The 72,089-nt window shown below is 40.2% G+C and overlaps 1 long non-coding RNA gene across 2 annotated transcripts; it reads left to right on the forward strand.

Annotated features, from left to right (window-relative positions):
• Nucleotides 1-442: 442 nt before the first annotated feature.
• Nucleotides 443-27,098, forward strand: LOC123938011. 2 transcript variants are annotated; one of them, XR_006817652.1, is made up of 5 exons: nucleotides 443-529; nucleotides 6,624-6,750; nucleotides 18,461-18,589; nucleotides 20,456-20,505; nucleotides 23,933-27,098. It is a non-coding gene; the product is annotated as an uncharacterized LOC123938011 (long non-coding RNA). The 2 variants fall into 2 exon arrangements; XR_006817651.1 differs by lacking the exon at nucleotides 443-529 and having other exon boundaries at nucleotides 6,535-6,750.
• Nucleotides 27,099-72,089: the final 44,991 nt, after the last annotated feature.

A 72,089-nucleotide genomic window follows, 5' to 3' on the forward strand; every position in this document is an offset into this window, starting at 1 on the left:
CTCCCACCCTGTCCGAAAAGACCTGTAAATAACGACTTGTGTTTGAAAAACAAAACAAAACAAAAAACCCAAAACCGAAAAACCGGGTCGGTGTTAGATTTCAGATACATGGGAAGAGGTAAAACCCTTGATCAACACCACTATCTGAAGGTCTTTTCCCCCTTAAACCGGGGACTCGTATACCTCCTTGTCGCTGAGCTCAGAGGAGATGCCAGGCATCCGCGCACGCTTAAGTTTTCTCCGCTGCCGAGCCCCGCGTGCAGACCCGCTCGAGCTGCATATCCCCTGGTGTCCACTAGAGGTCACTGGCCCCTCGCAGCTCGCGGCGCGGCCGGCCGCCCCCGGCTCCTTAAGCTCAAATTAGCCGCGCGTTAATTAACACCCGAGTCCATCAAGGCGCGTTCTTCGGTACAGTACTCCGGCAGGGCTTATATAGGCAACCCAAACCCAGCCAAAGCAAACCTCCCCAAACCCAACACTTCCAGCATGTCCAAAATGGGAGACAGGCGCCTGAGTAACCCGGGGCAAGGTATAGTGCCATCACGCTTTAACTTTTGTTCTGTGGGGCTTGCTAAATTGCTGTGAAGATACGTTCTCTGCTAGCGCAAGTTCGGCGGGGCCCGGCTCTGCGCTCCAGCTTTCGGAGGCTGGGCAGCGCGCGTTCTGGCCCCTTTAGCACACTGGTCCCCCGGGCGGATTTTTCCAACTCGGTAGCCACGGGGGAGAGGGGCCCAGGTCCACACCGTCCTAGGCGCACACATATATAAAAGAATATTTATTTGGAGTGCGGAGTACATAAAAATGCCCAGATGGCTTTGAAATGGTTAGAGCAAAGGAATAGGAACGACGCCGTTTCTCATGCCTATGGATGTGATCTGGGGGAAGGGGTGGGGTGGGTGGTTGAGAAGGACACTAGGAAATCAAATCGACCCTGGTGATTTTAACCCGCGAGGAAGGCGGTGCCTGCCAATGGCCAGGGAAGGTCCTTACCTCTTGCTAAGGGTGCGTGGGTTTTTTTGTTGGTGGTGGTTTGTTTTGTTTTGCTTTAAAGATACACACAGAGCTTGACGTCTAGCTTTTTTTTTTTTTTTTTTCCTTTCCCAATTAAAGCCCTCAAAATATTTTCCTCTAGGGACTGAGGAGATTGAGTCATGTCTTCAGGGCCTCAACTAAATCCCAGAGAATTGCATGCAACCGAGCCCAGGTTTATTCCAATAGCGCTGTCCAAAGTGTATGATATTTGTAAACCTCCACGACAAGTTCCTTTGATACGGTGTTCTGGTGGGTGTGGAAGGGTCACCTGAGGAGCTCATAATTCTTTTGGAGGAAAATCTTGGGAATATAAATATGGATTTTGATAGAGCAGTTCACGCGGTCGGAGGTCTTTTGCCTTAACGCGGGAGTAGAAGGTTTGGGGAGGACTGTGGGTATCCTAGCAGTTTGGGGGACGGACCTTTTTTCACAGTCATTGGTGCAGACCCCAAAGATCTGGACAGTCAGGTCTTTGGGAGAGCGAAATTCAGTGCGTTAGCCACGGTTTATCCAAACTGCCTAGCTACAGGCAAAAAATACCTGACGTGCCCTCATTGTGCATCGGGCTTCTTTTGGGTTGCTGTAATAATGGCCGATTAATAAAGCCACTGCTACGCCCTCAGTGGGAAGGGGTATACCGTCACGCCACGCTGTAGGTACCTCCAAGGTCAGCATCAATAGCATCCAGGAGGTGGGTGCAGGCCCGTTAGTGAGGGCTCCTGGAGGGCCCGCAGCAGGTGAGTAGCCCGCCCTTAATACGGTTAGAGGGGGCGCCCTAAGAAGCCCACTCTAGCCTGGAGCTGCGAGGGACATCCGATGTCCCTTGAGAGGACTCTGGAACCGAGAAACCGCGGCTTTGATTTTTATGTACGCGAGGTGATGGGGAGTCACCCTTGAAGTCTTCCCTCCGGGACACAGTGCCCACTCTCCCCCCTCCCCCCCGCACACCGAGGCGCCGCCCTCCAGCCCCAAATTCGTTCCTCTTCCCCTTGGCCTTTGGCCCGGCGCTGCCAAGCCAACGTTTCAGGCCTGATCCTCCGCCAGAACCCGATCCAGCTCAGCACCCACACAGGTGTCAGCTTGAGCTGACATTATGTAATGGATTTGGCAGCCGGGGCTCTTACCAAACGGAATTAAGGAGGGTGGGGTTTTCTCTTTTCTTTTCCTTTTTCTTTTGACTACATCTGGTGTCAGGTGGACTTGATCCGTGGCAGCAGGTGTTTTTTGCAGGAAAAGACCAAGCGCAATGGCGGCCCTGGTCAAAGCACTCCCAGAGAAGGGCCAGAGGCAGGCCTGGGGGCCCTGTGCCCAGCCTCCAGCCCCCCTTCCAGAGCCGCTCACCTGAGGTGGTCCTCCGCAGCCTCCGCGGGGGCTGGCTGAAGTCCCCGCGCGAGGGGCGTGCGGGAGCTTGCCTCTGCTCTCTCTGTTTTCTGGTCAAGCCCCTCTGGTAAAAACTGTGGGCTTCCAACCTATGACTCTTTGCCTTTTATTAGCTTACAGATCCCCCTGCGAAAGTGGCTGAGTGTAAGGACGGAATATCAGGGGATTCTAAGTAAAATACCCTCGCAGGTGACAGGGAGCCCCGCCTTCATGTCGGTAGTTTCACCTGAAAGCCAATTCGGCGGGAGCAGGTCTCTAAAAACCAAAGCCAGCCAGTTCGGGATTCTTGATAAGGACTCCTGCTCAATAGAATTTTGAAAACATTTTACCAGTTTTGGTACGCTGTAGAAAGGGATTGCATACAATGAATGACAGACTCCATTTTGCTAGACAGAAACGAAAGAAAATTTAGGAAAGGTGGCATCTCCCTCTCCAAACCTTCAGTTTACTTGTGGACCTCAAATAGTTGTCTTCAATTAATTTAACGCCAAGGACTGGTTTGAACTATAAAAAAGCCTTCAGAAGGGTTTGCCCCTTAAAGAGCCAAATGCTAGATTTGGGGTATTGGGCTTCACCAGGAATAATAAAATAGCAAATATTGTTTAAGTGACCAGCTCCAAGGTTAAATCTGAATCTCCGTGTTCAGTACCAAAAGGACTAATTCATATCATTAAAGATGATGTGAAGGTTAAAAGCAAAGGCTGGGAGAGTTATGACAGTAACTGTGAAGACAGTGGCCAGGGGCTGGGTGTCCAAATGGTTATTTACAGGAGTTTTGGGCAAATATCCCAACTCCTTAACTTGGACTCATGAATTCAACTGAACACTCACAAAGACTTGCATTCCAAGCACACAAATAAAAATCTTTCTCTCTCCCTAGTGTAGCTCTCATATACAGAGGTCAAGCTGCCAGGTAAAGCTGGCCAACCCTTTACAGTGATATTTACCAGACCCCGGAGGTCCCATGGCCTCTGTGTTAATTGTAGCATAACCTCAGCAATGACTACCTATAAATGAGATTTTTAGAAAATCTTGTGAAAATAAGCAGGGAGAAGAGTAATATCTGTAGGGAAATTTTTAGAACAAAGTTTAACCTGGCTCCATTAAACATGCCATGGTCAAAAATATTTAGTAGAGAATTCTTGCTTTCCTTGGTGCTGCAGAAGCCACTGATTGTTACCACAAAAGCTGTTAGCAAAAAGAATCAGGAAACAGCACCCCCACCCCCACTCTTTTTTTGAAACGCACAGGAGTTTCTTCACGAGTTCTCCTTGCTGGATCTCATCTGCAAGCTGAAGATCCTGTAGTGATCTGGGAAGGGACCAGCCCTGACACGCAGCCGTCTGTTCCTGGGAGGAACTTGGAGATACAACTATGATCTCATACCAAAAGGACAAAATGATTTTGCCCAGAATCAGGCTGTGTTTTCAAGTTACCTTTCGGGTCTAATCACATGGTAGTTAGAAAACTGATAAACATACAGCCAACTCATCAGTGTGGTCACGAGTGAACCAGTTTCCATTTGGGGTTTTCCTTGAGTCCTCATAAAGGGTCCCAAACCTTTGAAAGGGGCAGGCCTTATATCGTTGGGCCATCGGTGGCTATTGGGTGTTAAATTCAGGCATTTGGGGGCATTTTGCTAGTAAGTAAGATGAAATCTTCAAGGTCGTCAGAAAAGATTTAGTAGGGAAAAAAGAAAAGTAATTTATAAAGTCAACTGTTTAAAATATAAAGAAGAAAACTTTTACACAAGGTTAAGCCTTATTTAAGCATAACCAAAATTTCCTGTCATCTTCTACCTAACAGATAATCCATTACTTTCTTTTACATTAATTGTTCCGTATCTCAGAGCTGTACTTTGTCGAACCCGCTCCCCCCTCCTCCAGAGACCCTAATCCTGAGGCTTCAGGATTAGAAGCAAACAGTGGCTAATAATTTCAAAGAAAGAAGCAAATTCCCCAAAATTGTCTTCAACAAGCAGAGCACTTTAATTATTAAGCAATTGTTAAATAATGCAAAAATGAGTTCTTTCTCCATCATACCATTGTACTACAGCCTGAACATTGCCCTTATACAAATACCCACTTCTAAATGCACGGCTGATCCACGGAGAGTGTACTCTCATCCTCAGAAACCAAGCTCCAAACCGCGTCGGTGCGCGACAGCTGGGGTGCTGATGTATGCGGTGTTCGCTGGCAGCATAGCGACCCACTTGTGCAGGCTGGGCTGGGGTCTGAGTACTTCCTACTTCCTCTCCTATCACCGCTCTGCAAAAGAATTTTAAAAACTCAGACTGCACACCGGCTCCTTTTGCTGAGGGGAAATATTTTCATTCGCTTACAAAGAACAGTTTTTCAAGAGCGACTTCGTTTGCTCTACTTTCTTTCAAAACTATGGTGGGAACAAACTAGCAACATTTTATCATCCTTATTCTGGAACAAGATTTGGCAGGTAAATGGGTTCTAAAACACGCCAAATGTCGAGCAGTTTAACATTCAGAGATTTTTGTATGCTGCAGATAGATCTATAGCAATAATAATCCCTTAACTAACTATACAAATGCATTGTTCACCCAACCATCCAGTGGTCTCACTGCAGTGGGAGAAGAAGGGTGGTTACCGTGACATCATTGCTATTATTTAAATTAAACTGCTATGGTAGAATATAATTGTTAATAAAAGCCTTCTTTTCCCCGCCCTTCAATGTTTCCCCTCCCCCTCTGGCATTTTATGACGTGCCATCCACGATAAATATAAGCAGAATTATGTCGATCCTGGTAGCCTGTTCTGTAACTGTAATGTCGCGTCTACAGGACTGCAAAGAAATGCGGCGGATAATTACGTTCTTTAAAGAATACTTTGAGAAAATACACTTTTATATTAGTTTAGGGTGCTGATGTTCAAACTTTTCTCTTTATAAATGTGTATGTGTATATACAGAGAATTCTATAAACGCTTGTGCACACCCTCTATAGTATTCCTGTGTTTGTACATTAAAGGCTGCCATGTAATCATTCCATTGGGCGGGCTTAATGCATTTAACAGAACTAATGGGTCGCCTGTGCCGAGAAGCATGCTCCTCTTTTTTAATCCCGTCACGTAATAAAACGGTTTTGTACCAGTCTGAGACTTCCACCTCTACCCATTATAGATGCTCTTGTCTCAGAAAACCCTTTCAACAACTTTTGGTTCCTGACTATTGCTAAAACGTCCCCCTTCTTTCTACGCAATTTTCCTTTATTTTTAAAGCCTATTTTCGTGTTTAATAATAATAACAGACAATCCTTGCTGTATGAGAAACTCGGTTGAAATGATCCTGTGAGCTCCAGCTTTGGTCCTTGCTGCTGAATCTCAAATACTGCATATGATCGGACTTGGTCGTGGGCTCCAAGCTGCAGGAGACCGAAGCTACTTTTTCGTGCCGGGATTTCACCTTCTTTCTAGCCTGGAGTGTGTGCGCGCGCTACACACTCACTCACTCACACACACACACACCCCTCTCCGTGTGGTGGAGAGGGTGCCCCAAATGTGAACAGAGACGCGGGACTGAGGCTGAGCCTGGGCGGTGGGGAAGCAGCCGGTGCGAGCGTCGCCCGCACCAGGGGCTATGGCTAAGGTGGGCGCCGGAGACTGGGTGAGGACGCGCGGGGACTGCGCGGGCTTCCAGCTCTTGTCTGAGACGCAGGCGAAGATGGCTAGGTGCCCGGCAATGCAATCAAAGTTCCGTGGAGCTTGGAATCCCTGGATAGCCACCCCTGTCCGGGCGGAGGAGAGCCCTCCACAGTCCGAGCTTAAGCGTGGAGCGGCCTCTGGCGCTCAGTCGGCTTGGGTAGAAGCCTGAGAAGGGGGTCCCGCGGCGCTTTTGTACTGCCCCGCCTTGGCCAGCCCGATCTGACGCACCGGCTCCCCCGGGACGCTGGGGGCGTCGCACTGCAGCTGGGTGGGGAGCAATTTATTCCTCGCCGTCCCATCCCAGCCCATCTTCGGTTACTCCACCCTACCCCTCCCATCCCTCCACCTCCTCCTCCTCTTCCTCCTCCTCCTCTACCTAAGCCTTCACTACCTCTGATTCTCCTCCTCCTCTTCGCCCTCCTTCCTATTTCTCTCTCCCCTCTCCTCCCTCCCGCCTCCCTTCCCTCTCCCCCTCCCTTTCTCTTCTGAATAAGCAAGCTTTTGCTTCTAAAAGTCACAAGTAATCCTCGTGTGTGACAGAGAGAGAGAGAGAGAGAGAGACACGAGCCTGCCGAGAGGAGCTGCAGGCAGGAGGGGAATCTGGCACAACGGCTGGGAGAGGAAACTTGACGCTTCTGGGCCACCATTTGCCAGGGCCTCGCTCGAGGTAAGTACTCTGGGGACAGCGGAGTTCAATTCGTGACAGGGTCCAGCAATCGCCCGTACCCCAGGCCCAAGAGACGGGTACCATTACCTGGGGCTACTCAAATAATGATGAAAATGGGGGTGGGGTGAGAGCGGGCGGGGGGTGGGGTGGGGGCGGCGGGCAGGGTTCCAGCCCGAGGGCGGGGGCCGAGAGGATTCTGTGCGCCTCGAGGCTGAACCCCGGGTTCTTGCCCTGGGGCACCCTGTGCGTCCAGGGTTCCAAGCGACGACGAGACGCTGCCAGCTATCCGATTTCCCTCTCTGTGCTGCGCGTTCCCACAGCTCCCCTCTTTTACACATTCGCGTGCAAATGAGATCCTGCTCTGTCATGAAGGGACAATCTGCGCCTCGTTCAAATCTCGGAAAAGGAAAGTTTGGCAAGGCGGGGGCTGCACAGCTCTGCGGTTCCCTGGAACCTAAATTGGGAATCAGAGATTTGCGCAAGAAATTGATAGTTTTCATTTTCTTTTCCTGTTTAAAAAAAAAAATTACCTTTAACGAAAAATTGTATGTATTCAAAAGATTATTGGATTACTATGTCTGATCAGGTGTTGATTACCTACCAATAAGCGTTTTAAACACACGCACATCCTCGCGCGCACACATACAGACACACCAGGGGCTATGTGGTCGGGAAGGCCATCATAAGTAACCAAGAATTCAGAGTCGCGAGGGCTGTTAAACGTGTAAAGATTGTGTACGTGTCCTCCATGTGTGCAGAGAGCAGAGGGAGGGGGCAGAGGGAGCACGCGTTGGCTCGGCGTTTTCTCTGTGCCTGTGTGTTTCGTGTGTTGTCAGCTGGCTTTGGTTTCTAAGCGCTGAACGCTGCCAGGGGCGGGGGCCGGCATCCACCATCCACCTCGGCACCCTAGTGGCGAAACAGGACTCATTTGTTTGGTGCAGAGCGGTGACGACCTAGAAGAGACTAAAGTGTGGTTAGGTCGGCCCCCTGCCATCCATTACACCTGCGGCAGATGGCTCAAGTGGTAGAATGGTTTTGTTTGCGGGGATGAAGGAGGGAGGAGGGGGAGGCTAGAGCCTCGCCCCACTCCAAGGAAGTACCATAAAGAACCAAAGACATGAAAGAAGCCATATTCGTACCATCAAAAGCAATAATGTTACCGCGGTCCATGCGTGAACCTGGGACATGTTACTGACCTTGGCGCCTGACCCCAATTGATGACATGGCAGAATTTTAGGACCAATATATTTTCAGATGAATTTTTGATGCAGCACCTACTTCTTCACACACACACACACACACACACACACACACACACACACACACCACCTGTCTCCCACTAGATGCACACAGGTGTCCTTGGAGCTCTACTCCCTGGAGCCAAACATCATTGAGCCCCTGCGGATTTCACCGTAGCTGAAAGGGAGGCCACTCCAGAGGCAGGGAGCCTCTCCTTTCTCCCCAAATGATTTTTGCAATCAGCCTGCCAGCTACAACACATAAGCGTCCCCTCCCCAGATAACCAACTAGCTGGGATTTAGCTTCTAGATTTCTAATGTATCCATCTCTTTTTCACATACAGTGATGTGCCTTTCTGAGCAATGTTCTCATCCTTGCATCCCTTTCTTCCTTCATGCTCCTCAACAAGCAGGAAAGGAAGTGCACACACACACACACACACACACACACACACACATCCTCCCTAGGCGAGCCCTGAGGAGGGCAGGTGTGACAAAGGAACATAGATACAGTCTAATGATAGCTTAGCCTGTCTTCATTCCTTAATTTTCTTGCTAAGAAAGAGGAGTTAAAAGAGAAATATAAGGAAGACCTGAATAGAATGAAAAGCCTCGTCTCCACCTTTAGTTCACACACAGATCACTGTAACAACCATGGAGATACATATCTCCATATATATAGAATATAAAATTTATACTTACATGTAATATATATTACATATAATATAATAGTATGTAGATATTCATGTTGTGGAATAAGAAACAATTTCACTGGCCTAATTTTCTGTTCTCGATATAATTAGGGTTTAATATGCTAATGCTTTGATTGTGATTAGGTATACAGAGAATTTCCACCATTTTGACACTTCAGTCCTATTTTTCTATTTTCCTTAATGATAAGTCAATGATTTTTAGATTCAATAAAACTGAAGTATATCAAGCAACAATGAGAACTCATTCTAGCTAAGATTTTCAAGTCAGAAATAAAGCTGCATTCTAGAAACCTAATTCTTCCCAAGAAAGGGAAAACATTTCAACCCCTACATTTTTCAAGATGCGTTCAATACCCAGAGCCACCTCTGAAGTGGATTTGGTTGATGGGTGCTTGTCGTGTGCCCAGTGTAATTTAATTTTTCTGTGATCATTTTCTTTTCCTATGAAGGTTTCCATTTTAGGAGAAGAAAGTTGACTTTGATATGTGCAGTGGGGTGCAGAATTCCTTGAGAGAAATGCCATTAGGATATAGTTCTATTTTATTCATTATTAGTAATATAGGTTTGTTCATACATTATACAAACTGCTAAGGGCCTGCTCTGGGATGTGAATTCATATGTTTTCAGAACACATTCAGATACATTTGCAGAATAAAAAATAATAAGAAGAAAATATTGCAAACAGTTGAGGAGTGGCCTTCTTGAGCATTTTAGAGAGTTTTTCAAATAAAAAAGAGGAAGAGACTGAATCTAAAACTCTTCACATTAGAGGCACTAAGACATTCCAATCTTATTTAAATAAATCAGAATTAGTAAAACTTGGCAATTGTAGAGAATGCAGACAAAAATCTAGCCCTAACAAGACTCCTTTCCCCCTTTTCTTCAAAACACTTTACTATTTTAAAATTTTTAACTTTATTCAACTTCATTTATTTATTTATTTTTAAAGTAGGCTCCACACCCAATATGGGTGTGAGATCCTGAACTTAGGATCCTGAGATCAAGAGTCACAGGCACTACAACTGAGCCAGTCAGGCACCCCTCAAAACACTTTAGACCCTAGTTTCAACGAGTATCTAAAGCTAAGTAAAATAATTTTCAGGATAAACTCAAACTTTCTATGGAAGTTTTTTTTAATTCTGCAATTTTAATGAGCGATATTTTAAATAGAAAATTTCTAGGATTCCTATTAGTTCAAATACCCCAGTCTCTCTAGGAAAAGAAATATATTTTTTAATACTTAGGTGAGTTAATACCGGAATCACACTAAATCATGTTTCTCAGGCCCAGGTGAGACTCAGAACCAAAGGCAGGAAACAGGAGGTATCTAAGAGAGAAGAGGCTAAGATCCCTTTTTCCTCCACCCTCTGCTGCGACTACCTCCTTTTCATATGAAAAGACCATTTGCCTGAACAGAAAACACTGATAAGAGAAAGTAAATCTGCAATACGTGAATTGGTTTCTTCCCATCCTCATACTTACTAGGTTTTCCTCAGTCCCCGCCATCGCTTGGCATCCTATCCCATCCTTCCCAATCAAAGCCAACAATCGAAGCATTTACATTTATTTATATGTAGCGAGATCTATATATACCCTTAGGTCTCGAAAATATCTCCACCACCCCAAATTTGCTTTTACTTCCGCCGTCATTAAGAAGATCGTAATTCTTAAAGAAAAACCACCCAATCTCCATCCCCGGGAGCGGTGAGGGTGCTCTCAAGGTGCGAGAGGCTGGCGAGGAGGAAGGCTCGGCGGGTCTGCGTGCCGGGAGCCAGCCACGGACTGCGAGTCTGTGTCCTTGACTCGCACATTTCCCCTCTTAAGGGAGGAAAATGAACTCTCTTAGGTTCCTAATTTGCAAAGATACCATCTTTAGTCAGCACTGAAATCGGGGTGGTGGAGAAGAGGCCTGGGTCATGAACCCGAAGAGGTCAGGGCTCCAACCTCTGCCCGTAGTCAACTGCACTGCGGGTCCCTTCGGTATCCAGAAGAAAGAACCTCAGCGGGGTGGAGCCTGTGTGCCCGCATGAGTGTTCAGTCCCATCCTACAATCCCCTTGAGTCTCTAGAAGCTCAGGCTTTGCCTTCCCGGAGGCAGGCGAGGCCTAGAGGGGCAGGCCGAGCCTTGGGTGCAGATTCTTAATGGCTTCCGAAATCCAACGCCGCCGGGCACCTCCAGCCCAGGGCCGCCCCGACGGCCCCGATGCCGTGCCCACGCGGCCAGTAGGTGTCGCTATTCCCCTGCTGGCCGGAGCCAGGAGCCCCGCGCTGGCCCCCCAGCGCCACTCAGCCTTCCGCGCCAGGCAGGTTCACAAACCCACCAGAGCTCCCGAGAGAGGGCCGCTACCCATCTGGGACTGTCCCCTCTCTCACCTGGCCACGATCGTAGCGACAATGGCCGGCCTAAGGGAGCCCCTTGGGGGAGAGAAGGAAGAGAGGGGTCTGTTGGGGCGAACGCGGGGCCCCGACGGAAGCGGCTCAAAGCCACAAACTCTCCCTCCTTTCTCTTCTCTTCACGTGCGGTGGGCAGCGACCGGGCACAGGGAGTATCCTGGTAAAATCCCGAACTGGGGGATTCAACCGGGGCTCCAACCCCGGCTCCACGGTGGCTTTAAAAATGAGGCTGAAATCCCAGCTTCGAGGGAGCTAGCCACACAAAGAGTGGATTGGTTTCAACTTCTTGCCTCCAAACAATTAGGGAAAGAAGGAAACCTGGGCCTGGCCACTTGCGTGAGCTACATACCATCTTGTGCACACGTCTGCACGCAGAAATGCCGGGTAATCGCGACCGCCCCTCTCCCCTGGCTCAGGAAGAAGTCAGTATTTGGATGTGGTTGGCTTCTCCCAAAGCATTGCTTGCCAAATATCATCCCCTTTCGGAAACCTAGCAGTTAGCACGTCTTTGGAATCTGTATTGAAATTCTAGGTATTGAGAATTCTGCGCCCTTCTCTGGAGTCCTGCGGCTCCCTGCCTTCGGCCTCGGTGTGCCGCGTAAGAGATTATTAATCAGAAGCGTTCTTTTTGTGTGTCTCAAAAGGAGGAGGTTTGGCTTATGAATACTGAGAGGGATATTTACAATGGGTGCATCCAGTAGGTAACTGGAGATTTTATTATGATTCTGATTGTTTTATACAGGGAAATCACTGTTCTGATTTGAAGATAGGGAGGGGGGACCGCACTGAAAACGCTAAATTCAGAACTTCGAGTTACTGAGTTAGGATGCAAAGTGGAACTGGCTTTGTATTTAAACTAACGTTTAAAAGCCAAAATCTTCATCTAAAACGTGGGGATATTCTGCAGTAAAAATTTTTTTAAACCCCACATTTGATCTATATTTTTGGTAAACATGATCAGTTGGTGAAGAAGAAAAATGTATCAATCAAATATCAAAGGGAATGAAAGAAAAATTCTTACTTAAAGTCCAAAATATTTCAAAACACGTCTTGTTCCTGACTCTGGGCCTTGGTCTCACTGTTTTGGGCAAATGCCTGAATATTTAAGGCAAGCCTTTATTTTTACCTTGAGATGGCCAACATCATCTTTAAATGTCATGCCTTTTGTTATGTTTCACAAAATTGGCGACTTTATGTTAAATCCTATATCCGTTATACAATTCTAAATAATTATTTCTGATTGAGACAGCAAATTAATCATTCATTGATGTGGGAGGGGGGAGAAACACGTGTCTAATTGGAGGTTGTGAAGTTCAGTGAGGTGATATTTTTAGCTTGGAAAGTCCAAAATCAGATATTTGGGTCTCTCTCTCCCCCTCCCGTCTTTTCCCCATTGCCTCCCTATTTTACCCTTTTCCACCCAAACCTTTGGGCTCCCCTCTCTGCTCTCTCCCCATTTCCTCAGTCTCTGTCTTCCTTTCCCTTGTGGCGCCACCCCCCCCCCCACACACACACCGCAGTGCCTTTCCTCTTTCCTTTCCCATCTCTTCTCCGCCCCCCCCATTCTGCTCCCCTTCCTCTGTGCATGTGTGTATCTCTCTCTCGTTCTCCACCTCTCCCCTCCATTTATTGTCTGATCCTATCAGTCAAGTTAATATAAAAGTAGCAAGTGGGAGGCCCAGAACCTCTCTCCCGCGCACCCAGGACACTTTGGGGAGGTGTCGGTAGCTGCCAGGTTACCGGCTGGAGTGGTGGCCCTTGATGCAGGGCACGCATCTTGTTGAGGAGTTGGGGTCTGCCCGGGGTTGCGGGGCTTATTCAAATGCCGCCCGCTGCTGCTGTGATTCGCAGGGACTCGGCCTCCATATGGTAATGCGGGGCGGAGTGGGGGGAGGCGCAGAGGGTAGAGGAGGGGAGGATGGGGGTGAGGGCGGGGTGGGAGGGGGCTCCGGCACCGCGCGCTCGGCTGCCGGGCTGGGACAGAGCACCCGGACCCGCCGCGGCGGCGGCAGCGGTGCTACCCACCCTCCGCCACAACACCCACTGAACCAGCGAGCCACCGAGCCACCGGCCCCCGGGGTAAGCCACAGCGCGCACACGGCAGTGACGGTGATGGTTGAGATGCTTCAGGTTACTACCATGAGCCAATAAGGGAGATTAGAAACAGAAAAGGAGATTACTGAGAGATCAGAGATAAGAGGTGTACCTCTCTGTGTCCCTTGTCACACAGCGCGCGCGCGCACGCACACACACGTCTGTACACACATGCATGCACAGACATCCGTACATGCACACATTCCTTGCTAGTACCATCTAAATGTACGCACCGCTACTCTACGCCCTGAATGGTGGCGGGTGTGTTTGTCCTGATCCCTGCATAAAGGCAGGCAGGTATGTTCGAGAGTCTAGGCAGGAACAAACCGCCACGCACGATTGAATTGCAGCCAAACTCGAAGAGACATTTAACCTGCCGAATTGTTTCGCTCAGCCAGGTGCCCCCCAGAAACCGGCAATTCTGCAGCCAGTTGTGAAATCCTGCAACTATTCATAAAATGTGCTGAAAATGTACTTTAGGAAAGGTAATCTTGCTATGTATGGCAAGGTAAGGGCAAACGTAAAGGATGAGTGTGTTTCCGTTTTTTAATGTTTTACGTGTAGCCATCTGACCACTTTTTATTGGGTGACATATCATATGAGCACTTTGGTGTAGGCTTGGGAAAACTACAGCCAGAGGTAGGGCTGGAAATGCCATAAGAATTAAGGGTGCTGAAAATGGATGCTGGATAGTCCAGCATGAAAGATGGCATACAGCTGTAGGTTTAAAATGGGAGAAAATACATGTGAATATTTATACATGAAAGGCATTGGGGAGGGGTGAATCTTGCCCTGAGTATCTGTGCAGGTAAGTCATTCATAAGAAAACTAATTACCTGTGCATGTACTTGGACTTGTTTAATTGAATAAGCTGCATGTGTGCATACTTGCTGTTCTTTGTGGCTATGCAATTATGGATTCAGTCTTTTAAAAATGATAGCTTTGGGGGAATTTTAAAACTGGACTTCATACATATATATTTTCCAAAAGCCATTGTGTTGAATAGATGTATTGCCAAAGGAAAATCTGACCCTATAAACAAGATTACCATAGCTTGATATCTAACTCAAGGCCTATACAGTTTAGAGTAAATCAACTGGCTTAATATAGTCAACTGTTTTATTTGTTTTCATTTCAAAGTCAGGAATTAAGGATGCTTTTCAATCGAGATAATGTGCCTGTTTCCAGTCACATAACGTAAAAATGAAACTCAGTAAATTTTGAGTGCAGCAGATAAGGTACAACATAGAACATGGTTGAAAATGTCTTCCTTGCAGAAGGCTGTCCGTTGCTGTGTCTACACATTTTAAAATAGATTTTTTGGGGGGGGGATAAGAAATGCTATAAGGCAATAGGAAGCGAATGCCGCAACCCTCAGTTAATCAGCACAAAAATTCTTTAGAAATCTTTGGAGTCACTTCCCTTTATACATACATTATCTCAAATGCGCTGGCCCGAACTGTGTTTTTGCTAATATGAAGTTAATTAGATAATCAAACTTTGAGCCTTGAGTGATGGACATTACAGCTAACCAAGGGGGTATGTCAGGGGGGAAAAAAGTGTCTTTTCTTTTATGATCAAACCAAGAGGTTATACAGCTGGCATTACATACATGACAGATGTGCATATTTGGAGCCTTAAATACACAGAAGCAGGGAAGCAACTGTGCATATTATCTAGCAAGAGACAGCAGCAGACACTTGCCAAAAAATACAGACAGAAAGGGACAAGAGAGACAGACATAACAAGATAGCAAAAAAAGGAAGGAGGAAAATCAATAAAACGATACAACCTGAACTTTTCGCGAATTAAAAAAATGCAAATATATCTTTACATATGCATCAGTATTAAAAATAATACACGCTGGAACCAACAGGAGCGGGAGCAGGAGGAGGAGGAGGAGGAGGAGGAGGAGGAGGAGGAGGAGGAGAGAGGTGGAGGAGGAGGAAAGGAGGAGGAGGAGGAGAAAAGAATGGAGGCGCCGCGGAGCCCTGATTATGCATGGGCTGGAGCTGCCTCCTCTAACCTGTTCTTCTCCCAGCCGGGCAGCCGGCGGTCCTCAGCCGCCCACAGAAGAGGAGCCGAAACAACCGTTCCCGAAGGCTACAGCGTTTATTTTTCTCTTTTGGGGGTTTTGGCGGTTGTTTCAGGGGCTCGCCAACTGGCCCCTTTAATTAAAAGCTTCAATAAAAGGCGATCGCGCCAGGAATGCACCGGCTCCTCTCCGCGCAGGATTTGCATATTTTTTTAATGCCCTAATTTCCTTGATGTATGTAAATGTAGCCGGACGTAGAGGGAGACAGGGAGCTGACGTCAATGGACGTGACCTCGCAGCTAAACCTTGAACGTGAAGCCGGGATGGGGGAAAACGCGGAGCGGCAGCCGGCGGAGCCCGCTAGCGCGGTCGGCGGCACCGGCAGCGGCCAAAACCAGGTGGAAGAGGCCAGGGGGCCCCGTACCGACCCCGGGGGAGGACAAACCGCCGTCTTCTTTCGCCACCGCCTGGCTTTCAGCCTCGCCAGCCTTCCGGCCGTACACACAACCTCTTGTCCTGCGCCTCCTGCGCCACCAAATACACGTTCTTTTGCTTCCCCCAGAAAAACAAAACACTCAAAAACAACAAACCAAAATCAACAGAGAGCAAACCAAATCAGATCCCCAAATGCTTTACACCAGGGCTCGGGTAGCTATCAAGAGAGACGACTCTGACAATGGAACATGATTTTTTGTTTGTTTGTTTGTTTGTTTGGCTTCTCTCTACAAGAAGAGGGGGAGACCGCAGACAACAGCAAATCATTCCTAAAACACGATAAGCTACACGTGTTTCCAGTAGGGAGAGGTAAATCGCCCAGCCGACTGGTGGGAGCTTCTCGTTTTGGTACCTGTTTACCTGTGCACTCATTAAGCCCGTCGGCTTCATTAACTGCCATGCTATTAACCTGTGTTATAACGTGACGAGGTGTCGTGTGTGTGTGTGTGTGTGTGTGTGTGTGTGTGTGTGTGTGATGGAGATGCTGCGAGCGAGATGAGAGCGAGATCGGTGTTTCTCCAAGGCCACCTCTGGGACTTATCTTCAGGGCCATCTAGGCCAGAGCTCCTGGGCTGGAGTTCGAGTTTCACCCATTTGGGAAGGCGGGGTATGTCTATCAGGGAAGGCTCTCTCTGAACAGCCAGGCCCTTCCTCTTACACTGTGTGGGAGGAGGTCTTTTGAGGTGTGAGCCATTCCTTGGTCGCAGCCCGGGGCGCTGCCTTGCGGATTCAGCCTGGTATGTTTTTATCTCGGAGCTCAGCAGCCTCAGCGAGGAGGTAGCGACTCTCGGCTACGCGGCAGGGAGGCCTTCAGACTATTCCCCACCCCCGCCCCCCACCCAGCCCCGCGCGCCGGCGTGTGCGTGCCTGCGCACCGGGCGGGAGCCGCTGGCACCTCCCAATGCACAGCCGCCCCCGCTTCTGCCCGCCACCCACTCCTAGGTAGCTAAGAAATGATCCTCGGCCTCTTCTGGGCCCGGGCCATGCGGAGACCCGGGCGGAGGGCCGAGCCGCGGGCTGCCAAGGAAGGGGCGCCGGAGGCCGCGGTGTTGGCTTCCCGGTCCTGCCCTTGGCCGCCAAGGCTGCGGTTTCTTCGTTCCACCTCGCAACCCTAGCTTTGTTTTCCTGACATGCTCGTGGCCACCGGGCCCCACGCTTGCGAGGGGAGTGTGTGCGTGTGCGCGGGGGACGGGCGCGCGCGCGGGCGGGGGCCCTCCCGCCAAGGACACGCATGGCTGTCTGTCCTCCCGCTGCACTTGGCGGGAAAGCTGGGGGCCGCCGGCGGGACTGAGCGCCCGCGGCTCTCATTACTACCTCCCCGCTCCCCCCGGGCCGCATTTACATATGGGCCCCTCGCCTGAATTTTTATAGCCCCCGTACCGCCCCCCGGTCGCACGCGCGCAGGCTCGGAACAAGCGCCCGCGCGCGCAGACACCCGCGCCCAGGTTGCGGCCGGCTTGGAGCGCGAGCAGGCCCAGGGGTGCAAGCCGCCCTCGGCGAGACGGATTCTTGCACCCTCCCTCTCGCGCCTACACCCCTGACAGCCTCCCGGCTCCTGTTCCAGGAAGCCCACTTTCCCTCCAGGCCCCCACCCTTCTCCCCCTGCACACTCCCACCCACACCCTCCCACATCTCTCTGCCTCTTTGCCTGGAAAACACACACACACACACACACACACACACACACACACGCACACTCACACGCTTTTCTTCCCTCCTCAAATAAAAAACCCTATAGGGCGTCCCTGGTACGTTTTGAATAGCTCTGGAGTTTAAAGTATAAAAATCCTTATAACGTATTGCTTGTCTTTAGCCAAACACATTTGACGACCACAACAAAAAGAGGAGGAGGAATAAGGAAGGGGACTTGAACCAAAAGACCTTTCTTTAAAAAAAAAAAAAAAAAAAAAAGTCTGCAAGTCAAAAGGTCATTCTCCAAGTTTGTAAATAAAATTGCAAAGGGAGTTCTTAAAGGAAAAGAGGAGAGGAGGAAGGTAGAAAAGATCCACAAGTTACATAAAATGGTGCACTGGAAAAACAAGACAGGCCTATTCTTTAAAAAAAAAAAAAAAAAGGAAAAGGAAGAACGAGAGAGAGAGAGTCTAAAGAAATCAAGAGAAAAAAAAAAACTGAAGGAAAAGAGAAAAAGAGGGAAGAGAAAATAGAAGGTAGAAAAGGCAAGAGAAGTTTCCAAAGAAATGTGTTCTTTACATCCTACAATAGGAAAATGTAGCCATTGCCTTCCTTCAGACGAGACATTTCTAATTTGTTCCGTCTGTCAGGAGGGGACTATGAGAGGTTTGGGTGCAAATTCATTATCTCTGGCAACGCAGAACGTAGTGTGGGGACTGAAAAAGACCGTGGCAATGGATGAACAATAGGGCTTCAGTTCATCAGTAACAAAAGCAGTGGGGAAATTGGTTGAGTTTCAGAGCACGTCCTCCTCGGCAGAGGGGGCTGGACTAGACCTTGGACAGCCCCCCCAAAAACTTGCCAAGCCTCGCACACACCACTTCACTCTCCACTCCGAGGCTCAGGGAGCAAGTGCCTGGCGTGGGGGGGAAAAGTTGGCTTTTTTCCTCTTTCGTCTTTTGCGCCCTTCTCTCTCTCTCCCCAGAAGGGAAGATCCGTTTAAACTATTTTAGACGCAATCAAGCAAGAATCACCGTGTGGAATTGAGCGGCAGTTTTAAATGTGCTGTGGAGAGGAATGATCTGAAAAAAAATTTTTTCTTTTTTTGAGACACTGAAAGGAGCCTGTTTGTGTACTACGGCCGCCCTGTGACTCTGGATCTTGTCTTCTGGCCGGCGCCTCGATTCCTGCCCAGCTGGATTTGGGGGGCAACACTGCCTAGCGCAGGGAGGAGAGCAAGTGAGTATCGTGGCGGCCCGCAGGCGGCAACCCGGTCGGCGGCACCCGGCCAGCAGTGATCGCTGCAAACCCCGCGCCCGCGCTCCTCACCTCGTCCCCGAGCCGGTGACCGCAGAGCCCCGCTGCGGGCCGCTCCGAGGGCCAGTCCGGGGCTTTGCTACAGCTAATTGATTGTGAGTCTCGGATGCTAAACCTGTTGATCTCTGGAGTCGTCTGAGCCAGAACTGTTAATTATCCAGCGGTTTGACCCCCAGTTGCAGAGAGATGCCAGGAAAATTTAGCATTGAAAAGGGGAATTTTGTATGTAGTTTTGTGTTGTTTAGCGGGACTTTTTTCTTATAAACGAAAGGCTAAATACAATTGTATTTTGCATTCCTGGATTCAAGATTTGCTTTTTGAATGATTCTTTTAACCACCTCAAAGTTGCAATCATCTGGCAATGAAGTGAGGATCTGACTGGGTTCTGGTGGAAACTTAACGTACACTAGCTAACTAGATGTGGTGGATTTCCACCTCCCTTTTCTCTAGCCTTTTGGATTCTAGGAGGCAAGAGGCCGCTTTACAGGGTTATCCCAAGTTCAGATTCATCAAGATACAGCCATCGTGGTTAGTTATTGGGACTTGGAACATTTCAGCTTCAGATGCTTCTGTATCTGAGGGGAACCCGGTCTCTGCAGTTTGCTTGGAGCCCAGACCCCGCTGAGGGAGGCAAGATCTTCCTTCCGTGGCCTGGAATTGTCTGAGGGAACACCGGGAGGTGGGAACCCAAGCACTGTATTTGCATTAGTGTCTGCCGCGTTTTCTCTTGCAAATGTACCGGCGCTGCTTGAATGGGGGACTGTCTTGAGGGGTCAGGGCAGCATTGGTATTCATCAGAAGTTAGACCCGAGGCCCTGTCAAGTCACGGCCATGGCCCGGGGCTTTTTTGGGGCTGTGGCTGCGTTGGGCCCAGAATGGCAGGGTCGGATCCAGTTTCCTCCCTCTCCTGGTGCCCAGCTCTTCCCAGCACCCTCCTTCTCCACCTTGCCACCAGTAATTAGGGCGCTGTCTCGGAAACGGAGCTCCCATAGTCAGCATAATTGAACCAGCACAGTACTTTCATTTTGCAAAACCAGTAGCCCCACCCCACTACTCCAAAATAACAATAATCATTTAAAAAAATCATAAAAGAAAAGCAACCTATTTTCGGGAGAGTAAGACTTCTTGAATATCGAGTCATGGAGGAATGGGGGAAGGGAATTTAAAAATCCACCACTTTACAGCAATCAGGTTTTACATTATTCATTGATTTACTGAAGGAAATAGCCAATCAGGAGCCATAGATATGAATGCACATCTCACCGTGCTGTGGCCTTACAGTAAACTATTTGCATCTTTCTAATGGATTAGATATTCATCTAGGGATTCCCATTGTTTGAAAGGCCTAGAAATCCAGTTCCTTAAACATTTAGAAAATACGACTTTGTTCCAGTCTTGAAATTCTTACATGGAAGAACTCTCCCTTGTCTTTTGTATGGCAGGTTACAGTGTTCAATTCCCTACTGTTTCTTAAGGGTCCCTCTTCATTCCAAGCTAAAAATAAAAGAAAAGAAAAAAGAAAAAATTAATTTCCCAAACCCCTCCAGATTCTGCATATTTTGCATTCCCATTATCATGCATGTCTCCATTTAAATGCAAATTAGCATATTTAACCCTGTGGGTGCTGAAGCCCAGCATACATTGTACTGGGGCTTTCTGTAATCTCTTGGCATTTTAAAGGATCATGGTAATTGCAATACTTTAAAATGAAGCCAAATCTAAACATGATTATATAGATATATGTATATATTAAAACTGTGATCATTTGTTTTCTTGACTATTTTTCAGATGAGACTACAAAGAAGCATAAAATGAATAGACAATACAACCAACCAAAGGTAATTTAAAATTTTATATTTGGTAAAATCAAAATGATATACAAAGCCAAAATAGACTATCATTTGCTGGGTGGTAGGCCTCCTGTGTATTGCATATGGCCCAGTTCATCCAACAGATAGAATTCCAGAAAAATTTAAGTTTCCATATGTGCAGTTTTTTTCCCTGTGTGTAGCCTTTGTATACTATATATCAAGAATAATGCAAACATTACCTGTAAATGCCTATAAAAATGAATTTCAGGATACAGAAGACATAACAGGACACTTTTATTAGAAAGTAAGCCAGTCAAGTACCTTGCCTGAACTATACAAACTGCTGTAAATTAAATGGCTTTATGTAGAAAATGGTAGTCTTGACTGTATTAGTGAACTGTGGTTTACTTACATAAGAATCTACAAACTCAGTATTAAAAAGGGGTTTAGTGACAGGCCAATTCTTTATACACTCTGCAGTAGTCTGAATAGGACTCAGAGAGGTGTTCTAAATATATATGAGTGGCAAACCTGATTATTTGCATTTATGGACTAGCATAATTCTGATCCAAATATGTGGAAAATCATAACTTTCCACTTCCAACTTAAGCAGAGATTGTTTATTCCCAAGAAAACCAGGATGTTTCAATTCATGTTTCAGCCATCTGGAGACCTATAAAAAGATTAGAAAACAAGCATGACAATCACGTCCTAATCTACGAGCCATTAATGGGAATTTATTAGAGAATGAGCAAGCAAGCCATTTGAATTCAATATATACTTCAATATGCAGATTTCAGAAAGGGTATTCTGTATCTCAGAGAAATGGCTTTCTGAAAAACAAAAATATCTGATATAAAAACATGGAGGTGTTAATAGTTGCTCATAACAATATATGGCAGGCATTGCTAGGAATCAGCCCAATTGTTTCAACTGGCTCACATCCTAAGTGATAATAAAGTCCTTGAAGTGTGTATGATAAACCATGCCATGGACCTTGGCAATATTCAAAATAATCAGGTGTTCAGTGTTAAGCCTTGCTGTGTATCTTTTATTTGTCCATACCTTGAAAGGGGATGGAGGGGTAAAGTGTTTAATTGGCTATATGGCTAGTGAACAGACTACCCATAATCTTTATGTTGGCTATTTTCACTTTTGGGGGCTCTCACAATGAATCTACGGTATATGTGACATGTATGAGGGCCAGTCCTGGAGTCAGGTGATATGACTATGTGGCATTGCTTTAGAAGATACTATTCTATGACAGTATTTTCTGTAGCTTCTAATTGTAGAAGCACTTCAAATGTTCAGTGTCTTGGCTTTCATGATAGTCACTTAGGTTCTAAAAATGCATTTCATTGTTAAATGTGGGAATAGAGCCACATTAATGTGCAAATTCACACAAATATGGGGTGACACGCATACACAGACATACATGTATCACATCTCTTCACTTTCACCAACCCCCACCCAGATGTACATAAAGCAAAAAAATATTCTAAAAATATCTGGCATTTCTTAGGGTTTTGACTTAAAGAATTGAATTCATCTGATCATATGCTTGCTTTATGTAGTACATGCCAAATCACTAATGATTCTGCTTCTAGGTCTTGGAAAGCAAGGCCAAAATACTCTCAATCTTCCAATGCAGCAAAGCTCATAACGGTTTTGCATAATGTCCAAGTGGCATGTGCCTCAGTCATATGTTCAGTTCTGCCCATTAGTTTATGTTGTGACCTCGTAGTTATATGTAACCCAGTGCAGCCATTTCTGATCATACTTCTTATACCAAGATTTGATAAGAAAAGTAGATGAGTCTTTCCTAAACAATCAGAACACAAATGCTCACCCAAAAAAGTGAATAAAAAAATCTAAGGGAAAGTTGGCATCTGTGTTTCTAAATTGTATCTTTAATTGGTGTGATATTATTGTATGAACTGTAGATTGGGGGCTTTTCTTAGCAATTTTGGTTCTCTTGTCAGTCTTTTTTATAAGATTTACATATATGTGTTCTGTATGTAACTTGTTAAGCGTATTCACACTCATGTCTTATAAGAATAAATTACTGAATTAATGAAAGAGTATATATTAATTCTGAAAGTGTTTTCGTCATTGGGCAAAATAGTCCACCTAAAGAAATGAGAGTATTGTGATAAACTAGTGATGTGTGAAATGAATATGAAGATTTATGCCATTCACGTGTAGCGTATATTTTAAAGAATAACAACACCACCAAACATGACTCCCAATTTTGGGAAACAGTCCGTAAAGTTCACCCATGGTGAATATGCATCTTACGTGGACTGCACCTTAGCTGTTCTGTGGAGGGGCAGCTGGGGATTAGAACTGTACGTATCATAGATGCATTAGACATAGATCACCCAGTAATGAAGGAGAAGAAGAAAAGAGCTCTTCAAAGTGACATATTTACACTTTGAAAAGTCCTAAGAAAAGGAACGAGGCGAATTAATAAAATAAAACCCCCCCTAGATAGAAGAAAGGTGGGGGTGGGGAAGGGAAAGAAGGGGTAGAGTTATGCTCTTAACACTCAGGGTTTTGGTCTTTTCATGAAGTAAGGATACTTTTTTCACAATTTCATAAGGAAGACTAGTACGTTTTGTCCTTCTTTATGAAAACTGATTTTTGACATGATAAACAAAGGCTCAGCATTTTTATTACAGCAGAGTTGCGTACAACACTAGAAACTAATGCTGCAGTGTTTACCTGTGCTACCTTCGAAAGCACACACCCCATGCAGAGTCATTTTTTAAAAAATCAGGATGAAGTCAGCCTGCTTAGAGCATTCCGTTTGAACTTACAGAGCAAACCAAATACGCTGCCCTATCGCTATGGCACATAGATACAAAACATGCCTGAGCCGTGAAGCCATTAAAAACACAACACCAGAGCAAATTGTCAATGTAATCACACATCGACTCACTGCGTAATACAGATCTGATTCCCAGCCCCAGAAAGCAAGGCCCTGCTTTAAGCAATAGCAAAGTGCCCTCCATCTGTCTGCCTATGCAATCTGCCAGAGGAGAAATGCAGGCAAAGACGTTCCCCAGATCTGAAATGCTTTTATCTGTCCTTAGAGAGAGATTTCTTCCAGTCTTTGGATATTAGAGCGATCTACACTAGCACCGAGGAGGTAAAAGGCCGCGGGTTGCTTTTCCTGGAGCGGTCGGTAGTGCTCGCGGAAGAGATGTTGATTGAGAAAATAGGGCTTGTTGCAAGGCTGCCGCCGCCTCTGCCGCCGCAGCCGCTGCTTGGGCTGGAGGCGTGGGGCAGTTGGCTGATCACTGATGCATATCAATAACCGTGTACTTGAGATTTCTCATGACATCATCATTACCTTGGTCTCCCGCGGTCTCGAACCTTTGACCTTGCCGGGCTGGTCCACATTTTGGCAGTGAAAGCCCCTCCAATGATGGCCCTTTTCTCCTTCTTTCAGACCGGGGGCAGCAGCACGCCAGCAAGACGGCATCTTCTCCTCCCCAGCTTAGAAGCCCTGTGAAATCGAGGATCTTCCCCCTAAAACACACACGCACGAGATATGTGCAATCAAGCTGCCACCGCTTGGTAAAAAGCTCACGGTGCCTAACCCAAAAGGATCAGGAGCAGATCCTTGAATCAGCTGTCACCTCTTCTATAGAATGGGATGTTTTTTTTTCCTTCCTCCTTAACCTGCGCTGGAAATTCCCGTTGGCTTTGTACATCTCTATAGAGGGAGGCTAAAGAGTCTTGCGTGAGAATGAAGCAATTTACAATGCAAATAGAGGCCTGTGGAGGGACGGATGCTGCTGCTCACTCGTAACCGCTTGCTGCACCTTAATAGCTGGTTTTATTTTCTGATATTAATAGATGAATTGTTGGCTAACGCTGCCGGAGATTACTTGCTGGAAGGAAAAAAAAAGTTCGGAATAAACTTTGAAAGCAACAGATCTCGTTTGGATGTTTTAGCCGCACACACAAACAAAAACCAGGTCATATTTACATGCAAGAAGGAATCTTATGCACGACAAGTGTCCTGGAGGACTACTCTTCGGTGCTGCCAGAGAGATCGGGATCTGGAGTCTGGCCAGAGGAAGACAGAGGCGTGTGAGGGAAGCGAGTTGTTATCTTTGGTTATCTAGCTGTATGAGTGTATTGGTCTTCATAAAGCTAGATAACCGAAAGTAAAAACTCCTTCAAGATCGCCGGGGAGCATGTGAGCATGAAAGACTACAGCCAAGAGACAGTAAAAACCAGAAAGGTCAGGAATACTTATTGAATCTAACTTTGTTTTTGTTTTTGCTTTTGTTCTTTTTCCTTATGACTAAAGGTGGGATTAGAGGAAATTAAGTGACACACAGATGCCACAATATGAGGTGCCAGATACTTTGAGAGGGGTTGTTACAGATGCGAAGGAGAATTGTATGGTGCTAATAAGTAAAGATGCATGTGTAGTTTGTCCTACTTTAAGACAAAAGTTTATATGAGGGTGGTTGTTTTATGTTTGTTTTTTTTTTTTTCCTTAGAAAGCTGTTGTAGAGATGTCTGGTATCTAGTTTAAAAATGATTTCCTAATACATAGACATAGGCTATTTCCTTCTGAGGTTCCCCTCCCCTGAAAAATTTGAAGATTATGCTTGAGGACTGTATGTATTGGGGTTGTATATCAAATTATATTAAATTAGACTTTCAGAAAAGTTTATAATGGAAGGTTAATAATTTGTATCTCTGAGGACATACAGCTAGCAGAGAAAATGCAAAAAAAAAAAAAAAAAAGCAAAGGCTGATTTTTATTCTTCTATTCAAAATACAAGGACAGATGCTTCTCTGTTCCAAGAGGGTTTCCTTGAGGAAGCTACTGAAGCAGAAAGACATGATGGAGACGAGATCGCCTCCCCTCTTGTCAAAGTGTTAAAAAAATGTTCTGTCTTACTCTGCACCTAGCATTGGAAATGAAAGTGACATTTACGCCACAACCCACGTGTGCGCCTCCTCTCTTTTTGTTTAAGGATGATCAGGTCTATCCAGGAAACAGCTCTGGCATCCCAAACTGAAATAATTAGGACGTATATAGACCTGACAAAAATGGAAAGGGGGTGGGGAATCTGAGGGTCTGTCTTGCCTAATTGATTCCGATAAACGGAATGCAGGAGATGTGAACGGCAGGACGCTTCGATTCCCACGCTCGGGGGCAAGTGGTAAAGCGGGCCGGCAGCCTATGACAGACAGCCCTGTTGGGGGGTGGGGGTATGAAAAAAACATCAAGTGCACACACCATACTCATCTCCATCGCCTAAGAAAGTAGAGGCATTTCCCACCCACAGCCATCTGCAGCCTCCCAAATGGTAGCACCAACTGGTCTGTAGCTGCTGCATACTGTCTGTTTCTGTTAATTTTATAACCGCTGGTTCATTTGGCCATACTTAAGTTCAGCTTTCTTCTTTAGTTAAGATTTTCAGTATTTAAGGAAAGCTAGTGGAAAGCAGCTCTCCAAAAGTCCCATTTCTGCCTGCTTTCCACGTCAGATTCTCAATCTGTACTTTTGGCCTTGTGACCACCTTTTGGCTTTTGTTTTGGGTGGATTATATCTAGACAACACATACTCTATAATGGACATTATCATCACTTCATCAGGCTGTTTACCCTGTAACATGATATATCTAGGAACGTGGCCCAATTATGCTAGTAGACACCCACTAGAAGTAAAACTATAAAATCATCAGCCTACAGAAAGATAATTACAGTAGTAATATGATAAAAGGTTGTTTGGGTATGGTCCCAGTGAGATGCATCCTATACAGTTATTTTTATTGAATCTAAAAATGACTATACTTAGCGTGAACTTTGGGGCTTTGGAGATCCCCACTGCAATCTTTTCATAAAAGTTCTTACATTTTGCCACATGTCAAAGCAAACATTTGTGTAGGCATTAAACGTAAATACAAACATCGCAGTAAGAAAATGCCTAAAATGGCCTGTTCTCTTCCATGTGGCCTGGATTACTGACAATCTCAAATCCCAAATACAGAATTTTTCTTCAAAAGCATTACATTTTCCTTTGTAGCTTCAGCACCTTATAAGATTCCAGACTGGAGAACCCTGTAAACCCACTGTTAGTTTCAGTTAGAAACTCTGAGAGACTTTATTAACGTAAATTCTCATTATGGCTGCTGAACACGTGCCAAAGTTTTACTACTGTAGTGACCGTTGAGAAGACCCTTGTTTATTTACATTTGAAGCACTGTTTGTGCAAACAAGCTTTCATTGTTAAGTGCCTGTATTCCTTTCATTTACTTCATGTCCAGGGGTGCTATTTACCTAGAACCATTGTCTACTACAATTAACATTTACATTACAAAGTGTGTGGTTTTCTTTCTCAAGGAGGTTCAATTAAGGCAATAAGATGTTTGCTAGGGAAACCTATTGTTTACTGAAAGCACTCAATGGAGTCAAATTACTGAAGCTTTTGCTTACATCTTGGTCTTTTATGTAAATGTGTTAAATATAGCATCTAAGGAAAATAAACAATATTATAATTATGTGTTTGCCATTGTCATATCAAACTTGCTTTGTACCATACTAATGTTACATGACTTATCGATCAATAAAAATACATTTCAATGTTATTATTTTCATTTTATTTTTTGCTGTTCCACTATTCCTGCTGCAACATGTCCCAATTTTTCTTTTTTCTATTGCACATCAAACTTCTGACATTTTGTTTTATTTGTGTGTGTTGAAGAGAGGTACTGTATCTGAGCATGGGTCTGAAGGATGTCCAAGGTAATCTCTACAATGACCCTATAATAAGGTGATATTTCTTTGAAATCTGAAATATTCCAAAGGCATGTACATATAAGTCAAAAGAAGTGTAAATATCAGTTAAGTAGTTCTTTGAAAGCTAGTTTTAACATTGGCAGAAACCGGATCAAGTTTATTTAGCATACCACTGCATTGTAAAACAGTTGGAGTGAAGTTGCAGGTTGCGTGAGTATGCATGTTAACTAGTGGGAACCAAGCGCAGTCTTTGTGAAAAGGGAGCAGCAGATTGCTGTGCAAGGCCAATGTTAAAAAGGCAGCTGAATTTAACACCATCTGGAAGAAAAGATCCCTTCACGACTTTCTCACACCGTCAGACAAAACTAGTGTCTCTTGTTCCGAGCCCTTGTCTATGCAACCATACAATACTGAGTCATTATACTTTTGCTGAGAGAAAATTTGAGAACACAATATGGGTAACCAGTGAATGACCAAGTTTCATTGTGCCCGCTTAAGTCGATTGAAATCTACGTCTAGAGCTATGAATGGTAGTATTGTTTTCCTCACCAGGGCTGTACTAAATGTCAGCACAGTGTAAAGAAAAACTTGAAGTCTGCAAATAACTTACCAGATCTCAATTATAATATTTTCCCACACTAGAACTAATATCATTGCGAGGGGCTACATTGCAGAAAATACAAAAAGAAACGAAGAAAAATAGAGAGTTCATTTAGAAGTTATTTTATCCAGACAAACATTTTAATTTTCTGATGGGAACTTCAGTTCAAGCTGCAGGCTGGGTTGAGAAGCAGAATTCATTACTGGGAAGTTCAAGTTTCAAAAATGCTTCTTGGGCAATTTAAAATAGAATAAAACAAACAACTACTCCCACCTGAAACCCTCCCTTCTTAGATATAAAGATCTTGACTCTACTTGGGTTTTATTGCTTTAGCTCTGCTTAGAATTATTAGTATGCATCCAACCTAAATTTTGCTTGAAATTTTGGCAGACACTGCTCTTTCAGAGTTTGCCACTATGATTGACAATTGCAAAAGAACATCATAGATGTACATTTCCAAAAATATGCAACATTCTGGCAACTCCCTAGGTGGATTCTGGTACTCTCAGGAATACATCGCCCTTTGTGTTACCCTTCCTCCCCATTTTCTAACTTTCCTTTTCTCATGATGTGTGTGAATCAGTTATTATATTTGGATTTAACATTCACATTATCGATTTAACTGTTAGTCAGAAAGAGAAAACAAAACAGTTCAAAAAGAGTAAAAGGAGTTGGTTGTATATGTTTTATTGGGATGTCTATTTTAAATATAATTGACTTTGCAATTTTGTTATTGTGTCACCAAGTGTCGCATAGTTCTTAACATGTAAGTGCAAAACAATGAGTAATTGCTGTTTTGCTGAATAATACATCTGAGTTGCCAACGTCAAAGGTATTATTTTGTGTATTTCTAAACAGGAACATTAACTGCAGGTTTTGACATCTAGAATCTTTTCATGAAATTCTTAAAAATTGGCCAATAAAATGACACCTGTGAAAGAAAATATAAAGATATAACCAACTACTTTTCCTTGTCCTACTTTCTACTAGAAAATTAACAATGAAAAGTCACTCAATAATAGAATTATGAAGGATATAACAAAAAAGCAAAGTCATACAGAAAAATCCAAAACAACAACAAAAGTGGAAACTGGGTAGAGGTAAAAAAGATACATAGGAAAACTCCTGCAATATCCTTGCAGAATGTGAGTGGACATATCCACCAGTATCAGCCCCCTGGTGAAGTTACCATTAAAGTGCATACTAATGAGATAAAAGCATTATTTACATTCAAAATGAATTATTTTCTCAAAGTGGCTTTTCTTTAAGTCTTCTTAAACAATACATTTCTACGAGTGATCTGTTTAGTTTTTAAATTAAAATGATTTTCTCATTTGGAAAAATATGAATTATAATTTGATTTTGTGTAGTCTTTGATGAAAATTAAGAAACCACTTGAATAAGAGATAAGGATAAATATATTTCACGTTCCTAAATGTCCTTCCTATTTGTAGACTACATTTAAATGGTACAAGAGAGTTTAGCATTTTGAGAATTTTGTATTTTTAGAAATGGAGAGATAAAGCCAAAAGTTTTATTTTCTAATGTAGCTAGAAAATGTATGAAAAAGTGTATAACTGTATATCTAGTTCCCCCCCCCTCCATGAGTTTGTCCCTCTGGAAATGCCCTTGTGGCTTAAGAATATTCATACCCCTTTCCCACTCTGTCTTGCTATTACTTAGCTTTTCCCTAATATGTTAGGGTAAGTAAAACACACCTTATATATGATGCTGCATTTGGATGGATGCTGGGGGTGGAGGAGGTGAGCAACAGAGACAAGATGTCCTTTAGAAGTTGATGAGGAAAAAGACATGTATAATACTGTCCCAATTGTTTTAACGTTAGTACTTGGAGACAGCTAAACAGGTCTTACAGTGATGGGGTATGTAAGGTAGTTCTTCAGTGTCTCCAGATTTTAATGGATGGCTTTGTTATCCTGTTTTTGTGTTCATCGGTTTCTTAGCACAAGTTAAACTAGCACAGAAATCAGCAGAAACCTTCATTCTCATCTGCTTAGAGAACCCATCTCACCCCTTTTGGGAATCGTTCGACTTTATAGTGGAATTAATTATAAAGATGGTGAATGGAAATGAAAAGTATACAGTTATGATTTCTCCTAAAGAATGTCTGCTTGCCCTCAACCAGGGCCGTGAGAGTTAGTGCACTTCCTTAGAAAGGTGATGACCATCTTTGAGGTGGGAACATGTGGTTTTCCGCTTTACAGCCAACTGCCAGACCACAGGGGGTAGGACTTTAAAAAGTGAAGATAATCGACTTTATTCAGGGAAATATGGAGTTCAGAGCCATATTTGTTCAAAGAGAAGCACATCACTGTGTTTGGTGGTTTGACTGAGGTTTAGCTGAGCTCCCGCACAACGCATTCTTGAGATCTAAAAATAGCCCGGCTTAGCAGTCGCATTGCAAGGTGCTTGGCGTGGGCGGTGCACAGAGGAGACAGGCGGCTCTGTGACTGGCTGCGGAACTGGCTGGGCTAGACAGTGGCAGCGGCAAAGGCTGCAGGCTTGCCGCCGGGCAGCACGACGCCTCCCGGTGACCGCCAACAGCCAGAGTCCTCCTGCAGCTTTGGCTGCTCGCAGCCCTTTCCTGAAGCGGGCATCTGATTGGTGTTTCCCGGGAGACGGGCTGCCAGAGGGGCCAGAGAGGCTGGAGCTGGTGCGCCGGCGCGCGCGCTCCCGTGGCTGGCGCGCGCTCCCGGCTGGCGCGCGGGGGAGCCGCGGGGGGCGCGCTGCGGCCCAGGTAGGCGGCTGGAAGGCCTCCTAAGTTCGCGCGAGCTCAAGTTCCCGCGCCCGCCCTCCAAGGTTTGAGAAGCGTAGAGGGGGGCGGGCAGCCTTCCTCTGCCTGGCATGCTGAGTTGTATCCGCTAGGGCTGCTCTGTTTTTTTTAATTTGCCCGCCCATCGGCCCCTCACCAGTGACCTCGGTCCTGCTTCTTCGCCAGCTCCGGATTGCGGTTGCTTAGGAATCTGAGTTGGGCTTGTGCATGGGGGTGGCGTCGGGGTTTAGTCACGCCAGGACGTCGGTTGGAGCGAGGGATCTCGCTGCGGCCACCTCCTTCGCAGGGCCCCTTCCTCAAGCTAGCAGGCAACTTGTGTTTAAGAGGCTTTCTTTTGCTGATACTGTTTCTCTAGTTCTGCCCAGGAATCTTCCGTGGATATGATCAATATCACGTGCTTCCCCCCCCCCCCATTTTCTAACCTAGTGGAAAGCTAACGGAAAGAGCACCTCCCCCCTCCCTTTCCTCACCCCCCCCCCCCCAACAGACTTCACCCCACACCCTGGGAAGCTCTTAGAGAAGAAAGTTTTCAGAATCATGAACCAGGGTTGGTGACCACACTACTCTGGGCCTTTCCCTGGATCAGCTTCTACTTCTGCCCCATTGCCCATTCGGGACTCAGCGCGCATCTTTCCCCTATCAGATTTGCAGGAAATATTAATCTCCCTGTTGGGTGGATACAGTAGAACTTGTTCAGAGATTACTTTAAAAAGAGATCTGGGTCTTAAGCACTTACTAAAGCCAGTTAATAACATCATGCATGGACATTTAAACTTGTTGTAAGTTGCAGAGAGGATTAGTGGGAAGTCACGCTGTGCGCAGCTAATGATACCATCTTAACTCTAACCGGGCTAAATCCACCTCGTCCGGCGCAGGTCCAGCTCTGCGGCCCTCGGGTGAGGTTGGGAAAAAGGAGGGTCTTGGAGCAGCGCGAGGAGGACGGAAACAGGAGGAGCCACTCTGGTCCTCGCTTCAGGTGATGGTCACTGGTCCTGGGAAGTTGCGGGCGATCTTGCTGCTGGGTGGGCACGAGCACCGGGATGAGGGCACAGGCTTCCTGGTGTACGTGTACGCGCCATAGCCCACAGGCTGTGCTTTGGGACACTAAAGGACACTTACCTACATGTAAAGCAGGTTTGATTTCATTCACTAAAGGGTGCACCAAGGTCTGTAGCAAGCTCAGGTGAGGTTGTGGGATTCCCACGGTGGTGGCTTTTTGCTACTGGTCGATTTGCATTACAAAGGCCGTTTACATTTAGTTCTCTTACAGAAGTAGTCAAGCTCAGTATTTCACAGGTAAATTTCGAAGCATATTATTAACAACTTCCTGTCATAGGCTTGCACAACTGGTTTCAAACTGATTACTGTTTTAAGGCAGTTTTCGACTACTTTATGACAAGGCCAATTAGAAATAATCTTGGGAAAATGCTTCGAAAGTGCTGCGTTATTAAAACACTCACCTAACAATATTCATTTGGTTCTGTCACTAAGTAGCTGTCTGACAGATATCTTGTGTTCTCAGAGTTTCTTTTAATGGTCACTGACCCTGGGAAAACAAGCTATCAGGAGAATTTTAACTACAACCTGGGTCTTGGAATGTTTTTATTTTATTTTACTTTATTTTTTTAGTTTTGGATTCAAACTTGACAAGGTTAAAATGTTTATATCTTATATAATTGCTAGTGGGAGACTGGAAATAACTATAGATGCTAATCACTATAATAATTGGTGAAAACTTGTAAATGAACCTCTTGGGGAAAGGAATGTGTGCAAATAATAATAATAATAATGGTAATAATAATAATAATAAACACTTTCTCTGAATCAGTCCACAAAAATGATTTACAGAATATTACCCAGAATAGCTCTCAAATCTTTGCTATATATAATCTGCATATATAATCATATGCACACATATAAATATGAGTGAAATGTACTGGATTTGAAGAATTTCAATAAGTATGATTAAGAAATATTTTCCCTGAATAAATATTTCAAATGTAATTAATTTATGCATTTATCGACCCTGAGCTAATGAAAAAAAAACTTACTATAATTTATTTGGAGGTAATACCTTCATGAGGACAATAATGATTTAATATTGAAATTCAGAATCTATGCACTTACTTCCTGTCAGGACTAGATTTCTTGTGTAGTAATAATAAAAGTGTACTTAGTCCTTATTTTTAATTCAGTGAGCATTATGAGGGTACCTGAAACTGTCACATGAATGTAACAGTCTTTGAGAGGAGCTCAAATAATGGATTTTAGGCCTTATTTTTAGAAAGCACATAGTTTGTATATAGAAGCTGCTCAATATGTATCATTTTAATGTATTGAATTATTCTTGAACTATATGATCTATGTACTAAGTTAAATTAGTAGTGACTGACAAGAATCTGAAGTTGGGGATGTTGAGCAGTCTGGAATAGTTTGAAAACTATTTAGGAGCTTTAAATATAAAGTTATCACCATGACAAATTCATGAAAAGTGGCTTTGAAAAGACTGGAAGAAAAATAATTTGATAGGTCTTCATCTTTGAGGTCTGTACTACATGCCTCTTGTGTGATTCTGGTAGTGAAAATATCTAGACAGCAAGGAAATAGGGATTAATCGATGAATTCATATTTGCATTGTTTTATAAAGTAACTCTTATGACAATTTGTAAGTACTTAGATTAATACAAAAAATAACAAGTTTAGCTGTCCCCAAATAAAGTTAGAAATTGCTGGGTAGCCTAGATTTTCACACTCAAATTTCATGCTCAATTATAGTCTAAAATCTGAGTTTGCAGATATGACATGGGACTCTAGTGATTCAAACATCATAGTACAAATACTGCATATATTTCTGCCAAATTTGTCTCAGATGGACTAGCTACTAAGGAAGAATCCATAGCATGACTGAGCTAACAGAAACTGTGTTACCTTTCCAATAGGTAATACCTCCATTTGCATGCGGTGTTCACTGATAAGAGAGAAGACTTGAATTTCTGTCATTTTTCTGGACTCCAGCCTTAAGGTCTATATTGTCAGTTCAAAATAGAATGAACAGTAATTTATGCTAGCCAATAATAATAACAATAATAATTATTATTATTTTTAAAGATTTTATTTATTTATTTGATAGAGAAGTCACAAGTAGGCAAAGAGGCAGACAGAATGGGAGGGGGAAGCAGGCTCCCTGCCAAGCAGAGAGCCCAATGTGGGGCTCCATTCCAGGACCCTGAGACCATGACCTGAGCTGAAGGCAGAGGCTTAACCCACTGAGCCACCCAGGCACCCCTAACCAATAATTATTATTAAGACAAAATTATTTTCTTGGCCAACAGAAATAGATATTTGGGGGGTGCCTAGGTGGCTCAGTGGGTTAAGCCTCTGCCTTCTGCTCAAGTCATGATCTCAGGGCCTTGGGATCGAGCCCCGCATCGGGCTCTCTGCTCAGCAGGGAGCCTGCTTCCCCGTCTCTCTCTGCCTGCTACTCTGCCTATTTGTGATCTCTCTCTCTCTCTGTCAAATAAATAAATAAATAAATAATCTTAAAAAGAAATTCGGCTTTATTTAAGTTCAACTTCACTAGATCCATTTTATTAGAGAGTGTCTAATTCAATTTTGATTTTTCAAATTGCTTTTTATACTACGAAGAACACTTCTATATAAAATGTAGTTTGAAAAGAAAATTTTTATGCTTTTATCATTTTTAGTGATCAAATACTGCAGTGCTAGATATTAGAATATCATGTGCATCAATACATTATTAACTTAATCTAATGCTCAGAGTCATTACCACATTCATGGGTGTCTTTCTGATATCTCTCCAGTCCACTGGATTTTGAAGTGTGATTATGTAAATTTTCTACTGATAAATAAATGACTATAATTGTACTTGAAATACCACTCAAATTCTTAAGACCATGGCATCTAAATAATATATTATGCATTCCTTAATTATTTATCAAGACTAATTCAAAATAACTGTAGGGTAAAGCATACATTTATTTTTAAATAGCCATCCCCTTCCCCAATTTTTTTCTGCACCAGGTTAAAAAATATTCCAGATGGTGAAAATATGGAGAGACGAGAAAAAGGTTGATAAGTAGAGTAAACAACAAGTCTATTCCTCAAGGAAACATCTCTGCTCTGGCCAATAATACTTTCACCATGATGCAAGTTTTATGGCATGTGATTTTAATACCAGTTCAATAAGGGTATTTTGATGACAGAGGAAATTATGTTTAAGTGTTAAACATTAGTGTAGAAAATTCCTCACCACTACTTGATAAAAGAAAAAGGGAGAAGTTAGCAGGAAAAAAAAATACACCGATGTGTATTTTTTTAGGTTCTTTTATAATTATAGTAGGGAAATTATAATCTTGAGTAATAAAATTTGAGTAAGGGTTATACAATCAAATGACACTAAATATAAAGTATGGCTTTCCTTCATTTAATTATAGCTATAGAAAATCACAATAACCGAGTGGTACCTTTTCATTGTTTAACGTCGCAAGTGTGTATTCAGAACTCTTGTACTGTGCCTTTAAAAGAAGCATGGTGTGTGTGTGTGTGTGTGTGTGTGTGTGTGTGTGTGTGTTTTACCTACATAAATTCTAATTGCAGAATCCACTCTAATCACTATGTAGAAATCATCTGAAGCCTCATAAGTTCATGAGCTACACACTTTTCTTTTTTATTCTGCAGACCACACCTTATCTGGTTGCTAATGAAATACAGGAGATTGATTGCAGAAAATCTTCAAGGGAATATTTGCTGTACCACATATAGTAAGCTCCATTTGGTGCATTAGCATTTAGCCATTTTATGCAAATTTAGAGAAAATGACTCATGTATATGATTTAATATGCATCAGCGATAACTCATACCACCCTTATAAGAAAAAAGAAATTAAAAATTCATTAGAAAACTAGACTAGTGTCACTACATGGTTAAAACATTATTAAAGCATATTTCAATGTTTTGCTTACACTAGTGTTCTCATCATGGTGCCACCATTTCATGACAAAGGCCGTAGAGGAGAAAACATTCAACTTAAAATGTCTGCTGGCACACATCGCTGGATTTGTGTGTCACTAAACAATGAGCGAGCATAGCCTTGAATACCAACTATTTAATTAGCACTTTTGGAAACCATGCATAGAAAATAGCTCATTTACATGCATCTGCTTAGCGATTAGTCCCATAAAAAGCTACCATTTTTTTGTTGTTGTTTAATATAGCGAGCATTTTACCATCGGCCATGAAAAAAATCAAAACATATGTTATTATTTTCAAATCCTGAAATTCAGAGATTTAATTAAAATAGGCAAAATCTTCATATTTCTCTTCAAGGTATATTTAAATTATTTAATTTAACCTTAAGTGTACCATAAAAGGCTGGATACAAGTAATAATTAAGAACTTCAAAGGGCAACGGAAACCCTCTAACAGTCCTTGGTTTAATTAAAGGCTATTATTAGAAAGCTCTCGAATATACAGTTACATTTAATGACGAGTGATGGCTAGTAAAAGCTGTGTTTGAAAGTTGTGAGTATCTTATTCTAAATACAATTGATAGGCTGTAGAAAGTATTGCTATCATTTCATTTTGAAAGCAAATGACATATATTTCTTGAAAAATCAAATTGATAACATTAAAAACCTGTTAGTTTAAGATGCTTTGCTTTCCATTAATTCTCTAGTCTACACATACCTGTCATGATCACAAATTAATTGTATGTTTCTTAAAAAACATTTCTCCCAATTTAAATGTCTTTAAGAGGGTATTTTTTTTAAAATACAGTGGTATATTTATGAAGCCTTGTATACAAATGTGTATGGATGCATTAATAATAACAGTGGACTTTACTAGTGTATTTTGAAATGTAACATTATTTTTTGGAATGTGGATTGATATTTAATGTAACAATAATAAATTATTTTTTGGAAGTTTATATTATCTGTCACATTTCTGTGAGTAGAGAATTGACCCCAAAAAAGGTGATTCTAAATACATTTTAGAAAGTGTATAAACCGTATAGAAAATAGGAATGGATCATTTATATAAAATTTTGTGTTTATCATGAGTAATTATGCTCATTGTACTGTTTTGCTTTGTATATATTTATACAGGAAATTTAGTTGGAATTTGCATAAACCTCGGGACAGATGAGTGAGTAGAGTGTGTGTGTGTGTGTGTGTGTGTGTGTGTGTATATATATATATAAAATGTATATATTCTGAAGTGAAATTGAACAAATATTTTGAGTTTATTTAGAACATTTTACTGATTCTGTTTAATTATCTTTAGAAATTGGCTTATAAAGCATTTACAGTAAAAAAATTACTTACTTTTAAGCATATAAAATTTTAATTTTATGAGATATCTAGTATTTTAAAAATATGATACTATTTCCTTTATTCACTGTGGACCAGTGAACTATATCATGAAATGTTTGGTCTAAGAAGGATTGTGAGGATTAAATATGTAGCTATGAATCTCTATCTGTGTAGCTTATCTATCTAGTTACATAATCTATCTAGTATAACACATATATGTATATATGTATACATATATATATATTCCACTGTGTAAGGAAAGTGTACTCCTGATGTGCCTTTTCTGTGGCATATTTCTTTAATTTGAAATTTTTTTTACTTCAGTTTCTTTTTTAAGATTTTATTTATTTGACAGATCACAAGTAGGCAGAGAGGCAGGCAGAGAGAGAGAGGGAGAAGCTCAGCTCCCGCTGAGCAGAGAGCCTGATGCAGGGCTCGATCCCAGGACCTTGAGATCATGACCTGAGCTGAAGGCAGAGGCTTAACCCGTTGAGCCACCCAGGTGCACCATTACTTATTTTATTTTCCTCACAACCAGTATTATTTGCTTTTTATACTCACCCTACTTCCCTCCTGCATAGACACGCAGAATTTAAGGTTTGTAAGCAGAAAACTTACTGCTCTTGTTCACTGCTGAATATTCTGTACCTAGGACAGTGTTGGACAAATGGATGCTCAATGATTATTTGTTAATCAAAGAATGAGTACATTTAAATATGAGCTTGATCCTTCTGAGATAGCTCTTGTCCTGTGGATCTAAGGAATTAGTTTAGATAGACTGGTTCTCCCAACGTGGAAGTCCTCTTGAAGCTGCCTAGCTTTGATGAGATTATCCTTCCTGGACAGAATAAAAACCAGTTTGGTTTTGGGGTTAGTAAAGACTGCAAAGAAACCTATAATCTAGATTTCAAAGTTCAGTTGTAGGAGAGTTACATATATATTTGAGATTTTATCTTTGATATAGGGAATATCAAGTGGTTCACAGAACAGGACTATCAAGTGGTTCATAGAACAGGACCAAGTTAACTGGACACATGGGAACTGAATTCTAGAACACAGAATTATTATTATTATTTTTAAAAGATTTTATTTATTTATTTGACAGACAGAGATCACAAGAAGGCAGAGAGGCAGGCAGAGAGAGAGGGAGGAAGCAGGTTCCCTGCTGAGTGAAGAGCCCGATGCGGGGCTCGATCCCAGGACCCTGGGATCATGACCTGAGCTGAAGGAAGAGGCCTAATCCACTGAGTCACCCAGGTGCCCCTAGAACACAGAATTATTAAAAACATATTCCAAAGAAATATTTTACAAGGAATTTTAATATATTTATTTTATTTTGACTAAAATACCTAATTCAAAAAAGTGTGCTGTTTGTAAAAGGTCTGAAATGCTTACAATTTTAATGATAGAAGAAATAGACGTGAGTCAGTCTCCCTGGGACCTGATCTTCTTCTTGACTATGTTTAGGACCATTTTTGAAACTTCCATTAGTTTCCTTAGAATACTAGGGAATTATGAATAAAGATATGGTTATGTTACTGAACAGTGCTCCTATGACTTAAAAATTAACCTGAGTGTCTAACCTGCAATCCAATAGTTAGATGGAGGATTGAAATCATTGATTATAATTTCGAGCAGAAATTGGAATATATCATTTGGTATAATCAGTGAAAATTTGTCTTTTCACACAACATGGGTTACAAGTAACAAATGTAATATGTGAAACTCAAATCAATGAAATGTTTATTGGACTCTTAACCAATAAGTTTCCAAGGTTCTCAGAAAATACCAGTAGTAGATTGTTGAGTTCATAAAGCAACAACTAAACATATTCGTAAGACCAGGTAGTTAGAAAAGTGAGTCAACAAAAAAGCCCAGCCCTTTACTATTTATGTACTATTAAGAAAGAATGTTCTTTCTCCCTCCCCTACCCCTGAAAAAAGCTTTTTTGTTTCCATTTGGTCCACCGTTTGGGCAAAGGTTTCAGGGTGGTTAAAAAGCTGCTAGTCCGGCCGCCTGGGTGGCCCGGTGGGTTAAGCATCTGCCTTTGGCTCAGGATAGAGCCCCCACTTGGAGCTCCTTGTTCAGTGGGGAGCCAGATTCTCCTTCTCCCTCTGCTACTCCCCCTGCTTGTGCTCTTGCACTCTCTCCCTCTCTCTCAAATCAAAGGAGAGGGGGGAAGCTGCCTAGTGGCTGTAAGGAGAGGCTCAGGCAGAAGCCCTGGCATCAGGGGTTTGCCAGAGGGGCCCCTCAAAGGCTGCTGGGCTCGGGAGGCTCCTAGTCAGGCTTGAGGGTGAGCCGTTCGAAAACAAACCGGCCCAGCCCAGCCTGCAGGCCAGCCTATCGCTGAGGTTAAACAGGTGGTCGCCATGTTCTTGATGAGGTTCACCTTCTGACCTAGGAAGTGGTTCTTTAGAAAGTCGCAGAGAAAGGCGTCTGCGCAGATAGAACCAAGGGCCCGCAGGTCCCAAAGGACCTGGTTCTGGTTCTTCTCCAGAACAACCGCGGCTTCCGTCGTGTGCAGGGTTTTACCCCATTCATCTTCCGACGTCTTCTGCACTACCGGAAAGAGAACCGAGCAGCAGCACCAGCAGCGCCCAACACGCTGGTTTTACGTCTTCAGGAGACTCTTGGGCCCTCTCGCTTCTCCTCGGCGGACTGGGCAGAAGTGGCCTATGCCCTCCGGAGCCACATCATCCTGGTCGAAAGAGAAGCCCCGAGAAAGGTAGGTGTGTAGGAGGCGTGCAGACGCATGTTGACCAGGCGGCTGACGGCAGCCTTCACCTCTTTGGAATAATTCTGTCAAATCTGGAAGCTGCTCATGGTTGACTGGCAGTAAGGAGCAAAGCTTTAAAAAATTGTGTTGTTGATTTTGGGGACAGGGGATGGCTGAGAAGATGGCTCCCAAAGTTGCCACTGGAAAAGAGGTTAAAGGGTGGCCAGAGGCCGTAGTAAATGGCGTCCAAACACTGTTGAAATAAGAGATGGATCCTCAGGCGGCAGGGTGCACTGCCAAGAAAAAATGTTGTTAGAATTTGGGAGTTTAATCAATTTGATTTGATTAAGCCCATTAACTCTTTCATATTATTAAGGTATTATTTTAGTCTGTGAATGCATTTTTGGAAGCTACAGTGGATTTATATTGGTGCCAAAAGCCACCAAATGGTTCCCTGGGAGATACAATCGACTTCTCAAGTCATGTGTCTTTAACATTGTGACTAACTGTGGAATCTGGATCCAGACTCATGTTGTCGACAGACTTCATCATAAAGCAAAGCAGAGAATTCATGTTATGTGTTTTATCTAGGTCATTTTCATGCTTCTGATTTGAAATTCGAAAAGAAGTCTCCACTGTATAAGTGGCCATACTATTTACTATACTAAAGGTAGAGCTAAATTTCAGGAAATCAATGAGGAATTTCCACACTAATAGAAAATCTGTTAACCAGACTTTATTGAGTGCTTTTATTTATTGAGTGCTTTATCAGAGTATACAGTGGGAAGAGCTAATTATATGTTTGGGAGTATCGGGTTGGGAGATACAGAGATGGAAAGCTTTGGAAGAGAACTCAGAAAAAGTGTAAGAGGGGCATCTGGGTGGCTCAGTCGTTAAGCGTCTGCCTTTGCCTCAGGTCATGATCCCAGGGACCTGGGATGGAGCCCCGAGTCAGGCTCTCTGCTTAGCGGGCGGAAGCCTGCTTCTCCCTCTCCCATTCCCCCTGCTTGTATTCTCTCTCTCGCTGTGTCTCTCTCTGACAAATAAATAAATAAAATTGGGAAAAAGTGTAAGAAATGATGCTAACTTTTAGAAACCTAACATCTGGTTGAAGAGACTAGATTAATAAATATGAAAAATTAATGAATAATGTTAAGACTTGAATTCTGGGATACTCATTAATAATATAGGAATGTACAGTAAAGATAAATCATTATCAATACCAAAAGAAATATTAGTAAAGAAGGTAATATTTGCAGCTTTGTATTTGAGCTTTGAAAGAGTTGTAGAATTAAGACAGATAGAAGGGAAAGCATTGTGCCCCAGAAAACCAAAATGATTTATGATGACCTGAATGCATCAATGAACAAAGCATATTTTTCAGAGTGAGAAAGAAGGGCTTTATACTCAGTAATGGTGATTAATATTTGTGGATAGGCAGAATAAGTCCAGATTACTTATATTCTTGAAACTTGGCCATTAGAGAGACATGATGATGAAAATTATGGTTTTATTGCGGATTTCTTCTTTGATATATTCTACAAATATTTATTGAGCATCTACTATATGCAAAGTACTGTGTTAAGCACTGGGAGAATAGTGGTGAACCAAAAGCAATTCTTGCCCAACCTCATGAAATTGTATTCTAGCAGAAAGGCTAGACTTTGAACAAGTAGCTATACAATTGACTAATTATGGCTATAATTAGTTCTACAAAGAGCATAATACAGAGTATCTAGTCTGGAACAGGGGTGTGGTGTTAGGGATGTTTGCCTTAAGAAGTGATGTTTGAGTTGAATTAAAGGAGTAGAGAGGACTGAACAAAGGGGAAGGAGGGTAAGCAGAACTTGATAGAGGAGACAGTACATGTCAAGGTCAATAGATAGGGGGAAGCCTACCATGTTTGAAGAACTGCGAGATCAGTGTGACTAGACTACAGAAATACACAGAAAACAATATAGAATGGTCCAAGATGAAGTTAGAGAGGTAGGAGAACAAGATCATGCAGACCTTGTAGGGTACTGGGCTTTGAACAAAATGTGGTGAAAAGCTATTGAAAGATTTTTAAGCAAGAGAGTGGCATGTTTGCTTTTCATTTTTAAAAGATGATTCTACGTGTACTATGGATTGGAGGAAGGGTAGGTAAGGGAAACTTGTAATGAAGCTGAAATAATAGTTAAGAGATGTGGTGGTTTGGACTAGGTTATAGTGAAAACGGAGGGACACAAATGAATTAGAGAGGTATTTATGAGGAAAAACTGATCACATGAACAAAATGAGGAAAGTAGTTTTTATTTATTTTTAGAAAAGATTTTATTTATTTATTTGACACAGAGAGAGAGATCATAAGTAGGCAGAGAGGCAGGCAGAGAGAGAGAGAGGAGGAAGCAGGCTCCCCACTGAACAGAGAGCCTGATGCTGGGCTAGATCCAAGGATCCGGAGATCATGACCTGAGCTGAAGGCAGAGGCTGTAACCCAATGAGCCACCCAGGTGCCCCTTATTTATTTATTTAGTTTTAAAGTAGGCTCCATGTTCAATGTGGGGCTTGAACTCACAACCCTGAGATTAAGAGTGCTCTAACGACTAAGGCAGTGAGGTGCCCCAGACAAAAGTGGTATTTAGAGAAATGTTTACTGTCATCAGTTTTCAGGTGGGCCAGAGTGGGCCTAGTATGGATATAGGGAAGCCTTGGACTGTTGCAGTAATCTGAGAAGGTGATGAGAACTGAAACTGGGAATGGAGAAAAACAGACATATTTAGAAACATTCTAATTGGGCAACACAGGATTTTTTGACTCCAAAATTTTAACTGTAAATGATATTATTGGCCTTAGTGGCTAGAAGAATGAATTAAGACAAGGAGAAAAGTGTTGAGTTTGTGGTTAGATAGTTATATAGGCAGGTATAGGAGTATGATTCTATTTGGGAAGGCATCAGTAGAGATTTGTGGTTGGATTAAAGTTGTAAAATATGTGTGAAGTCTGCCAAAGGCACATTATAGAGAGTAGAGAATAGTAAGCCAAGGTACTGATTCTGACATTGGTAGAAGTAAGCAGGTGTCGCCCATGGGTTAGCTTACATTTGGAAACAGTTGTGCTCAGTAATTCCTTTTTGAAGGCAATTTAGATTTTACTGTTTAGTGTGTATCAGTTTAAGAAGAATCCTCCCCAAAATGTCTGTAATTTGCCCCATTTAAAAATGTTACATTGAAATAAGGAGAGAAAGAGAGGAGAAACTAGTTGGAAAGTGTTCATATAATTTTAGAAATAATTGGAATTTAAGTAATGCTTCATAAACATTTAATTAAAAATGATTACCAAGTAATCCAGTACATGCTCAAGTTCATAGACATTTGTTTTAGAAAAAAATGTTAGCTTATTCTTTCATTCTGTAAATATTTATTGAGAGCTTACGTGTTTGGTACTTGCTCCTACTGTTCTTGCTCCTACTGATTTTACTTCTGATTATGGAAGGTACATTTTATTTATATTTTAATTTCAATTTTTTAAGCAAAAAATTGAGTTTGAGCTCATGACTCTGAGATCAAGTCTTGTGCTCTACCAGCTGAGCCAGCCAAGTACCCCTGGAATCTACATTTTAAAGGGATGAGATAGTCAATAAACAAGTAAATAGAAGAAAATAATCAGATACTTATAAGTGCTGTGATCAATAAAACAGGGTAATGGAGCTTACTTTTGTTTGGGTGGTCAGCCAAGGCTTACTTGAGGAAGTGGTGTTCAAAATGGCAAATGAAAGCATACTTATGCTGTCTAAGTCTATGAAGAGGTGCATATACTTGTCTGGTTGTTTACATAAGAATAATGATCCTAGGGGCACCTGGGTGGCTCAGTGGTTTAAGCCTCTGCCTTCGGCTCAGGTCATGATCTCAGGGTCCTGGGATCGAGCCCCGCATCAGGCTCTCTGCTCAGTGAGGAGCCTGTTTCTCCCTCTCTCTCTGCCTGCCTCTCTGCCTACTTGTGACCTTTCTCTCTGTCAAATAAATAAAATATTAAGAAAAAAAAAAAGAATAATGATCCTATTTAGGTTTAATAGCAACAAAAACTTTGACATAATCTCTTTTGAGATTGAAAAAAAGATTAAGATTGGGACACCTTGGTAGCCCAGTCAGTTAAGCGTCTGACTCTTGGGTCAGGTCATGATCCCATGGGTCATGATTTCACGGGTGTGAGATTGAGCTCAGAGTTGGGCTATAGGCTCAGAGGAGAGTCTGCTTGAAGATTCTTTCCCTCTCCCCCTCCCTCCGCTTGCATGCACTCTCTCTCTCAAATAAATACATCTTTTTTTTTTTTAAAGATTTTAAATTTATTTTTTCGACAGAGAGAGATCACAAGTAGGCAGAGAGGCAGGTAGAGAGAGAGGAGGAAGCAGGCTCCCCGCCAAGGAGAGAACCCGATGTGGGGCTCAATCCCAGGACCCTGGGATCATGACCTGAGCCAAAGGCAGAGGCTTTAACCCTCTGAGCCACCCAGGGGCCCCTCAAATAAATAAATCTTTGAAAAACAAGAAAAAGATTAAGATCTTTTTCTATTTCAGTGTATTATGAGTTTTTTAACTTATTGAAGTTATCAAATACAAATTTTCCTTTCAAGATATTTCTTAACTGCCTATATCATAGTTTTGAGAAATCTTGTTTTCTAATTATGTGTGCTTAATGTAGTTTTGGGAATCCACACTCTGATTTGAATTTGTTGTTTAACAGTTTCAATCTTTTTTTTAAAAATAAGCATGCATACACAAGCTTTTAAGAAGTTAAAAGTTCTAGCCATTTTGACAATGAAGCTGACATCTCATTGTGGTTTTGATTTGTGTTTTTCTGACAATTAGTGATGTTGAGCATCTCTTCATGTGTCTGTTGGCCATCTGGATGACTTTGGAAAAATGTCTATTCAGGTCTCCTGCCTCAAAAAATTAAGAATAGAAAAAATAGAAATAACATATGATTCAGTAATTCCACTACTGAGCATTTGCCCAGAGAAAATTAAAACACTAATATGAAAAGATACACATACCCCTTATTGCAGCATTGTTTATAATAGCCAAGATATGAAAGCAGCCCCAAAGTCCATAAATAGATGAGTGAATAAAGGTGATGTGGTATATATACACTGGAATATTATTCGGCCATAAAAAAGATGAGAGCTTGCCTTTTGCAACAACATGGATGGAATTTGGAGGTTTTATGCTAAGTGAAATAAGTTGGAGGAAGATAAATACCATATGATGTCATTTATATGTGGAGTCAAACAATCAAAACAAATGAATAAACAGAGAAATAAAAACCAGATTTTTAAATACAAAGCACAAACTGGTGGTTGACAGAGGGGTGGAAGATGGAGGAATGGGTGAAATAGATAAAGGGGATTAAGAGGTACAAATTTCCAGTTATAAAATGTCACAGAGATGAAAAGTACAGCATAGGGAATATAGTCAATAATGTTGGCTATGGACATTGGGGAGGGGAGGCGAACCATAAGAGACTATGGACTCTGAAAAACAACCTGAGGGTTTTGAAGGGTCAGGGGTGGGAGGTTGGGGCAACCTGAGGGTTTTGAAGGGTCAGGGGTGGGAGGTTGGGGGAACAGGTGGTGGGTAATGGGGAGGGCACGTTTTGCATGGAGCACTGGGTGTTGTGCAAAAAGAATGAATACTGTTACGCTGAAAAAATAAATAAAATGAAAAAAAAATAAAAAAAAATAATGTTGTAATAATGTTGTTCAGAGACAGGTGGCGACTATACTTGTGGGAAGCACCGAGTAATGTAGAGAATTGTTGAATCACTAATTTGTACACTTGAAACGAATAAACTAATATTACACTGTATATTCTACTTCAAATATGTATATATATACATATATAAATAAATGAAAAGTAAAAAGTTGCACAGAGACATATGGTAAAAACTGGGCTCCTGTTCCCTGAGTTTCACTAACCAGATAAAACTAGTAGTTTCTTGAGGTTTGGAAACTGTTCTAAAATTAAAATTGAAATTACCTTGCTTATAAGAAAGTTCCTCAAATTATAGTTAGGAACATTTTTCTGCTGTTTCACAACTTTTTCTCATGTAATGGCAAATATATGCAAAGATTGGATTTAAACATAAATCATTAAGGGCCTCAATTGTTGAGGATATCTTTGGTAAAAAGCTAGGCTTCAGTGAGTTCATATTGTTTATTCTTTTTGAAATTCGTATTTCAGAGACTTAAAGGAAATTTATGGACAGCCTTCCTCCAAAAGGTATTTATTTATGCCTCAAGGGGTCTCATGAACATTGTTGTGAACACAGGGAGTTCACAATTATGGTTTAATTTATAAGCAGTCTCCCTCACAACCTCACGTACTTGACCAGCTTTCAAAATGCCAAGGTAGTTGTGATTCTCTACTGACTTTGAATCAGCTAATCTCTAAACTTTAGCTTAAACCATCATCAGTAACTTTCTTGTCAACTTCCAAACACTTAGGAATCATTGAAAAATTTCAGGACAGGGCCATGGAATCAGACGAAGATGCTGTTTGATCCCTCCCTTCTGTCCAGTGGACTCCTGCAACCACAAGGGAAGCCACAGCAGAGGTCTGATGTCCAGTCTGTCTCTTCTTCCATTAGCAGATTAGTGGTTGATGTGTCTGTTCTACTGACATCTCCTGAATTCTATTTGTCCTTAATAACTTCGTCAGAGTTTAAGTTATATTCAGATATTCTGTGAAGCTGTCAACTTCTCTGTAGTCCTAAAGGTAGCGCCTCAGTTCAGATCCTTCATCTTGGAGCAACTGTGGCTGCCAAAGGGAAGTTTCACAGCAGTGGTAGCACAAAGCATTCCCTGGTAGAATGGAGACAGAGCATTAGGCAGTTAGGTGAATAAATAAATGTCTTTGGTTTTCCCGATCGCATATTATAAAGAAAACTTCGAACATCAAATATATTGTTAACCAGTGCCTAAATTGGGGAACAAACCAAGGATGTAAGCAACCATTTCTTTCTCATCCATTACAATTACTCTGACTCTTCTAGAACTGACAAGGAAAGAGAGGTGAGAAGAAAAGAAACCTTATTGTATTAGACACTGTGCTGGGTGCTTTACATACATTGTCTTATTTAATCTTCAGGAAAACTTTGTAGTTTATATTTGCCTCATTTTTCAGAGCCAGAAACTGAGGCTTGGGAGGTTACTTAAAGCAAGTAAAGAAAGGAAGGGACAAAAGGAGGAATGAATAGCTATAAAATCAGGGCCAGGATATTACTTATATTTAAACAAAAACTTATTATAGAATTTTATTATTTATTTCTCTGTCTTAATAGTTAAGAAAAGCTTCATGTTAGTAAAACTTTAGCACTTTGAATTCATAAATTATCAGGTCATTTAAGGGAAAAAACAGAGTGCATTCGACAGAAAAAACCTAATACCTTCCAAATGAATTGAATATTTCATTTTGCATTGTTGCTATGGTATCTTATAGGTATAATTTATAAATTATACAAACTTTACACATTTAGAAATTAAATCTATGTGACAATTTTAGCACTTGTATTTCTTAATAGAAATTACCCATTTTTATGTGTGAAAAATTTTTCCAGCTTTATTGAGATATAATTGACAAATAAAAATTGTGTATATTTAATGTGTAAAACGTGATGATTTAATATACATATATACTGTGAGGTAATTATCACAATCAAGTTAATTAACACATCCATAACCTTACATAGTCACTTTTTTTTTTTTTTTTGCATCTGTGTGGTGAGAACAGTTAAGATCTACTCTCTTAGCAAACTTCCAAGTATGTAATACAGCATTCCTAACTATACTCACCATGGTATACATCAGATTCCCAGAGCTTGTTCATCTTACACTGAAAGTTTCTACCCTTTGACGGACGTCCTGATTTTCCTGACCCCAAGCCCCTGCCTCAAGCCCCTGGAAACCACTGTTCTACTCTTTGTTTCAATGAGTATGACTTTTTTAGATTCCACATATAAGTGAGATCGTATTACTATTTGTCTTGCTGTGTCTCGCTTATTTCATTTAGCATAATGCCCTCAGGGTTCATCCATGTTGTCACAATTGATAGGATTTCCTTCTTTTTTTATGCTGAATAATATTCCATTAGATACATATATCACATTTTCTATATCCGTTTATCTGTCCATAAGATTGTTTCATACCTTGGTTATTGTTAATAATACTGAAGTGAATGTGGGAGTACAGATACCCCTTCAAGATCCCGATTTCATTTCCTTTGGATATATATACCCAGAAGTGGAATTGCTGGACCGTATCCTGTTTTTTAAATTTTTTTTGAGGAACCTCCATACTGTTTTCTATAGCAGTTGTACCAGTGTACATTCCCACTAACAGTGCACAAGGATTCCCTTTTCTCCACATCTGTGTCCAAACTGATTTCCTTTATTTTTTTTCAAGATTTTATTTATTTATTTGACAGAGAGAGAGAGAGAGAGAGAGAGAACGAGAGAGGGAACACAAGGAGAGAGAATGGGAAAGGGAGAAGCAGGCTTCCCACTGAGCAAGGAGTCTCATGTGGGGCTCCATCCCAGGACCCTAAGATCGTGACCCAAGCCAAAGGCAGATACTTAACAACTGAGTCATCCAGGTGCCCCGCCTTTGTTTTTGATAATAGCCATCCTATAGGGTGAGGTAATAGCTTATTGTGGTTTTGATTTTCATTTTCCTGATGATTAGTGGTACTGAGTACCTTTCCATGTACCTGTTGGCGGTTTGTATGTCTTCTTTGGAAAAATGTCTATTTAGGATATTTACTTTTTTAAAAATTGTGCTATTAGTTTTTTTGTTATTGAGTTGTAGGAATTCCTTATATAGTTTGGATATTAGCCCCTTAACAGATATATGGTTTGCAAATATTTTCTCCTATTGTGTAGGTTACCTTTCATTTTGTTGGTTATTACCTTTCCTGTACAGATGCTTTCTGGTTTGATGTAGTCCTTCTTGTTTGTTTTTGTTTCATTGCCTGTGTATGTGTGATATTTTTATCTTTAATTTCATGGAAAGAAAATGAGCATGGAATTATATTTATCATATATGGTATTATGACTGTACAAAAATATTAACCGTAATGTTAAATAAGTGACAATTTTGTTTTTGCTTTATGTCTAAGTATGTGAGGAGAGGTGGCTTTGATGATCAAAAGAAAGTTGAAATTAACATAACCCACATTTGTCACTCAAGCATTGCTTGAGTCAAATATATACTAAGATTTTTTTTTTTTTTAACCCCTCTAAGCCTCTGAATTTAAACACACACTTGAATTCATGCTTCTGCATGCTCTGCAGAAGAACTGAGCAGGCTATATTGCTGCAGTTTGATATTGCCTAACTGCATGGAAGGCAGCTTGATACTGAACAAAATTGTGAAGTAAGGGACATTTGTAACTTGGGTTTTAGTAATAGATCATCTTTGTTCTGAGCCTTTTCTCTTCACAGTTGTTTTCTCTTCCCACACTCCTATTCCTCCTTAAAGAAAGATGTCCAATTCTTTCTTGTCTTCTCTAATTTTATACTATTAATTTTTGCTCTAGGGATAAGATTGGAAGAAACTAATTCCTGAGATGAAAATGACTGATACGGTTTAATATTTCTTAAAACACAGTGTAGATCAAAGGAGTAAAAATTGTTTTGTTTAACAAACATTAATTCACTGTTCTGTGTGTTTTATAAATTTTAACTTGTTTAATTTTCACAATAACCTATTAGGTTTTTAATTGTGAAATGTCAGGTGATCCGTAAGGGAGAGCTTGGGAAGCAATTGATCCTTTTATCTTTGAAATCATTTCACGAAATGAAATTCTATTTGTATGGCCTGCCTTGTTTGTTATTCCCATGATAGTAATCATGAACCAAAACAAATCAAGCACAAAATCTTATGGTCAGTCTTGTTCTCTTTGGGGCAGTGGTGATAGAGCCAATGATTAGATTAAATTGGACCTTCATGACAGGAGTTTTATGGGCTCATACTACAAGTAGAAATGTTCACATCTAAGTTTAAAAAGTTTTGCAGAGATTTGCTAATTGAAATTTTACTACTGTTGTAATTGAGATGTAAGTTAATTTTTTGTTATGTGTAATGTTACTGACCTTTTATGTTTATTATTTTAAAATGTTAAGAAGTTTAATTTTTGACCTTGGAGTATCTTATTATAATTCCAATTTTAAAATGAATTATCCATAAACAATAATAGCTTTCAGTTTTTAAAAATACCTCTTCTGATGAGCACTGCAACTGATGCTGTTCCATGCAACTGATGAATTACTGAACTCTAATGATGTTCTCTATGTTGGCTAATTGAATTTAAATAAAAAAAATAAAAACACATCTTCTGAGAGAAGCCCTTCTTCATAAGAATGAGAATGAATTGTATTTTTTTGCAATAGTGCTATACAGAGGTATAAATATGTTCTAGAGATATCATAAATTTTTTCTTATTTTAGTTACTTAACACTTTAATGTGTGACAGTATTTAAATGTGAAATATATTGTCGTTTTAACTACTGAATGATGATAATCTATAAGGAATCTCTAAAAATCCCTTCTAAAAATGGGAAAGAATTAAAGGATTATAATTCATACAATATTCATTTTAATTGAATTTTCTGCTTAGCTTTTTAGAATATGTGAGAGAATCACCAAGAAATATTTTGTGAACAATGAAGACAACAAAGAGGAAAAAGTGATAACAATAGTAGATTGATTTTAAGAAATATCAAATTTCAATAAAAAAAAAAGATTTTATTTATTTATTTGAGAGACAGAGATCACAAGTAGGCAGAAAAGCAGGCAGAGAGAGAGGAAGGGAAGCAGCCTCCCTGCTGAGTGAAGAGCCCGATGCGGGGCTCTATCCCAGGACCCTGGGATCATGACCTGAGCGGAAAGCGGAGGCTTTAGCCCACTGAGCCACCCAGGCGCCCCTCAAATTTTAATTTTAATTGCAGTCATTGTTTAATTTTCTCAAATCTTACATGTTGAATTAACTGATAGCAAATTTGTCCACTCTGAAACTTATTACTTGTGTGGTAATTCCAGTTGTCATTTGATTTCTTAACTGCTAATTTCTCAAAGCAGTCTTTGAAGAGGGGCATTGTGGTGGCACATCCAAGTCTTGGTTTCAGCTCAGGTCCTGATCCTCGGGGTTGTGTGATCCAGCCCTGTACTGGGCTCTGTGCTCAGCCTGGGGTCTGCTTAAGATTCTTTCTCCCTCTGCCCCGTTCCCTTCTACCCACCCCCCAACCCATGCTCTTTCTCTAAAATAAATAAATAAATAAATCTTTTAAAAAAAGGAAGTCTTTGAAGAAATAGTACATTTTGATTACGGTCAATACACACAGGTCTGTAATAGTAAGTATCAAACTGTACTATATTAATGGTAGAATTAAGTCAGACCAAAAAAATAATGCAACTCAATTTATCATTGCTCATTTAAATGGTTAAGTCATAGTGTATGAAACATTGTTGCTACTGTGACATTTATACCCCTTAGGCAACTAAAGTTCCCAAGATAAGGGGTACAAGGGATAAGAATACAGTTCTAGGATAAACTAACTATACACACTGAAAAGAGTTCAGCCTTCCTTATGAACATTGTTTAAATTCAGAAAGTCATTCATCTGTCTTGAAACCTCATTTTGTGCTCAAGAGATGTAGTTCTGGAACTAGTTTTTGCTGTATTGATGCTGTACATTCTCTTTTACAACAATCCCAGGTTTAGGGTGTATTGTGAGTTTATGAGTATCTATATAGTTATGACCAAGCGTTTTTATTTAATGAGAAAGACTATTCTTTAAGCTAATGGTTTGAAAATACGCATACCCTAAAAATTATTCTTAATAAAATATAGCTAATAAAATATATATAAAGTAGCCAATTGTACTGTTTCTTCTGCAACTTGACTAAGTGTTCATTTGCTGTTGTACAATGAGCAGGAAAAAAGTCAGTAATATTGACAGACTTCCTAATGAGGCCCAAAGAGCCAGAATACATTTTAAAGTATTGAGAGAGAATCCCATACTAGTTTTTAGACCAAAGAATAAAGGAAGGGTTGGTTGATAAACTACCCAGAAATAGAAACCATGTTAAAGGTGATGTTTTGGCTGTTAGGCTTTCTTCAGGCCATAATATATAAAACTAACATTTTTATATTTCTTCTTTTGCCCAAGGAAGCCCTCAAAGACAGAATGCTGCCTTTAACCTTATTTTATATTCCACAGAGTATTTTAAAGACTAGAAAAATATTGCTCGGGCAAAAATGATTGGGGCTCTGAAAGATCAGAAAAAAATCTATCATTTTTTTTTAAATAAGCAGACACTGAGAACTTCATCCACGAAGTTATTCCAAATTCAGTGTTCTAGCCAGGGACTTTTGTAGTAAATAAATAAGATTGACCTAGAGTTCACCATATTTTTGGATCTGAGTGTTTCTTTTAGATTGGTTTACTTCAAACTTTACCTACATTTCTATAATATTTTTATTTATATTTGAATTTTAATATTCAAATATTGAATTCTAAAAGTCAAATATTGAATTCTAAAATGATTTTAATTTAGGCTACTGAGTTTTTCAATATAGTTTACTTTTTCGTAACAGTCTGAAAATATTAAATCATATGAAGATATTTCTAGAAATTATTAAAATCACAATATTTTATATTTGTAATTGAATTTTGTTTATAGAATTTTTAAAACTAATTAAACATTCGTAAAAAATTCAAATGACAGAAATCAAAGCGTTGGGGCGCCTGGGTGGCTCAGTTGTTAAGTGTCTGCCTTCCGCTCAGCTCATGATCCCAGAGTGCTGGGATCGAGCCCTGAGTCGGGCTTCCTGCTCAGCGGGAAGCCTTCTTCTCCCTCTCCCACTCCCCCTGCTTGTGTTCCCTCTTTCTCTGTGTCTCTCTGTCATATTAATAAATAAAATCTTTAAAAAAAAGAAATCAAAGCATTAATTCTAAGAAATACTAGTATTAAGTCTTCATAACTTTGTATTTGCCTAGTGAGCAGATATACATGCTCTGAATAAAAATCTTTATCTTGGATAGATATGGCCCAGGTGTATGCATGGATTTTGATATCAGTGAGGAATTCAGGACAGTGTTCTAAAAACTAGATGGCTGCCACAATCACCAACTATGTTGGTCATTTGTGAATATCTAAAAAAAGGAAGAAATACCTATTACAGTTTAAGGAAAGGGAATTGCAAAAAAGAGAGGCACTATTGATTACTAAAAGCTGATTCTGAACGACAGGTTTTGCACATATTATCTCATTTATTCCTCACAGCCTCATAGGAATTAAAGAGTTGACTTGTTATTATACAGCTAGAAAGTATCACATCCAGCACTGGGGGGTTTATTCTCAATGCCTGCTTTCTCTACACAACACATAGTTACCTCATAAATATATACCAAGTAATATTCATTCATTAATTTGATGGGAGCAACAACTTTATAACCAAATAGTTTGCCATTTAATTCTGTGGAATGTATTAATATAGATTTCATGCCATATTTTTAAATACAGTTGTAGACGTTTTTAAAATTTACATTTCTGTCTTAAAGTTTATTTTGGGCTCCATTTTTATGATTTTTCAGTGCTGATATTTTATAATATTGATGAACTTCAATTTGTCATATATTTTACTGGGATAAAATGTCTAAATGTAGCCCAAATGACTAAGTAAAATTGTAAGAAACCATTCAGAAACTTGGATAGTCTGTTAGAAGTTGCATATTTTGATGATGGTAATTTTAGTCTCTCATTAGTTAACTCTTAGTATTTAGTGAAGTTCTTTTGAAACTGCCAAAGAATTCATCATATCTTCATTTAAAAATATTTTGTTATTATTTATTTATGTATTTATAGTGGAGGTGGGGGGAGGGGCAGAGGGAGAAGTAGAGAGAATCTCCAGCTGACTCCACAGTAAGTGCTGAACCCCTATGCGGGGTTTAATCCTATGACCCTGAGATCATCACCTGAGTGGAGAGCAAGAGTTGGACCCTCAACCAACTGAGCCACCTGGGCCACCCCTTGGCATATTTTATATTTCATTCACTAATAATAAACCAAGTCAGTGGATGGATTTAATATCAAGTAAGATTTTCAAATGAATTGTAATGATTTGTGAGACTGGTTGGGGGGGTTGTGTTATTTTTCACTGTCATAGTGTCTAAAGAGGAGTACAAAGTTCATGTCAGGCATGTATGCCTTAGTAGTTTACTCTTTATGTCATCTAAAGGTGATTTACTGATCAAACCTACCAGGGGATAGAAAATGTCTTCTCACTGCTTGGGTTTAAAGCCCTTGATGAAATTAACTATTTCTACCCAGCCATGAACACTCTACTAAGAATGTGTGGTGTATAAAAAAAGTTACCTTAATTTCTGGGGATGATTGCGTAGTGGACATCTTGGAGGGTAGATTAGTTAACTTTGAATGTGTCTTAATGATGGGACCAAGGTAGAGAGGCATTTTCATTTTCAGTGATGTTTGATGAACAGATCATTAGATATGTTTTCAATTCTTTGGGTCAAAGCCAAATGACCAACATAGGGCTGATATTCAGAACTCATCATCTGTCTAGTTTTGCAAATAGTGCAAACAATACCTGGAGTAGTTACAACATTCGGTCTTTGTGGTCACAGTCCATGACTAAATGTGCCATATGTTTATTTGTTTTTGCTTAAAATGAACTAAAAATTTTGCTTGGAAATTGTAAGTAATTTTTGTAATAAAATCTAACTGGAACATTTTAAAGAATTCAAAAATAAGAGATTGGAATAAGCTTAGAGTCACACTGCCAACGAAAATTATAATGAATAGTTTCCTAGTGATAAGGTCTATATATGACAACCCTGACTGATTCAATAGATCCTAAGACTTTGTAAGTGATAACTACAAGAGGATCACGAACCAGCTTTGTAAACACCTTTTTAAGTGGTTTTTTTCTCATGGCAAATGTAGTTGTACTTGTGGGAAAGAACAAAAATGTATTTGTTAGTATCCACAAATACTTTTTTAATTAGAAGAAAATTATTTTTTTAAGATTTTATTTTATGATTTATTTGACAGAGATCACAAATAGGCAGAGAGGCAGGCAGAGAGAGAGAGAGAGAGAGAGAGAGAGGAGGAAGCAGGCTCCCTGCTGAGCAGAGAGCCTGATGTGGGGCTTGATCCCAGGACCCTGGGTTCATGACCTGAGCCACCCAGGCACCCTTAGAAGAAAATTATTAAATTGGTACTATTTGAAAATATTTAAGTATTGCTTTTAGGAAATTAGTTTGTCGATGAATGCTTATCTTCAGTCATCCCTTTCACTGTGGATAGTTTGATAATTTGGTAAGAGAAGGGAAATATAGCATACTGTGCATACTAAACCACCTGTCAGATTTGTTTCTGAACTATTTGTTTTCCTCCCTAGGAAGGACTTCAGCTCATGATTATTGAACGAATGCAGAAGAATCATCTAATAAGTATGGACTTCTAGAGTCCTATTAGATTATTATCTGAATTGGCCTTATGATTGAGTCCAGACTGAGTTGCTGATTTTTCAATCCATAGTTCAGTTTTCTTTTCCTGCAAAGACGGTCCGAGCCCTTTATGTGTGTATCTTGACATTTTCATTGCATTTTTAAAGTAGAGAATTCCCCATTTTCTTTATTTAAAAATTCATAATGAAAAATTTTTTTTAAATTTTTATTTTTATTATTTATTTGACAGACAGAGATCACAAGTAGGCAGAGAGGCAGGCAGAGAAAGGAAGGGAAGCAGGCTCACCGCCGAGCAGGGAGCCCGACGTGGGGCTCGATCCCAGGAACCTGGGATCATGACCCGAGCCGAAGGCAGAGGCTTTAACCCACTGATCCACCCAGGTGCCCCCATAATGAAAATTAAAGCCAAATGTGGCATGGCTAAAAAAAGTGCTCATTTTCCAAAAATGAAACAGAAAGGAGCGAAAGACCCCAACAGTTTGGTAACTGTCTGTAGTACTGAGACATTGTGACAAATATCTGTTCCTCAAGATATGCTCCCAGGCCCCCCAACCCAATCTTCAGTGACTGTGTGAACCTGTGGAGGCCAGGTAGAAGTGGGAATGAGGATATTTTATTTGAAGAGCAAATTAAGTAGGTCTAAACAGTGAAGCAGTGCTCTGAGGAATTGGTGAAGGCTTTTGCATGAAGAAGCAGCAAGGAAAAAATATGAAATGCATAAAAACTCTGCACAGCAGTTTTAGAGCTTTGATAAAATATAAAATGTCTTTAACCCCTTTGCTGTTCTTGCAAACGCCTGCAATTCAAGAATTTTATTATTCTGGGGCTAACGTAGTTTAAACCTCAATAACTGAATGTTTCCTTTGGGATACCTTCAGGCAAACTATATATTGATTTTCTCCGAATGCACTGTATTTTTCATTAGTACCAAGGTTTGGTGGATATCTAGTCATTTGTTCACCAAATTCCTCTGAAAATTAAAATGGACTATTCCATTTTGGCTGTGGAGTCTTCAGAGTATGGACATTAATTTTTTTCTGTTGGACACTACCAGGATACACTGTTTTGACATTCATCTTGTCCAGGCCATATGATACCAAATCACCTTTTAACCTGGTCTACCATTTTCCCCTAAATACCATTCCCTACTTGCCTCTGGGGTTTGATGGCACATTTGACATTGCCAAGATCAAAATATTTTTCTGACTTATTTATTTTTAAACTATAAAGTTGCAGATTTGCCTACATAATGCAAGTAAATTAAGAGCCAGATCATCCTTTTATTTGAATTATCCAGGAAATGTAGTTTTACTATATCTTGAAGTGGCTCAGTATTCACTGTTTCTTCTCTTGGTAGAAACTTAGTCTATGAGACAGGTAATACGATTTCACAGTTGGAAGTAGAATCACTGAAGTATTTTGGTGTACTTTCAGTCTTATCCATTATGAACCACTTCTGTTTTCCTGAGTGAGGGGATCCCCAGCCTTTCTTAAAGCCTTTCTTAAAGCCTACGCTGCTCAGCAGGTCAGATTTGTATATTTGAAGTCATGTATTAAAGGAAGCTTACTACTTATTTTGTCTTAAACTTCTTGGTACCCAGCACAGTTTTGACTCAACTAGCCACCCCCAAATATATATAGTTTGAATAATTGATACATTTTTGGGGGTATACATTTAAATCATGTAGTTGGCCAGTGAGTGAGAAATCTAAGCCTCCTGAATTCATAAATCAACATGGGTTTGTGGTTATTATTTAAGTTTCATGATAACCTTCTGAAGTAGGTGCTTATTAATGTTACCAGTTTACAAACAAGGAAACTGATAAAATTGTGTGGTATGTTCTAATTATAAATTCCTAATGCTTCTAGAAGAACTGAGGTGTATTCTTTGAAAATGTCAAACATCAGCCATGACAGGAATAATTCAGGGAATCTAGGAAAGGCTCAGTTCAGACATATACTTGTTGTTTCATATTTACTATGATGCATCCTCAATTTTGAATTTCTGATTTCAAAATTTTGGAATTTTGAATGCCTTCTGTGAATAGATCACTATTGTAGGCATGGAGGATTCAAGCATGAACCTATACAGGAAAGGCCCTTGTTTTTATAGAATTTACATCCAGTCAGGGAGAATGGGAGTCAGCACAAAAAGAAACAAACGAACAAGGTAATTTCAGGTAATGGATAATGCTTTGAAGATAGTGAGACAGGGTGATGTACAAAGAGGGACTGAGGGAGACAGAGTTGGGCTGGGACTGATGAGAGCCGCTTTTATTTGGTTGATCCTTTACTGAGGAAGTGAAATTTGTGTTTAGCCTTCAGTGGTGTAAAGAAGCTAGCCATGTGGACATCTGGAAGCAGGGAAAACAAGTGAAATGACCCCACTGTGGTAATGAGCTTGATGTGTGCGGGCAATAGGAAGAAGGCAAGTGTGGGCAGAGAATAGGGTGCAAGGTGACAGCATCATTAGTATGAGATGAGGTCCTTTATCCTCACTTAATCAAATTCATAATTTGGCTGTAATGATGTGACTTCAGGATTCAGAATTTAAAACTTTTAGGTCAATCAGTGTTCACCTATAAGATAAGATTTTGGATCAAATATCCTTTTATAAGAATTAATGTGAGAAGGAGATAAAAAATTCAACTTAAAGTTACAGGAAAAAATCCATTTAATGAAGTATTGAGCACTTCTGTGTATCAGACTCTGAGCTAGGTGGAGGTAGGTGTATGAATAAGGCATAATCCTGCCATTAAGGAAGTTCCTGAGAGGTAAAATGCAGGTTAAAATGATTACTTCTCAGTCAGATATATGAAAAATCAATCAAACTCAGAAGTTATCCTTGTACCTGAAACTGCACCTAAGTATCTGCTCAATTGCAATTAGCTTTTCTTGTCTGTTGTCCACTGTGTTTGTTTGAAATAAAGTTTAAATTTAAGCAAAGTAAATTATACATTGTGGATGCTTATTAACTAGTCATTTATTAGTTTTATTAACAAAACCTGAGAGATTAAATATGTTCTATTTGTATCAATTACTGCATCCGTACTGTAATCATAATAGAAGGTAATAATGTAGAACTTTTAATCCATTTTTTTTAAAGATTTTATTTATTTATTTGATGAGAGATCACAAGTAGGCAGAGAGGCAGGCAGAGAGAGAGAGAGAGATAGAGGGAAGCAGGCTCCCTGCTGAGCAGAGAGCCTGATGCGGGGCTCAATCCCAGGACCCTGAGATCATGACCTGAGCCAAAGGCAGAGGCTTAACCCACTGAACCACCCAGGCGCCCCTTAATCTGTTTCATAAAACTATTTCCACATATCCTTTCAGTTGCAATGGCATATATTTTGTTTTTAAAATCTGACTGTAATTATTCTAAAATTTCTTCTGAATTTCTAGAACGGATTAGTTTTAGGACAAATGTGGGTTGACACATTAGTAGAGCCCCTTAATTTTTTTCTTCTTTTTATTTAAAAAACAAGTAATAAATTCCCGTGAAAAAGAAAAATACAGAAATTTATAAAGTCAACATCTGGATAAACTGCCCCTTCTCCTCTCCAATTCCAAACCACAGAGGGTCACCAGAAATAGTTTGGTATATATCTTTTTTTTTAAATTAATTTTATTTATTTATTTGACAGACAGAGATCACAAGTAGGTAGAGAGGCAGGCAGAGAGAGAGGAGGAAGCTGGCTCCCTGCGGAGCAGAGAACCCGATGTAGGGCTCCATCGCAGGACCCCGGGATCATGATCTGAACCAAAGGCAGAGGCTTTAACCCACTGAGCCACCCAGGCGCCCCAGTTTGGTATATATCTTGAAGCTTTTTTCCTACGTCTACCCCTTCCTTCTCCATAGACAGGCTTTGCTTAATTTTCTGTTTATTTATCATACTCTGCGTGTTCTGTGACTCATTTAGCAGCCTATTACCAATATATTTTCAAGTTAATATGCATAGATTTTTTAAAAAGATTTTAACTTGTCAGAGAGAGAGAGCACAAGTGGGAGAGAGGCAGGCAGAAGGGGAAGCAGGCTTCTCACGGAGCAAAGAGCAGGATACAGGATTCGATTCCAAATCCCTGGGGTCATGACCTAAGCCATAGACAGATGCTTAACCGACTGGGCCACCGAGGTACCCCAAAACACATAGATTTATACCATTCTCTTAGGATGGCATAGATTTCCATAGAATGAATACCTCATAACGTATTATTTTTTGCCTTTTAAGATCGTTTATGTTATAAATAGTCAGCATCCAGACAAGAGTAGAGAATAATAAAATTAGTAAACACCTGTGTCTATCGCACAGAGCTCCATCATGTATTTAGCAAAATGTCTCTTGATGGGAATATATATTATTGCTAAATCTTAAGTATTAGAAACAATGTTGCAATGAATAGCATACTTGAACACCTAAAATTTATGCAGGTGTACAAACTAGTTATGAAAAGTCAATGCCTAGAAGTGGAATTTCTCTCAAATTTTCAAATACATATGCCCTTTGGTTGGAACAAAGGGCATATGTATTTGAAAATTTGAGAGACTCAGCAAAATTTTCTTACAAAATGGTTGTGCTTACATTACCATTAACCATCAACAATGGATGCATATGAGGTCCCTTCTTGAACATGGTATACTTACAAATAAGGAATGAAAAACAGTAGAATTTTAATGTAAAAGGACAATATTTAGAAAAACTATATTAAACTTCTAAAGTGATACTATTAAACTCAGAACTACTCAGCTGTTTTACTTTTATAACTTTATTATCGGTCAGTGCCTCAAGTTGATGTCTGCTAGCTCCTAAGTTCAGATTTTTTTTTACAAAGATAGAAATATTCTGAAATGAGCAAATAAATTTAATTCGAAAGGTTTGCTGCCTATAGTTTGCATTTGCATATTCTGTTAGCACCTACAATTGTATATCCATTCTGTGAAGTGTTTTTTTTTTTTTTTAAGATTTTATTTATTTATTTGACAAAGAGAGAGAGATCACAATCAGGCAGAGAGGCAGGCAGAGAGAGAGGGGGAAGCAGGTTCCCTGCCAAGCGGAGAGTCCGATGTGGAGCTCGATCCCAGGATCCTGAGACCATGACCTAAGCCGAAGGCAGAGGCTTAAGCCTCTGAGCCACCCAGGCGCCCCAAGTATTTTTATGTGGTATTACTATGCAATGTAGGAGATAGCAAACAGGATTTTTCTTAGATATTATAATTGGAATAATTCCAGTCTAGCCTTTTACCTCTAGGAACTGGGTGAAAAATCTTTCTCTTGGTCATAATTCTTTTTTTCAGAAATTCCAGCTTCTATTTCATTTCCCTAATCAATAGAAATGTTGAATTTAGTCAAACACACAAATTTGTATTTCAAACTCAGCAAATTAGAATCAAATTTCAACTGATTTTATTTTAAAAAATATTTTATTTAGGGGTGCCTGGGTGGCTCAGTGGGTTGGGCCTCTGCCTTCGGCTCAGGTCAGGATCTCAGAGTCCTGGGATCAAGCCCCACATCGGGCTCTCTGCTCAGCAGAGAGCCTGCTTCCCCCTCTCTGCCTGCCTCTCTGCCTACTTGTGATCTCTGTTGAGTGAATAAATAAAATCTTTAAAAAATATATTTTATTTATTTATTTGACAGAGAGACATAGGGAGAGAGGGAACACAAGCAGGAGGAGTGGGAGAGGGAGAAACAGGCTTCCTGCTGAGCAGGGAGCTCAGTGCGGGTTCGATCCCAGGACCCCGGGATCATAACCTGAGCAGAAGGCAGATGCTTAAGGACTGAGCCACCCAGGCACCCCAAAAATTTCAACTGATTTTAAAATAAATTTGCTTACTGAGGAATGCTCTAAAAAATGAGTATGTATCTTGTGTCATGTTAAGGAACTATATTAAACAAAAATAACTATAAATTTTTAAATTAGGCAGCTTTAAAGTGAAGAGAGCCCTATTTTTAGAGAATTTAAGAGTCAGCTCTTCTTCGGTTGTTTTCAAGGAAGATAGAAAGGATAAGGATTTATTAAATGAATTTATCATCTCAAATCCACAAACGTTTGTTGAACTCTGCTGATGTGGTACTGTGTTAGGTATTGTTGAATTCAATAATAAATGAGACCTATCCCCTACCATTCAAGGAGCTTACACTTCAGGCAAAAGATAGACTTTGGTCTCTCCTCTAGGTTGATAACAGTTACATATTTTTCTGCAGTTTTCTAACTAAGATAAAAAGTTATAAAGTTGATTGGATCAATGCTTAGATGAAGACAAACTACTTATGGTTCCTATCTTACACTTTCCTTCCAGTGGAAGCCTTCTGTTAGAATCAGGAAGTTTTTCTTTCAGGGTAACATCAGGTCCAGACTAACACAAATTGTTCACTAATTAATTCTTTTATGGACTTAAGTACTTCTGATTATGAGGAGAGTGTGTTTTCTGCGAGAAAAAGCAGAGGCATGGAGATTATGCATATTCTGGGGAATCATCAGAAGATTGAGTGGATACCTATGAAATTTGGAGCTTATGATTTATAGTTTTTTTGTTGTTAAAACAGGTATAATTATCCTCACCTGCTTACAGAAACTGTGAGGATTGGTTTAAAAATAAAAGCAAAAAATATGTCTCCAAAATTAATGCTGTTTAGATAAACTTGAGTCCTTCAACTACTTCATTGTAAATAGACTCAGTGATTTATAGAGAGTAAACTTTTATGAATTAAACGTATTTTAGATCCCAATAGCATATAGAAATAATAAGATGAAACAAAGTCCAAAAGTAACTAGAACTTTCTTTAGAAACAGTTTGCCTTTATAGGAACGTCCCCTGAGTGCTCTGCTCATTAATAATGCACATGTAGACATACCACTACAAGCATACTTTTTTCTCAACCTGACCCTAAAATTAAGCCATTCAACCATTAGAATTAAAGCATTAAAGGAATAAATATTTGTGTAGTCACAATTAAAGAATGGATGAATTCAAGTCAAATTTGTGGTTAATTTCAATGTACTGAAACTAGAACTAAATATTTTAAGGCATATGTGTCAGAATTTTCTTTATTAATACGATTTATTTTCGTGGATGAACTTGAAGTAAAATGTCCTGTTATCTCTGTGAACTTAAATTAACCTCAAATTAACCTATATTATTACTTTAAATTATTTTTCAGTGCTCATAAAATTACGGAAGGTATTTTGCTCTTTATTTCTTCCAGGATGCTGAATAACATCCTGATTGTCTGAGATAGTTCTATGTCTGATAAAAACAAGCACTTTTTCCCCCTGGGTAGGTTATCATAACTCACTAAAGCAGCAGTTCTCCAGTGCTTTACATTAAAATCGCCTGGGGGAATCTTGTTAAAAATGCAGATTACCAGGCCTCTTACCCTAAGTTTCTGATTTAGTAGGTCAGGGGTGAAGTTCAGAAGTCTTTTTCTCAGCCACCTATTTCCATTTTGATGCAAGAGGTTAAAAGCCTTGCATTTTAAGGTTGCCCCAAGAGGCCAAAATCTAAAATAGATTTAGTGAATTATTTGCAGTAAAACATAAATATTTTCATTACTTTTCACTACTCTAGACTTCATGTAGAAATTCTGCTTGAAATCAACCTGTTTGCCCTCAAATTCACAATTAAGCAATAGATCCGGTCTCTTTCCTTTCCCATGGAAAATACTACTTTTTTCATTTTATAATCCTCTAGTGAAGTTGGTGCAGACACAACTGGATGTCTTTATGAATAGAGCTAAGGCTTTGCAGATTATGTTTTGCTTCCAAATGTTTTCTCTCTCAATTTTTAATACCTTTGTAAGAAACTGATGAGAAATTAATAACTGTATAATAACTGACAGAATGGTTGGCTGAAATTACTAATAACATCTTCCTTCTTTGAAAACGATTTTATTTATTTGAGAGAGAGAGAGCATGAGCAGGGGGGAGGGTAAAGGGAGAGGGAGAAGGAGACTCCCCTGCTGAGCAGGGAGCCCAGTGCAGGACTCAGTCAGGACCCTGGGATCATGACCTGAGCGGAAGGCAGATGCTTAATGGACTGAGCCACCCAGGTGCCCTATTAAAATCACTTCTTAAAAAATAAGCTTTAGGGGCACCTGGGTGGCTCAGTGGGTTAAAGCCTCTGCTTTCGGCTCAGGTCATGATCCCAGGGTCCTGGGATTGAGTCCCACGTCGGGCTCTCTGCTCCGTGGAGAGCCTGCTTCCTCCTCTCTCTCTGCCTGCCTCTCTGCCTAGTTGTGATTTCTCTCTGTCGAATAAATAAAATATAAAAAAAAATAAGCTTTAAATTTTAGAGTAATTATGGATTTATGGAAAAATTGTGAAAATAGTACAGAGATTTCCCATAAACCCCACACAATTCCCTCTATTATTAACATCTTGCGTTAATATGGTGCATTTGCCAGAGTAATGAACCAATACTGATATCTTATTATTAACTAACGTCCATACTTTATTCAGATTTCCTTGTATCCTTTTTCTGTCTCAGGACCCTATCCAGGATACTACATTAAATTTAGTCATTATGTTTCCTTAGGTTCCCTTTTGCTGTGACAGGTTTTCATACTTTCCTTGTTTGTTTGTTTTTTTTTAAGATTTTATTTATTTATTTGACACAGAGAGATCACAAGTAGGCAGAGAGGCAGGCAGAGAGAGTGAGAGGGAAGCAGGCTCCCCGCTGAGCAGAGAGCCCCATGCGGGACTCGATCCCAGTACCCTGAGATCATGACCTGAGCTGAAGGCAGAGGCTTAACCCACTAGCCACCCAGGCGCCCTTTCCTTGTTTTTGAGGAGGACCTTAATATCTTTGAGAAGTACTAGTCAGGTATTTTGTAGAATGTTCCTCAATTGTAATTGGTCTGATGTTTTTCTCTAAATTAGACTGTAGTTATGGGTATTGGGAAGGAGGACCACAAAGTAAAGTACCCTTTTCATCCCATCATATCAAAATTATGTACTATCAACATGACTTACCACTATTGACCTTGATGTTAACTTTGACAACCCAGCTTGGATTAAAATTAAACCATAGAGTTAATTTTCCCTCCCCCTTTCATAGTGTACCACTTGGAAGAAAGTCACTATGTGTGCTTGCACTACAGACTTAAGGAGGGGGAATTATTAAATTTTATTTAATTAATTAAATTTAATTAATTAAATTTAAATTAAATTACTTGAATTTAAATTATTAAATCCACCTCTTTGAGGGCAAAGTATCTACATAAATTATTTGGAGTTTTTCTGCATGGGAAATTTGTCTATTATCCCCTGTTTATTTATTCAATAATTTATACCTGGGTGGAGTTATAATTCAATAGTACTTTATTTTGTTGCTCAAATTGTTCCAGCTTTGGCCATTGGGAGCTTTTTAATTTGATTCCTATGTTCCTTTGACATATTCCCATCAGTGTGTGTATGTGTATGTGTGTGTGGGTGTGTGTGTGTTATATTTTCTTACTTTATTTCATTGCAAGATGCTTCAGGCTCATCTTATTTATTTCCTACTTGAGTTCTAGAATCAGGAACTCTCCAAGGAACTCTGGTTCCTTTTATTGGAAAATTAAGTTCTGGGGATTAGGTGTGCTTGTTGCACCTGGGATGTCTTTGCTTCTAGAACCTCTCAGCTGAAAAAGCAAGAAAATGTATGTGTATATGTTAACCTTTGTATATAATAATATCTATAATATTTCTAAATAAATCCATTTGTATGTATATTAAATTAAGCAGAAATTTATGCTGATGTCTTTAATGTTAATCCATTAACACATAGATCATTCTAGTCTTTTCTCTGCTTATCTGTATGTAGTTGCTCACTCCAAAAGTGGAAACCTGGCTTCTACCATTTACCATCCTTTTGTTTAATTTTCCAATTCCAGTGTACATGTATAGTAATTTCAATAACTTTATCAACTAGAGCACAGTACTTATGTACAGTTATAGAATTCACTCATTTCTGAATTACTTAGGTCAGCAATTTTTCCTCCCATCCTCTTCATTGAGGTTGTTTTATACATTTGTGATTTGATTAGATAATTTTGTCACAGTCTGCATTCCTTCTAGATGATTTTTTAACATTTGCATATATTAAGGTTCACTCTTTGTGCTTCAAAGTTCTGTGGGTTTTGACAAGCGTATACCATATATTTGCCATTTCAGTATCATATAGATAACATCACCATCCTAAAAAAAAAAAAATCTCTTCTTCACTTAACTCTCCTCCCTGGCCCAAAGCCCCTGGTGACCATCTGATCTATTTATCATCTCTGTAGTTTTGCCTTTTATGTCATATAAATGAAATTATACAGTATATAGCCTTTTCAAACTGGATTTTTTCTCTTAGCATTATGCATTTAAGATTCATTTGTCTTTACATGGCATTAATTACTTTTAATCAAATGAGATACTAGAATATATTTATTTTATTATTTGTGATTTTAATTTGTTGAAATCATATGTTAGCTGTACTAATAGAAGCAAGGAAAGAACAGTGTACTGGTAGAGGAGGTGATTCACTCTTGAGGTATTAGTGAGGAGAAGGAGAAACTTGGGTTAGGCCTTTTATTTGAATAGTGTTCATTGTAAGGACAATGTTAAACATACACGCACATGTACACAGTCTCACCACCTTCACACAAAGGGTAGATTTCATTTGTGTATAGATTTTCAGTATAGATGCATAAATTTTTGAAGCACTGTCAGTAAAATTTTAATATTTTTTTACTTAGCAATATTACTAAAATACTTTCATGTTCTCATGTACTTTTTACAATTATAATATTGCTATTTTCTTTTAAGATTTTATTTATTTGAGAGAGCGAGCGAGCTAGAATGGTGGGGAGGGGCAGAGGGAGAGGGAGAAGCAACTCTCTGCTAAGCAGGGAGCCCATTGTGGGGCTGGATCCCAGGACTCCCAGACAATGACCTGAGCTGAAGTCAGACGCTTAACCGACTGAGCCACCAGGTGCCCCAATATTGCTGTTTTACATTTATTTTTATGTTTATAAATTATGTCAAATTTTATTTCTCCTTTATATTTCATTAAAGCTGGAAAAGTGATTATACATGTCAATTGTGATTAAGTAAGTATAGAAAAGTATAAAGCATGTAATTCTATTAACTGCAAAGGCAACATTTCAGTGTATTTTCAAAAAGTCTTTAAATGGAGCTTTAAATTTTGTACATGTTAATTTTCTTTAACATTACAGTATTCTTCATTATTTAAAATTGTTCTTAAAACAATTCTTGGGCACGTCCGGGTGACTCCTCAGTTAAGCACCTGCCTTTGGCTTAGGTCATGATCTTAAGATCTTGGGATTGAGCCTCACATTGGGTTCCCTGCTCACTGGAGAGTCTTCTTCCTCCTCTGTCCTTCCCCTGGCTCGTGCCGTCTCTCCCACTCATACTCTCTCTCAAATTAAAGTCTTTTTTATTTTGAAAAAAAAAATTAAGATTTTTAAAATTTATTTGACTAAGAGGGACAGCAAGAGAGGGAACACAAGCAGAGGAAGCAGGAGAGGGAGAAGCAGTCTTCCCTCTGAGCAGGGAGCCCAACCAGAGGCTTGATCCCAGGACTCTGGGATCGTGACCTGAGTGGAAGGCAGATGCTTAACGACTGAGCTACCCAGGCACCCCGATAAATAAAATCTTAAAAAAAAAAACAAAAAAAAAACCTGGGTGGCTCAGTCAGTTAAGCGCCTGCCTTCGGCTTTCGAGTCATGATTCCAGGGTCCTGGGATCCAGCCCTGTATCAGGCTCCCTGCTCAGCGGGAAGCCTGCTTCTCCCTCTCCTGCTCCCTCTGCTTGTGTTCCCTCTCTCCCTGTGTCTCCCTCTGTCAAATAAATAAATAAAACCTTTAAAAAACAACAACAACAAAAAGCAGTTCTTGGCCTTTGGTAAGTGTTTAATATTAACTATTGTTACATGGTAAATGTCAGTGGGCTATGTCTGGATTTTTCATGTGGATAGCCGCAGGTCTAATTCATCCATGAGCTACTTTTTAACCCCACAGGCTTTAAAACCTTCCTAGCTTACTTGAAAATATAAGAAATATATGATGTCATTATTGTAGTATTAAGCATGTTTTTAGGTTGATTTAAAAATTAGTTTTAAGTGATATTCTCAGAGGCGTGGTGTTGGAAGCTAGAAAATGTTTCCAGAAACCAGTCAAAAGAGTGTGGATTGTGTGTATGAATGACTTGTCATGTCATCAAGCCCAACATTCTCACAGTCTGTAAATTTTCAGCAACCTCAAAAGAATAATTCACATTGTGACTTCACTAATAATTTGAAAAGTTTAGAATTCATTAAATAGGAGATACAACCTTTCAAATATAAATATGAAATTGTATTACAAAGAAATTTTGCATTATCCGGAACTCACAATCTTCCCTTTTCTTTCTGATATGTTTATTCTATTGATATAACACAAATTGTTGAACACTATTGCCAATATCCAGTAGTGTCATAAATCTAAGAAGCCAGTTAGGACCTTAGCCATCATAGAGTGAATAAGAGAGTTATAAGACAGGTGAAAATACTTAAAAGATTCTTCCCAAGGCATCCCCAGTACTCAGAATACCAGAGTAAGGACTAACAAAATTCATCTCATTACTATCAAAAACACCATTTTTTGTCAACAGAGAAGAATGGCTATCCATTAAATAATACTTGTAAATTATGATAAAAATAAACTGTATAATTTTAAAAACAGAGTTGAACAAAGCACACATATGACAAGTGTGATAACCTCTGATGGAATGAACAAAACTTCAGTATTTAGATTTGTGCCTTTTGAAATATTAGAGTAGGATATAGTCCCAGAGGTCAATTAGCTCAATCCTATTTGTTTTTTGTTTGAAGAGGAAAAAATAGGGCCAGAGACGTTGACTGACATTCAAGATATTCAGCTAGTAGTAAAGCCTAGACTGGAAAGCTGATCAATATGTATCTAGTATAAGCTCAGTGTTTGAGACTGTGAACTACAAAACATGCAAATGTTGATGCTACCTTTCCTGTCCTCAGGGCAACCCAAATCAAGTTTGATCTTTAAAAAAAAAAAAAAAAGATTTTATTTATTTATTTATTTGAGAAAGAGAGATATGTGCACATGTGTGGGAGCACACAAGGCAGGGGAGGAGGGGCAGAGGGAGAGGGGGAAAAAGCAGACTCCCGGCTCAGCAGGGTGCCTTGCTCCATCCTAGGACACTGAGATCATGACTTGAGCTGAAGGCAGACAATTAACTGAGCTACTCAGGTGCCCCAATTTGATCTTTAGCAGGACAGACATATGTGTTCATTGCATGGTGGCAAATCATGCCTTGAAAATCGAGGGAAGGACAGATTTGGGGTAAAACAATCATAAAATTATTTGTAGCCTCTTAATGTAAAAAATGTTCTTTACAAAGTCAGTTTTCTCTTAAGTGTATATAGGAATAGAATTGAGTTCTATAACCCCACGAGTGTTGGAACTGGTGGATATACTTGGAATTTTGAGTGTTCAACAATTTTTTCCTTTTCTTATGGATTTTGGAAACATAGTCCACCCCAAACCAGTCTTCCACATTGGAATTTTCAGCTTGGATCTTGCTTGAGAAATAGAGTGATTTGTAGATATTGTAATGTTGATTCATTGTCAGTGAATTTTTTTTTTTAAGTGGGAATATGGAAGGAAAGATCATTTGAAGTTGGCCTCCAGAAAGAGAAAAGATCTTTTTTTTTTTTTTAAAGATTTTATTTATTTATTTGACAGAGAGAGATCACAAGTAGATAGAGAGGCAGGCAGAGAGAGAGAGAGAGAAAGAGAGAGAGAGAGAGGGAAGCAGGCTCCCTGCTGAGCAGAGAGCCCGATGTGGGACTCGATCCCAGGACCCCGAGATCATGACCTGAGCCGAAGGCAGCGGCTTAACCCACTGAGCCACCCAGGCGCCCGAAAGAGAAAAGATCTTGAAGGATCTTGAAGAATTTTGAGCAGGAGAGTGATGTGATCTGACATCTACATTTTAAAAACATGATTTATTTATTTGAGAGAGACAGAATCACAGACTCCCTGCTGAGTACAGAGCTCAGTGTAGGGCTAGATCCCATGACTCTGAGATCATGACCTGACCTGAAGTCGAGTCGGATGCTCAATCAACTGAGCCACTCTGGCGCCCCTGTTATATACTTTTAAAAGAACATTATCAGTGATATTTTGAAAATATCCTCTATTCTTTCCTGGGGGAGAGATGGCAGACCAGTTATGAGGCTGTTGCAATAAGGTAAGACATGATCCTGGCTTGAAGCAAACCGGTAGCAACTCTAGTGGTGAAAAGTGGTCAGAGATCTGGGTAACAGATCTAGGTTATTAGAGCTGACCCATTTGCTAATGGATTAGCTGGGAGAACTGAGAAAACTACAGGAGGCCAGAATAACTCTAAGATTCTTCCACTGAACAATTGTAACATTGGAGTTGCTATTTGTTGAGACGTGGGGGTTCTGGGAGGAGCAATTTGGGGAGGTAGAAGATAAGAAATTTGGCTGTGAGTATGGTTAACTGTCTTTTGCGAGTACTGTGACTTGAGATCTGTTATACATGGCTCTGTGAAAGGTCAGTAGTCTTAGGGACTTGAAATACATTAACTTCCTATCAGTTTTGGCCAAAACATCTATTAGAAGATTTTATTTTATAGTTTTTTGTTTATTTATTGAAGATTTAATTGGTCTTACTAAGCAATTCATGAACCAGACAGCATCCTTTCTAGGAAGTAGAAGGGAACGCGAGAAGATTTTATTTCTTGATCTAGAAAATGTAACAAAGGACTTGGCAAACATTTCTTTATAATATTTAGAATTTACATTCACATCGAGCGATTTATACTTTATGCAAATCTAGGTCATCTTTTTTACCCAGAATGCCAAGAAAAAATTTAAAATGTACAATTGTTAATGGTAAGATAGGATAATAGAATCAGTTAAATGTTAATGGGTTTAATGACATTCATTTTTATTGTATGATTTAAAGCAAATCCCAGATAGCATATCTTTTCACTCATAAATACTTCTGTAAAAATGTTTATGTCTGAAAAATGTTTTATCCACTTATCTAGCTGTGGCTTCCAATTCCAATTCCAATTCCAGTATACATATACTATCACATTCAAGGCCTTATCTGTCTATGGATAAGTGAAAGAGATCTTTAAGGCATTTCTTAAGAGTTGCTCTAAACAAAGTGACAGTAATAAAGTTAAATAAAAATTCTTCAGTGAGATTTCACTACACATATTAAAATAAAACCTTTCCTTTTCCTCATTCCATCTTGTGTGAAGTGTTTGCTTTTCTAGGAATGTTTGTGTAAACATCTACTATATACCTCTTTGAGAAAGTATAGCTACTGTACATCGATTTGAAATACAGCTCAGCCTATGCTGAAAATGGCTGAACTGAGGGGTTTCCTGGGAGCTTAAAAATATTTTAATATTCTATTTAAGAGAGCAAGAGATTTTAAATGATCAAAGAGAAGTTTCTAGATCAGCGATTTTTAAAAATATGTAAGTGGAAATAGATTGTTAGCCATTATACAGCTTTGAGACATTAAGAAATTACCTTAAAATATTTTATATAATAGATCAATATATATTTATCTTTCAACTGCCCCTAATTCAATTGCACATATTATCACACTTATAAACCTATAGTAGACATTTATTTTACCCAAGAATATCCCAAAAGATATTGAAAGGAGGGCATAGATTTCAGCTATTCTCAGATACTTCAAACTGATCTTTGTGGTACTTCAAGGGTTTATTTTGGAAAGGACATCATAGGCATGCAGGTGTGGAAGTGCCCGTAAGGGTTCATCTAGTTCATCATGTCATCCTAAGGATTATTAAAATTTCCAGATGCAAAACTAGTTATAATGGGTCGGATTTCCAACCTGTGAACTCTGGAGAACTCTTCTAAAGGCAGAATCTCCTTTTCAAAGATATTAAAAATAAGGTTTCTCCTCATTTCACTTTTGCAGAGTCCCCAACCCTTGAAAGAGTTTAGAACTTAAACTTCAAATAATCTTCTCTTTGACAAGGTCTTTTGGTGTTCTTCAAATAATAGTCCTTTGTTTAAAGAAAATCAGACTTAAACTTATGTATTAAGTGATTAAAGTAAAACTCATTATTATGTTTTCCATGTTACTTCACCTCTGATCTTTCAACTTTGACCTCTACTTTTGATCCATTTCCAAAGTATTAAAATATAACCACTATAAAGAACTATCCTTTATAATAGCACAATCACCAACATGGCCCTTGGCTATTTCTGATTATTCAGGCCTTGTTCTTTAGTTTTGAGACTACCTAGTATTCTTTTGGTTCATTTCATATCAGTGGTTACCCAACTTTCTTTTTCAAGGACTTCTTCAACATCCATCTTATTACTTCAAACAGTAAAATCATTAAAATATTCAAAAATCTTGTTTTTGCATCTATGCTTATAAAAGTAAATAAAAAATTAAAAACTATGTTAAGGTAGAGAATAAAAAGTGATTATTTTTAGAATATTCTGGAATATTGTTGCTATGTCAGCAGTAACTAATATGGATGTATATAATGAATAGATATATATATATGTAAATTACTACAATGGATTAAAAAATTAACTACATTAATGTCTCTGAGTTAATGATTTTGTAAAATCCTACTTTATTGGTCATTTTTGACCAATAAAGTCATTTTTGGGATCTAAATCATTACTCTGAAAACTGATCAATAAATGTAAATAATTGAGAAGGAAACATTCTATTTTTTAAATTTCAGAAATTTAAAAATACCACCTATCATTTTCCACCAAATATTAAGAAACTTTCTTTTCCTTCATGCTTAGCATTCCAGATTCATTTTATATCTGTCA

Source organism: Meles meles, chromosome 3 (assembly GCF_922984935.1).
Source record: "Meles meles chromosome 3, mMelMel3.1 paternal haplotype, whole genome shotgun sequence".
NCBI classification, from domain to species: Eukaryota; Metazoa; Chordata; class Mammalia; order Carnivora; family Mustelidae; genus Meles; species Meles meles.